At 37.6% G+C, this 72,089-nt stretch overlaps 1 long non-coding RNA gene across 2 annotated transcripts; it reads left to right on the top strand.

Moving 5' to 3' along the window:
• The first annotated feature begins 23,783 nt into the window (after window positions 1-23,783).
• LOC148183085 (uncharacterized) lies at window positions 23,784-50,761 on the top strand. Of its 2 annotated transcripts, none has more exons than XR_015773892.1 (3): window positions 23,784-23,883; window positions 36,695-36,789; window positions 49,579-50,761. It is a non-coding gene; the product is annotated as an uncharacterized LOC148183085 (long non-coding RNA). The 2 variants fall into 2 exon arrangements; XR_015773891.1 differs by lacking the exon at window positions 23,784-23,883 and adding an exon at window positions 35,276-35,404.
• Window positions 50,762-72,089: the final 21,328 nt, after the last annotated feature.

Raw genomic sequence — 72,089 nt, 5'->3', positions numbered from 1 at the left:
CAATCCTCAGAGACAGAAGACAGCCTTGCAGGTGCTGTTTGTCTGTTCCTTGTTTTCTTGCAAGAGAAGGTCGAGGGGTGGTGTAGCCCACTGACCAATGATGGTGATGTGTTAGTTTACTAACAAATAAGAATTTCTTTTCTGTACTTTCCACGTATCGGTCTATAAAAAAGACCTGAGGTAATAAACCGAGAGAAATTCTCCTGATCGACTCCCAAGAGAGTCTGTGTTGTTCTTCTCGCCGTTCCCAATAGAGTGACACTTTGCTTGTTAAAGAAACAGTTTTTTTCCACTTTTCTTCAAAGAAATATTTTCCTGAACTAGTTGGTGGAGGGGCCGCTTTAATTTATTTTCTAGAGGGACCCCATTCAGAGGTTTCCTCCCAAAATTTGCCCTAAACCAGGACAGAGCAGTACTGTTTGTAGGCTCTCTATAACTCGTTTTCAGAACATATTAACACTGTGCTGTGCCTGCTAAAGCATCTCCCTTGAAGAAGGTACCTCTTAACACAGGCACGCTGCTGTGCCAGGGCTGCTGACAGACACCAAAGCTTTTGCTCACCAGATGACCCTGGCTCTGTCTGCATTTGCCTAAAAGACAGGATAAAAAGCCCATCTTTCTCCTTTTTTTTGGCAAAGGTATCTTATGCAGCTCAAGCTATTGATTATTTCAAAGCCAATAAACACTTAACACTCCTTGCCTCAGTCTTGCATCTTTAAAATGTGCAAGTAACGTCACCCTTTATCTTTCCAATGTGTGAAATGAGAAAGGGGAAGGGAGATTTTCACCCTTGAAAAACTCAGAGGCCCACCTCAGCATTGAAATAAGTTCTCTGGTTACACCATGGGTAAAGAGGAGATCTTAAAAAAAAATTTAAAATTATTCTAAATTATTTTCATTATGTGGACCTTGTCCTATTCCTGTGATGACCACTGATAGGGCACAATGAACTGAGGTTGTGTCAGGAGAGGTTCAGATTGTGTATTAGGAAAAAGTTCTTCACCCAGAGAGTGGCTGGTCACTGGAATAGGTTCCCCAGGGAAGAGGGTTTAGTAGTTTAGATTTAAGTACTCCTACAGGGACCAGAGACTTGGAGCCCATGATCCTTATGGGTCCTTTCCAGCTTGAGATACTCTGGTCCATGACAGATTTCAATATCTACAGTGCATGGAAATTCTCCTGTGGTCCTTGGACTCATGACCCTGAGTAGTAAGGCAGAATAGCTTCCCTCTGGGAAGGAACAGACCCTTCCCTGGGCTTTCCAAGGTGATAATGTTCAAGGTGATAATGTTCAAAGTATATGCTATATAGAGGGCAGAAAAAGTATAACATGCTGGTTGTGCTTTGTTTTGTTTTTCTTCTAAGAAAGGACAATTTAATTTACAAAGGTAAAAAATTAGTATGCAAAAGGTGAAAAAAACCTTCTTACTGCAGAACAGGGAATTAGCTTCATTTTTCCTGTTCATTAAAAATTCCCCAACACTTCTTTGTGGCAGAAATTCAAAGGCAGCCTGTTTACTTGACTTAAACTGGACAAAAACTTTGCAAATTATAGTGATTCAAACATGTCCTGTTCATCAGTTCTTCTGATGGAGGCAGATCCTCCACGTTAGTCTGGTATCCTGTGACAGTGAATTGAAACTCTATTTCAAAGTAACAGGACTCTCCAGAGACAGAGTCATCCAATATCCTGCATCTAATTGCACAGTACAGGGCTTGAGGATTTCTGTCCATCTAATAAATTTCCTTGTGATCTCATTTTCTAAAGTAGCAACAGTTTACTTCTCTTTATTTCTTGCCAATAAGAACTGGGCTAAAGAAAAGTTACTTGTAGGGCTTTGAAGTATTGAGTCATTCATTTATTCATAGAAATAATTAACGGCTGTAGTTTTACATTGACTGTTTTTCTGTTGCACTAGATAGCAATTTAATCTAGGTTTTAAATCATCTGCAATCATTAACAAAAAAAAAAAAAAAAGGCCAACCAAAAATAAAATAGTCTTTCTTCTTCACATTTAAAGCTAATTTCTCTTTTGTGTTAGATGACTAAATACCTACCATCAGAAATAAAGCATAGTATGAAAGAGCTAAGCATAATAATACCGAATAAATAGTTAAATATGGAAAGGACCAAAAAAATAAACCAAACAAAAACCCCAATAACAAACAAATAAACCCCCTCACTGGTGGGGTTACCACTGAGACACTTGTCCAGGTGTTAGGAGACTTCTGCAGCCTCAGCCTGCTGCAGAGGGGTTTCAAGGAATCCATAAACCCCTGTAATGTTCCTTTTAGCTTTGCCTTGATATAAGGTAAGGTGGTATACAGGAAGTTCAATCATCCTTCCTCTACAGTAGAAGGTTATTTTCCAAGGTCTGTCTTACAGTGGGTCAGCCCTGCTGGATGATCCTTTACTTCCTCCAATGGGGGCTGGGTGAATGTGGTGAGACCCTCTGTGGGAGCTGTTGCCCTGCCCAGGGCAGCAGGAGACTGCAACCCTTTAAAACAAATATCCCAGAGTCTGCAGGCTTCCAAAGAACATTTTGAAAACAAAATTTTATTTCATTGGTTCACTTCTTAAGCTTTATGGTTTTTGAGTTCTAAAAAGCTTTGATAGGTATTATGCAAATTGTATAATGATTAAAAGATTGTTTCATTTTTTTCAGAGTGCATTGTAAAGTAAGCACACTAATGGAGGATTTTATCCTTAAATTGCGACACTATCTGTGTATGGCAGAAAGCTTGACCTTTTTAATAACTACCCTCTCATTGATGGTTTTCTTTTGATTTTGTTTTTTAAATATTTTTTCCTGGGATGGGTAGGGGGTTGACAGTGGTTTTTAGGGGGTTTGGGGTTGGTTGTTGGTTGGTTGGGGGGATTTTTTTGCTGTTGGTTAATTGGTTTAGGTTTGTTTTAAAGGTAGTGGGGTTTCATTGATTTCAGAATGCAATTTAAAAAATTGTTTTCCATAGCACATGCATAGACTTGCTCATACAGAGTTTAATGCCCAGGTCTCACTAAATTTCGACTAGACTGCACATGAATTAGCTTTTATACTGACACTAAAAAAAGTCCCAAACTGGTTTATAAAAATATTTCCTCCTCAAAAACAAGTGCAAGAGAAATTTATTGCTTGAGAGTTTTAGATCAACTCTGTATCTAATTGTCATTACTGCCAGTGATGCTTTGAAACCCAGCTCCAAGTTTATCATATAACATTTGGTATCAGCCGTAAAATTCTCCAGTGTTTGATTGAATGGTAAATGTTATTATCCTCCCAAAAGGTTTTAATTAAGATGTTTGGAGGCCAAACAGCTGTGCATGGAAATGCTTACTTCAGCTGAAAAAATCAAACTTTGGAACCCATAGTTTCAAATACTTAATTTATATGCCTTATCTTTGCTTATTATAGAAATCTAAATAAATGGGACTAGTGGAAATTGCAGACACTTCTGCTGGTACAAAGTGGGGAGCTGGGAATGAAAATGAGCACTGGATTCATCTCTTTGTATTTGCAGAATATCTGATTGCTACACCTTGGCACAAGCGTCTGTACCAGAGAGGATTGAGTCTGGGGGGGGATAAGGCTGAAAACTCAGGAAGACTTGAAGTAGTGCATGACTCTGAGTGATTATCTAAATTACAGATAGAAAATTCCTAGAAAATCATTCTTAAATACATAGTATCCAGGTGTAGGGCATCTAGTGATCTCTTATGCTAAAACTTTTGGAATGTGGGCAGTTTTTTTGTAAGGGTTGTATCTATCCCTCACTCAGTTTTTATTTATGACTGAAGTGAATGGGGGTATGGGTACCAAGCTTTTGGAACTTGTTTGTGGAGGGGCAGGGAGGGAGGTTGTTTCTGTGGTTTGCTTTGGTGCTTGTTTGTTTTGCTTTTTTAAAATCTCAGCAAATTTTACTGCCTTCCTCAAAAATGCACTGTAAAATGTGCATGTTATATGGCTCTGTTTAGACTTCAAGTTTTCTGGGGGGTTTATGGTGGGGTTTCTTTCTGAAAATTCCCTAGCATGTAATTCTTGCAGCATAAAAACATAACTGGGAGTATAAAAATTTTCAAAGCAAAACAATCTTCTGCCTGCACTATGAACCAAAGCAGACTGGGGGACTCCTAGAAAGCCCAGCAACTGTTGGGCAAAATTACTTTAATTTTTTCTATTTTGCTGATTGAATGGGTTTGAAAATTGGGAGTAACCTTGAAGACTGAACAAAGAAATTCAGTATTTTGAGCCCAGCAAAGGAGATAGAGGTGTCCAAGGGCCAGGGACTGAACTGCCTTTTAGCAGATGCCTTGTTGTACGGGCAGATCCTTGTTGTACATCCTTCTAGGATCTGACAGTGAAAGTAGATACATGAGGTCTACATGAGCACCCCTTTTCCTGTGTTTTCATCCTCTCTGTGACTGTCTCACCTCTTTCCAGAAACAAATTACCAGAACGTACCTGAACAACTGTGTATGCTACCTCTGTAAATTAAAAAAAATAATAGCTGGACCATTTTAATAGCCTCTTTCCTGGCAGGCACATTTCAGCTGTCATAGGAATCTAATTTGGAGTCACAGTAGGTTTCCAGCCATTAGCAGATGCTGTAGGTTACATTCCATTCACTACCCTTGGAAAAAATATCCAGCATGCATTCTAACAAAGGAGAACTGTGCCTCTTGGAAAGAGGCTTGCCACGCTATAGAACTCCTGCTTTAAAATGTTTTTCAAAAAAGAAAGAGATGCGAGAAATCTTCATGTTCCGGGAGGGCAAGAAAGCAAATGTTCACACCGTGTTCACTTCCCAGTATATAAGGGCCACTTCCCAAAGTAAACGAAAAATGAAATTAGGACAGAATTCCAGTGTCAATAAAATACAGTCTTTTTTTGTGCTAGTGTCATTCAACTGAATTTCAGGGTATGCTTGCTTTCTTCCCTGCTGTGCTCCCCCTCAACTCATACAGCTCTTACCTTACTGGCTCTTACATTGGAGATAGAATAGAAATCAAATTCATGGGGTGTTCTCTCTCCTGTCTCCTGTAGTGCCGTTGTGATCCCTAGAAGATGGAAGAGAGGGTTTCCTCTTCAGTTCCCTTGAATTCAGGGGGTAATAATGGCATTTACCACTATGTTCAAAAAGCAGCTAAATGGCAATACCCAGGAGTCTGAAGGCATACTGTCAGTCAAGAGAAGTGTCAGTCTTGCTCTTGGCAGGGTGTAGCTGAGGGCAGAAGTGACCAGGTGTCCCAGTCACTGGTGACAGCACAGAGGGGACTGCACTGTGGCGAGGGAACAGCTCAGTTTGACAGCCCTCCCCAAGTGTGAACAAGCCCCAGGTAAAGCCCCTCACTTGCAGCATGGGGCTGAGGGTACAGTTGTTTAGTAGCAAGAAAAGAAGGCTCAGGGGAGACCTTTTTCCTCTCTACAGCTACCTGAAAGGTTGTGCCAAGGTGGGGGTCTGTCTTTTCTCTCAGGCAGCCAGGGACAGGACAAGAGGAAATGGCTTCAAGTTGTACCAGGAGAGGTTCAGCTTAGATATTAGGAAAAATTTCTCCACTGAGAGAGTGAATAACTGGAATGAGCTGCCCAGGGAAGTGGAGTCCACATCCCTGAAAGTGTTTAAAGAAACTGGTAGAAGTAGCATTTGACAATATGGTTTAGTGGGCATGGTGGCATTGGTTGAAGGTTGATGATCCTGAGGTCTTTTCCAACCTCAATGATTCTGTTTTTCATTGGAGCTGCCAGGTCCCCCTGCACCATTGCACTGATTTCAGGCACACAGAGGTGAGGTGAGAATAAACCCTGTGTGCTGTAGGATCTGTAGCTCTGGGAAGCTGTTGGGAATTGCTGGAGGGCATGCTGTACTGTTGGGAGTCCCAGAGGAGCCTCACTAAGATATCAGAACCCATTATATGGAAGCTATATTTCCAAATGCTTGCAGCAGAAATCTCAATGTGGCAATAACTGGGAATTATGACCCTCGGGGTGGAAAGCAAAATGTTCTGTTATTCTGGGAGGAGGTAATGGATGTCGTCTCAGCTGCTGCGCTCCGTGCTGCAGCTCTTCTGCCTGGATCACCACAGTGCAGAGGAGCAGGGAGCCCCCTGTGCTGATGGTGCTCTCACTGAAAGGGACAAAGGACTCTGGCCCTTGCTCCCCCTGGTAGCTCAGGCGTGGTGTTTGTGGAACACCTGGCAGAGAGCTGGGGGCATCCAGCTGATGGTCACTGATGTTCACTCTCTGTCTCTCTGCCCTGTCATGTGCTCTTATTGTAGTTTTGCAGATTTAACACTCTGGGCTTGAATTTAAGACTTCACAGTGATGTGAAGAATGATTAGAAAATGATGTTTTTGTAAAGTTTTATGATCTGCTTTGGTATAGGTACCACACAATATTCAGCTAAGGATTATGCAAAAAGGCACTTAACAGAAGAGACTGAATGACCAGATATCCAGGTTTCTAAAAGCTTATTGATCAGCCAAGACAATGCAGCTAAAGTGCTTGAAATTAAAAATCAGCCTCATATTTTCTTATACTAGCAAAAGTTAAAGTGTAAATCAAAAATACACTTATAAAAAAGTAGGATTTTCAAATCCAGAGAAAGCCATTTCAGTAAGAATCATTCTCATTTTGATTGTCTGGCAGGCTGAATAGGAACTGCAAAGTATTCTTTTCTGAAAGAGGTGGGACAAAGGTATTGGAATAAAATTTTAATTGTCCTCAAGTATGTATGTGTGACTACACCGAACTACTGTTACAACAGAAGATAAAGGCTGCTCATTTCTCCAAGGTGGTCATTTGAATTTTTTTTTTTAAAAAAGAGAACTGGAAAATTAGCCAAAATGCCATAATTTAAAATGGATGTGACTGTGTAGTGTTCAGTCAGCAGATCATGGCAGAGCAATTTGAGCCAGAGATAGCATGTTAAATAATGTGTGGTATTCAGCTTTCTTTCCAATTCTTAAATCTGAAACCAATGTATGTGGATGAAAACCATATGAGACCAAAATGTCTTTTTCTCCTGTTTTTTAATAAAAATTGATTTATAATATCCAAAATCAGCTGCACATATTAGATATGGATGATTTCCATTTTCCTACAGAATTAATGTGGGTTTTTTAATGAATATTTATTTTCTGAGATTATTCAGAAGCAAAGACCTATTTTTAAATGAGTAGAAACTTCTGCTAAACAGAGGAAATATCTTTCCTGTTCTCTATTTTATCTACAGGAAAGCTCACATGGCAGTGGCCCAATTTAAGCAATAAGACATTTTGAGGTGATCCATATTTGAGATCATATAAAGTTTAAAATTAGAGCTCAGATAGTATCTAAGATTTTTTTTTAAGATAGATTTTTAAGGAGAAATCTCAAATATAGAATAGCTTAAGAGCCAATTTTATACAATGGTCTTTGTTATCTAGTTAGGCTTCTGTTCCCAATAAGAGGAAGTGGGCAAGTATCTTCTATATTACAGGAATGTGTCCCTTTTAGTTACACATTTCAGCCTCACCTTTAGTTATGCACTGCTTCCTGTAAGACTTATGCATTGATAGCCCTGCCCTTTGTAGTTTTGCCTGCAGTGCCCCTAAGAATGAAATAAAAAATTTTCATAATGTGAGAGAAGCTTGAACTGGTGACAGACAGGAGGTAATGAGGGCAGGTGGGCAAGTGCTGGGGTCCCTGTGCTCCCTGCAGAGCCTCGGGACAGAGAGGGGTGGTGAATACTGGGCACAGCCGGAGGTCCCTTCTGAGTAAGCCCATTGCATTTGTGCCTCTGTGAAAGGGCTAAAATATGTGCACTTGCAACATCTTTGTGCTTCAGTGCCAGCACCTGGATCTCTTTGGGTATAACAGAGGGCATAGGTGCTGATTATGTGGTACTGCTTGTGTTAAAACTCTTGCAATAAGGGGTCTAAAGGAAATTGGCATGGAAGCAGCAGGAATAGAGATTTAGCTTAGCCTGCCCAACCTATAATAATCATCATCCTGTGTCTGTTAAACAATGTTATGCACAATTCTACTTAAAAAGCAATAATGTCTGTTCCTGATAATGTCCACTTTTATTAGAAACTGTGAAGACTGACTTGCAACATGCTAGATTTGCTGAATAGCATCTTATTAATAATTTATTTCAATTTAAGGTATAGCATATTCAGAGGATATGCTTCTATTATTAGTTGCAGTAAGAGGTATATTCTTGATGCAGTTAGTAAAAAGATGACTATTTCTTACTGTTTTGAGTACTTGCCCTCAGAATGTAACTGCTGCTCTTCCTCCTTGATGGGAAGTTTCTCTTGATGGGCAGAATGTTGCTGTGGATACTAAAATAGCTCATAGTCAGACAAGACCCTACAGGTTTAATAATGAAAACACACTTTGAAAGCTGAATACTGGGACAAGTGCTGCCAGGTGCAAGTGCTTCCATGCTCATGTATTCTTAAGGTTAAACAAACTCATATTCTGTGCTTCAGACCCCTGATCATCTTGGCTGTGCTGCACTCATTCCGTTGTGTCACTGTCTGACAAGCTCAGCTCTGGACAAAATATTCCAGCTGAAGTCTCACAAGTGCCAAAGAGGAGGTAATAACCCCCAATATATCAGCTACTACTCCCATTTCTGTACCATCTGCAAACTGGGTGTTCCCTTGCTCGTCATGCAGGCTGTTATTAAAATAACTTGAGAAGTGCTGGGCCAGGTATTGAAGCATCAATCCCTAAGAGGTCCCACCAGCAACTGGCCACCAGCTGGACTTTGTCATTTTTCTTGTTTCTCTCCTTGTGATTAAAAATGGCTTTGAGGAAATCTTGCTGCATAATTATCCCACAGATTGATGTTTCCTATAACTTTATTCCTTTTTCCTAGAAATGGGTTTTATGCCTTTCTCCAGTCATAGGGAAGTCCCTGAGCACCACACCCTATGAAAGTCTGTTTCCTTGGGACCTTCAGCTGAACCCCATCTGCTTGCCTGGATTTGTATATTGTTCAGTCCTGCCAATAGCCTTCTTCATTACAGAAACACAGGATTTATAGTGTGATGGAAATGCAGTGATCCAAAACATTGTTAAAGCTTCTGATTCTGCAAATAGGATTTTCTCTTTTTTTAATCACTTTGTTGCATCAGCTTGTGCTTCGACAGATGGTTAAGCATCCCATAAGACTAAAATAGAATATTGGGAATATGTCTTTATCAATAGCAAAGTCTAGTAAACAACCTTCTCTTCCCCGCATCCTCTGGAAAATATCAGGCTTAGCTTACATATATCTTGTAATGCTGTTGCTGATAGAAATGTGTGAATGACTGGTCCTGTTAATGGATAAGATAAATAAGAATTACTATGTGGCTAACTGACAGACATGAGAAAACTAGCTCTGCTGAATCCTTGATCAATGCTTTTTCATAGGAAATATTTTCCGCTTGTTTTCAACGGAAGTTGGGCTGGCCCAGGGAGCTGGTAACATTATTCCACATCTTTTCCTTAAATCACTACTTACAGGCCAGGCTGGCAAAGCAGTAACCATGAGGTTTTGCTCTCTAAAGACTGATTGATGGCCTGTGTGAAATAAGTTTGTTCTCTCGGTATAGCTACTAGTGGAAGAAATTCATGTCATAACAACAGCATAACAGCATCACAGTGTATTGTCTCTGTGGAAATTCAACAAGAAAGTGAGGACTGATAGAGCCTGGAAATTAATTACCTTTCTGCTCTAGAGGGTCTTCTCTCAAAACATGAAAGGGTGAAAAGGCATCAGTGACACCTTAGTGATCATCCTTGTATTTAAAACATGATAACCATCAGAATATTCTCTACTATTTCTTCTGTTCTTTAAAACTATGTTAGTGATGATAAATTCATCCACATTTCAATATCAAAGGGAGAAGATTGTACCAGATGAAAAGGAATTTAATGAACAAATGCCTCTACTCATTGCATGTGCTATTTTTAGAGCTGAGTGGAATGAGTGGTTGTGGGGTATTTGTTTGCTTCAGGGGATTTTTTTCCTTTATTCCTATTGTCATCAGTAGACAGAAAATTATATAAAGACAAGAAATGCATTATCCCTGTAACACTGCCCAACATCCTCCATTCCAAACACCTGCACCAGTGCACACAAACTCCCAGCCCTTCTGTGACTCCTGCAGCTGGTTTCAGATGGAAATGTCTGTGTTGAAGTCCATCGTCGTGCACCGATGACAGGTTCATGTTGCATTGCTGTTGAAAGAGAATGTGATTCATTGCTGTGGCTCCAGATATTATAAATGTGCTGCTGTATAAAGGCGAGACAGTTGTGAATTCTCCCTCTCTGTTGCAAGCCCTAGTGCACCATATGCTGAAGGATACTGCATTTTAAGCTAATAATGAGAAACAGCATAATAAGGTCAAAGCAGTGATGATCAAACTGAACATATGCTGTGGCATATTCCTACTAAAATGAAGACCTCCAACTATTAATGTTGTTGTTACCAAGGCAGAAATATTTTTTCCAGGACATATTCCTAGTATACTGTAAGAAAATCTGACATACAGGCTCCAGGAAGTGGGTATCAAATGATCTGTAAATGCCTTCAGTATTAGTTAATATTTTCATCAATAAACTGGAAAAGAGGTAGAACAGCAGCCTAATGGAGTTCAATGACCTGTTGAAAGAGTCTTTTAAATATATCTGGGGAATGGGTAACATAAAAAGAAATCCAGGAGAAAAAAAAGAGAGAAGTATGCCAAGAACTTACTGGTGGAGAGACCAGATTTTCCCTCTCTTTTAAATAGGATAGAATGCAACATTGCCACTTTGAATGGCATCCTCTCTATTCAGGGGGTAAATGCAAGAAGGAAAGTGGAAATTTTACCTAACAGCATAATGTCAGCTGTATTTAGTTGTTTGAGGGCCCATCATATTAGAATATTTTGATTCAGCAAAGCCCTCCTATTAAAAAGCTACTGTGAATATTGCAAAGCAGTTTGTCTCCATCAGTGCTATTTGATAGAGATACAGTGTGGAGAGAACCCCTATTCAGAGGGCAGTTTCCTCAGGCAAGACCTCATTCTTGCTGCATGTGTTCAGTCAGGTATTCTTTCACCAGATGTTTCTGATTTTTTCATGCTAGTGCATTAGACACAAAGCTTTCACTGTAACCTCTTCACTGAGAGCAGACTGTCAGAGAGGACTACATAAATGCAAGATAAACACCTCATACAAATTCAGTGTTGACTTATCGCTAAATTAATTACATTTACTATATAAGTAAAACTTGCTCTTCAGCTGGGATTCTCTAAATAAAATGTTGAAGGACAGTTACAGAGATGTGACTTAAAAATAATTAGGAATTGCTTCTAAATTGCTAGACTTTTTAGGGGATCTGACCAATTTTAAAATGGTTGTGGGAAACTATACAACTATGAAAAAATATTTCTATAAATCTGTTAGATGCATAGAACACTCACTTTTAAATGTATTTTAGCTTTTCTAGAAGTAATATTTATGCATGTCATTTGGCACTATTTTTTTTTTATATACTTATTTCCTTTAAGTTAAAGTCCACATTACCAGTCAGATTCCTTTTAGTTATCCAAAGTGTCTGTCTGTAAATACATTGCTTTAAATCTGAGGTAGTTATATGGTGATAGGCAGGTGTGAAAGATGAACTTTAATACAAATTTTTGAAGTCCAGCACACGGCCTGGAACTGGTTCTGCTCACATGTGTCCAGTTACATTTGCATTCTCCCAAAACGCCAAGTGACATTTCACTGCCTGTAATCTCAGACACCTTTGGATAAGTACCTTTTGGGCAGAGCTGCTTTCTCACAATGTTCTTTGCCCAAACACAGTTGTGAGAATTGTCATGTTTGGTTATGCTACATTGCTTCCTGTCAGGAGAGCAGCGCTGTGGAGCATCAGCACTGGTGAATGATGAACAGCCCTGCTGTCCTGGGAGTGCCATTAGTACCTCCATGTGTGGTGAGTAATTAGCAAGGACCTGCAGAACAGAGGTTCCCATGGAGGGGTTTTCTCTGATTTCCTTGTTTCTATCCTGTATCTCAGAGTCTGGGATTTAAGAGATAGTTCCCATTCTGTCTGCTTTAGACATTGCCTTATTCAAGCAATTTTAGAACAGTGCATAAAGCAGTGCAAGCAAAAGCATGAATATGTGCATGGACAAATGATTGTATTGGAAAATTAATATTCATTAGCTTGAGCCACAGCTGTTTCACTGTTTTTATCTCTTGCCAGTTCCAAAATAAAACATCAAGAGGGAAAATATATGTTTTTGCCAGTTTTAAAGGCCCAGATGCTTAAAAAGTGCACTAAGACACGAGTATGCAGTGCCTTTTAGTTGTCTCTGTATCACACTGAACATATATCCACTGTTTTTCTCACATTCATTCCAGGCAGGGGCAAATTCATGCACATGCCTATTCATGCTGTTAAAAACAAGATGTTTCTAGGAAGTTTTCTCTAATGTTTGCTACACTAGATTTCTCCCATGACGGGGGGAAAAGCAACTTCTGCCTTATCTCTGTCTAATCTTGTTGCATCCTGAATATCAGCCATCTTGGATAATAACTGATAGTTTCATTTTTAAATTCTGCCACAAGTGTTTGAATGCAGCACATGGTTAAAACTGTGGCACACACCATGCAAGAAGAACCTAATTGCATGTCTTTTTTTATTTCAATGCATTGATGGATATAATTTCAGCCAGTTAATAGGGCAACACAATACCATTGTCTCTGCTTGATGTAAATAGGAATGTTACAGGCACATTTCCTAACTTTTCTGAAACCACAGGTAGAGCAAGAGATAAAGTGATGGTATCTTTCATTTTGGTTTTGTCTGCAAATATAAGTAGAATATTACTGCTTCCTCCTGTCTGGGAAAATGATCCCCAAAGCCAGCAGACGCTGATGCTCTTTGTTCATGAACTTTCCATGCAATTAGAGCAGAACAGGAAGACTTGTTGATTCAGCTTTCATAGCTCATCTCAAGGCACCTATCAGAGATCATTGCTCTTGAGACACCTCATGATCCCATTTGTATTGATCAGTTGGCTCCATGAAGGTAAGACTGTGCAATTTTTTCATATATGCTTGCTTTTCAAAAACTGCAAAGAAAAAAGCAAAAAACCCAAAGAAGTGTTAATAGGAAAATTAAAACTCTTAACAGTGGTATTACACTGTGTCCAATAATTCATGAAATATGAGGTAAGGAGGTGCTTCCAAATGACATACTTTGCCATAACTGAGACAAATGACCTGTTGTTTAAATTTAGAGAATGTTGTTAGTCATTGTCTGTGTCTGAACAGAAAATTAAAGCCATTGCCTTTTTTATACAAGTCAATCACCTTTGAGACTTGCTTCGTGGTTTCAGGTGTTGAGGGGTTTTTGTTTGTTTCCTTCTCCCTCTCCTTCCCCCTTTCATTAATGAAGAATAACTTCTGTTGCTTAACACCTTGTACATTACATTTCAAAGTAACAGCCTTGAATTATATACATACATATATATATATTATTTTTAATGGTGAAGAAATAAGACTTTGAAAGAAAAGGTCAACAATAACAGTGTAGAAGTGAATCCCTGCAACATAGAATCAGCAGCAATTTGAGACATAAGTGACCTTCAATTTAACTTCTATTGACGTCAAATTCTTCTAGAGAACAAGGACAGTACATGGCCTTGTAAATATTAGTCTCAAATAAATTCACCTTTGCTGCAAGCTTTTATATACTAACACTCAGAGTAAACAAGTGCTATTGCTTTGAGGTTTATAAGATTTTAGGAAGGTGCATTTGATAAAGTGTGCAGTGAAAAAATCATAAACTTCTTGAATTTATTTTTCTTTTTTTGATTTCTTGTTTTCTTGGTGACAAATTATGAAAGAAGGATTTCATATTAATAATTGTATTTGATCTTGATATATTTACCTTATTCCAGAAAAAAAATTGCCAAACTGGTGCCTCTCTTTGTTCTATGTACACGTTTAAAATAATTCCATGTGAGTTGATGCCTGCTTATATGTTTAAATATAATTATGTTTTCTCTTTACATCCTCAGTGGAAGTAATAAAATTCTAGCTTTGTTTTTTAATATAAGGATGCAATATTGTTGCCTTCAAATATGGGAGAGATTTTGAAGTGGGAAGCTGTGTTATTACTGAACACTGGTTTTGATAATTTGATGAGCTGGAGTTCTGACAGACTCTTGAACTTCTTAAGCCATGTGTTTTCTGAAGCTGGAGTGATAGTCAGAGGTGGGAGGGATGCTGTCCTTCACCCACTGTAGAAAAACATATGTATCTGGGGAAAAATTCCTGTCTGAATCACTGGTTGTTTCTTTACTAGGCTTATTACTTCATATAGGACTACAGCATAAATACCAAATAGAGCCCATCTTGATTTTAATGCGCCTAAGAAAGAATTTACAGCTGTTACTAGAAGACAGCCTCAAATTTGAAGACATAATCCATTTGAACTTTTATACTAAACCAACTTAAATTTATCGAGATCCAACTTCCAAATCTCCTTTCTGGATTTACCATTTTCCAAATTCCGTCTACATTACATGAATTGCTTTCCCTTTTTCCAATACACCATTCCATCTAGCCAAATTAGAATGGTCACAGGTTAACCACTGATCCAAGGCAATTTTTGCAACAGTTTTTTATTGTTCTTCACCACTCTGCTAACTTCAAAGATACTAAATGGCAGAGATGTGGGTCACTCCCAGAACCCCAATGTACCTGTCCTAAATCACTGCTAATTCCTTGTTAGGTAACTTTTTCTGCTCTCTGTTAAATGCATTTTAAATTCACTAGACACTATACACCAACACCAAAATAATCATATAAGCATTCAACCTATGGGAACAACAAGCACCTGGGATAAAATTTGCTCTTCTATTTTTTCTCACTTTTCTTGCTGAGCATCAATTGCTTGAGATTCAAGAGGTTAAAACGACCTTGAATAAGCGTCCAGGTTTGTTTTTCTGGAAGCTGTTACGCAGACACCTATACTTGAGCCACATGGATAGCTCCATACAGGATTTTGACTCTTCTGTGTACAGTACTTTCAGTTCTTTATGCAGCTGTTCAATGGGTCACTCTGCTCCTTTGTGATTTTCAGAGAACAAACTGGAACTAGAGAAGTTCTTGGCCCAGCTCAGGTGTTCTCATCCTTTGGAGACTCTACCAATCTACTTCAGCTTTGGTTAGGGAGGCAAGTGCATCCATCAGAGAGAGGAAATGGCCTCAGGTTGTGGCAGAGGAGGTTTAGGTTGTGTATTAGGGAAAACATCTTCATTGAGAGAGCTCTCAAACACTGAATATGCCATCCAGGAAAGTGTTTGAGTCACCATCTCTGGAGATATTTAAATAACGTGTGGATGTGGCATCTGGGGATGTGGATTAGTAGTGGCTTGACAGTGCTTGGTTGATGGTTGAACTCGATGTTCTTGAACAGACTTTTTCTATTTCTAAATTTATTCTGATTTCTAAAGCTGACTGCCTGGTCTGGAAAACTAGTTGATTTGAATATGCAGATGGAGACAGTCTCTTCTAAGGTATCAGCAGAGATTTCTGTGATTCTTAATTAACTTCAGCATTAAAGTGGTAAGTTTTAATTTAACTGAAGTGTTTAAATACTTCCAAAACTTATTTTTATTACTAAACTTGCTTTTGAATGTAATTCATATAAACTTAGTAAAATCTTCACGAGGGACTGAAGCTATTTCAGGGTTCACAGACAGGACAACATTTAGCAGAATTTTCTTGCCTCAGCATTTGGTATATGAATACCAATGAGAACAGGACAACATTTTGCTTTCTCCTTGAACTCTGACTGCAGTCTAACCTTGGATTATTTTGATACCAGCATCTTCCTTTTTTAATATATACATATGTATGGGGAGTGTATGAAAATAATAATAAAAAAATTACTATGTTTTCCTGATCCATGATCATGTCTCCTGGCATTTCATGATTCAGTAGCTGTGGAATAAATTATTTGCAGTGAACTGACTTACTTGTTGAAGAATGTGACTTGCTGAAGAATGTGTAGGAGGGGGGAGAAATTAGCATATATTGTTGCTTTATACAGTGCTAAGCCTGAATTTCAAGGAGATGATAGTGTATTCATTTTTTTCCTAAACTGATATTCATGCTAGACAGCAATGCCATTGTTTGTAAATTATGTCACCTAACAAATCATGTGGGTGCTTCATTCAGTACAAGAGCGCTCTAGGAGCGATGGACATATTATTAGGATGGGCTTAAATGCTTAGCATACAGTTATTGCCAGCAGAACATACAGATCTGAGCATTGTGCTGATGAGATGATTAGTCATGTTGTGCAGACCAAATATTTTTATAGCTAAATCACTCCCTGTTCAAAGGAGTTAATTTTTTTTTCTTTTAATGTAAGAAGCAGCAACAGTAAAAGATGGTGTTAAGAATCGATGTTGTCTTTCCTTCATGAATTCATTTATCTGTCCTTCCTTATTTCTTTCCTTGGCCCCTGTTTTAAAGTTTAATTTGTCTTGTTCTGTTATTTGCACCTCAATGAGGCAGAGATGCAATGAGAACGTGATTTATTGCTGGAGATAAACATGAGCTAAGAAAAGCTTTTAGGCCATCATGAAAGGGAAAACTTAGAGATAAAAAGGTTGAGGTGCCACTGCTATTATTCATGTTAGGGCAGTAGCTCAGCACAGATGGGCCTTTTGCAATTTTGTTTTTTTTTAAAGCAAAGTAAGAGATAATGCCCTTTCTGAAGAACTTTTTCTTTAATTGAAATAAGAATAGGTGAGAAAATGGGATAGCCCCATTTCACAGATAAGGAACTGAGAACAAAGAGAAATCAGTGCTTGATTCAGTGTCTACATGAGCACGTGTTTGCTTTCAGGCTGACTAGGTCCATTTCAATTCACCACTGTATTCAGAGTGACTTTTTACCAGCTGAGGATCCAGCCCAAGTTCTCTTTGTATTAGTTTGTCTAGTCCATGAAGAGTAGCATCCTCCTTCAGCTGCTTTTTTGCTATGCTAATGAAATACTGTAGATTTTAAACATAGAATTGGGTTTTTATCAGTCTGCCATATGTTTTCCATAGATAACTACATGGTCTAATTGGTTTGATTCAAACTACTGACATCAATATGCAAATCTGGTTGAATGGAATGTGTTTATACTGCAGCTTCCTTCTGAACCATTGATTGAAATATGAGTGCTTAAAATAGATTTGTGGGGAATATTTAAGTAGTTTGCAATTGTAGACATTTTGTGTTGCCCATGCTGAGTCTTGTGAAACAAATAAGGAAAACATCCTGGTCAGTTGGTCTTCTCTGGCCCAATATGTTTTAGAGCATCTTAATGCTTGCAAGATTTTTAAAACTGAGTTAGAGCAGAAAAGGCATATTTAGAAAGATATGTATATATGCATATGTGAGGCTACCACTACATTGTACTAGTTCTGCAGAGATACTGCTGGAGGATTGAGCTTTCTGACACTTTCAAAGTATTATTTACCTTTCCTTTTAATATTGCATGGTTATGGTGTTGTACTGAATGTCTGTCTTGTTTCCTCACTGTACTCTGTCCTTTCTTTCATTGTCCTTCCCCAATCTGTTAAGGCCAGATACCAGGTGGCCATGCCATCATGCCAATTATTTCCATTGGAAGGGCTACCAGTACAATATTTTACTGTTCATTTCTCATTACCACAAAACATTCCATTTCTGTGCAGGAGTTATAAAATGTTTATGCTTGCATCTTTGGATTGCTACAAAAATGTGCAGGCTCAGTATGTAATCATAAGTGACTACAAAATTTCCAGTCTTACTGGAAGATGCCTGAATTTAAACACAATCGTTTTGTAGAGAAGCAAAAATATGCACAAGCTAAGCAAAATTTGAAATACATTAACTCAATTTTTTGACATTTCTCTGGCAGGTTTGTATGATTTGGTAGCAAAAAAGCTGCCCACTGATTTCTGACTATTCTTTATTCAAGAAACAGCCGTTTCAAACAAGTAAAAAATATCTCATATACAATAAAATATAGATGTTATCACCTTTAGTATTTCATGTCATATAGCCATGTTTTCTGATCGCAATTCAGTATCATTATATTAAATAGATTGTTACTAGTATGAATCATTTATTGATTTCTTGACTTGGTTCTTTTTATTAAGTGAAGAAGCCCATGCCTTCAAGAGCCACATTATGGCAAATAAGTATCTCTCACATCCTCACTAAATTAGACTCTGACAATACACAAAGTAGTGAGTAACACTTTTAGCTATTTCAAGCCCCTTAAGAGCTGCTGGCATTTTTAAGTGCCAATTTTACAGAATAAGCTATTGGAGGAGAATCTCAGTTGCTCTTTCAAGAAATGGAAAGGGACTTGAATAGTGAAAAAGAGTTGCAAAACATAATTCCTGAAGGCCAAGTAATCAAACCATAGATAAAAACAGTCAAGTTAATGGCCAGTAAATAGGATTGTAGAACCCTGCCTAAATACTCTTTATATGGGTGTCTTCTGCTTGGAGTCCATTCAAGCACTCCTTGTCACAGCTGCCAGAGACAGTGGGATAGATCATCTTCCTAAATTGTGAAAAATCATTTGATATCAAGTTATGTCTTTTATTGCAGGTTTATAATGTTGGTTTTTTTATGCTAATCATGAAAATAGAAGGAAAAAAGGCCATAGCTTCATGGTAGTCACTGAGAATTCAACCAGTCATTTCCAAGGGGACAGGGTTTTATTCCTGCTGCTTTGATTCTTCCTTCATGTTCCTGCTCTTCAGATTGAGTCTCTGGTAAAGAGTAGGTTCCATGAAAAGGGGCACTGAGGTGCTGGGACTTAGTCTGAATAAACTCACCAGCCAGGTGTTCTGGAGGGCAGAAATCTCTCTGATGCAAACAGCAAACTCGTTCTTCCATCTGGCTTTTGCTGCCAGCTTCAGGGTGAGCTCCAGGAGTTGAGTTGCTTTCTCAGTGGGAATACTCAGCTATCTTCATTCAGCAAGACAAACATGCTCTTAAACTGCAACTAGTGGTGTTCAGCTGGATTATACTTTCACATCCTTTAAATGCACCAATGGAGAAAGAAAATTAGATTGAAAATTCCATGCAACTATGCCAATAGTTATGTTAAGAAGTGATCGAAAATAAAAATGAATGGCAAATACCTTATTAGACCTTGCTGTGCTTCAGACAAGGCAAAGCTACTTTACTTCATTTGCTACAGAGTTTGGAACCATTTGCTTATGCAGCTGCTTCTCTGTGGGTGGATCCATAAGTGCACAGAGTCACTTAACTGGGGATGTCTATGATTACTGTTCAGAGAGAGCTCTCTGAAATCTGAGGGGCAATGAAGATGATTCTACAGGAAATAGCATAGTAGAATATTGAATTTTAGAAAAGTTTTATAGGCCTACTACAAAATGCTTTGTGGCTGAAAGACTTAACAAAAAGATTAACATTTACAATTCTCCTCCAGACTTTTCCTGAATGACAATGTGCAGCTGTGGTTCAAGATGTTTACAGAAATAAGCACCATTTTCAGGGGTACAAATATGTAGTAAAATCATTCACATAAAAAAAAAATAGATTTAAAAGTACACATATACAGAAAGTTGTATCAATACCAATTTTCTAATGAATCTTTGGCCTCCTAGTATAAAAATGAGTAGAACTTAATTTAGTGAACATGTATTCACTTGCTTATATTTGTTCCTTTGAGTCATTGTATTGGATTTGAATGTGTTGCCTTAAACTGCAGCTTTTTCTGATGACAACATCCTTGCTTTAAAAGGATAAAAACTCTATTGATCACTTATAGCGTCAAGTAGAAAAGAGCAATATTATGAGACTTAGGACAAGATGGTGATTTCAGCACCAAAAGTAGCTGTCTGAAATTTTTTTCAAATTATTGGGAGAAATAAATTGACCTGTGTGATATTGGGTAAAAGGACAAAAATCTTCAAGATACCATCAGTTCTCTGGAGGAAAGTACATGCAGCTTTATGTCTGTGCTTTCAGCTTGTTAATTTCAGGACACTGTTAGTTGCTGATTACCACTCCACTTCTGCAATTAGATCTGTTTTCACTGGCAAATAGTAAATGTGCAGGCTTCTTGGAGGATCTGAATATGTGTATAAGACAAAACATCTTAAGAAAAACTGGCTTCCTCATGTTATTTTCCAAACACTTGACATCTTTTAGCAATGCAGCTTCCTATTCCAGAGACAAGGCACAGCTCTGTAGAGCACCCAGCAATCTCCTTTAAAGTTAGCTTTGTTTCTATGAAGTTTGGAATCTGACTCTCAGCAATAATTGTGCATTAATTAGTAACCTCACTGAGGAAATATGCTCCAACTCCTGCAATGAGAAACTTCTTTAAATTGAAAAGCACAGCAGATTTGCTGATGGATTATAAATCTGAGAACCGTTCTTAGATTCAGAATTAACATTGTAAGGTTACATGCAAAGTAATCCTTCAGATAACATCTAAAATTGCTTCATAGCTAGCATATCAAAGCTAATGTTTTCTTCATTGCTGTATATCCCTTGCCATAAATTTCTGTGTATTAGGTATTCAATTCTAAAGAGAAAAATTGGTTTGCTTTAATTTGCACTTGTAAAAAATGTCTCTCTGTGTGTATATGTGTATGTATATATATATAAAATTGCTTCCTGTATTGTCTCTCTGTTAAATTCTGTGTTCATGCTTCTACATAAAGACCAGTGCTCTGAGTTGGCTCACAAGGCTGTTCTCACAATCTAGATTTGCAGGCTGAATTGCTACATTTCAGTTGATTGCAACATGTCCTTATAAATGTTTGTATAAAATTCTGACAGTGTATATTTTCTGGATAAAAATAGTTGTCTGTGTTCTATAACTGATCCATGAGGGTCAGCAGTGAGACAGAAGATGGAAAAAAAATTATATGAGGGACTGAAAATGAAATTGGAATAATGTTGGCTTTGGTGAGGAGACCAAGCTGGGAGGAGTGTGCAGATTTCTGGAGTAGATTTTAAGGGCCTGCTTTGGGAAAACACTTGCAGTCAGTTTTGTTTCTGAGTGCATGTGTCTCTCATATACTGCAATCTGAATTACATGATTGGGAACAAGCATCTGGGTGAAATCTGGTTATTCATCTACCCCAGCATTTCTGAACACAGCATTTATTAAAAAAGGCAAAACAAAATATATAAATTAGGGTCTTGAGAAGCAGTGTAAATAGAGATACAAAGAGACTTTTGAACATACTCAAATTCCTGGCATGACTCTGATAAGAAGCAAGCCATTAGGGACCAGAATTGTAATTTAATGAGTTTTTGTAGTGTGGCCAAGGAGAACTCTGCATAACCATCCTTACAGATTCTTCAACAAATTCCAGTTCAATCAGTTAATGGTGTTCTAACAATTAAAAGAAAGTAAATTAACAGATGTATCTTGCCTGTCTTGTACAGATGGACCCATAACAACAGTACAATGATATTAACTGGGCCCAAAGATGGGAGATTTTGTTAAAAGTTCCTGGTATGCATTGATCAGACTGACCATGGGAAGAAGCACTGAGACAGTAAGCCAAGTCTCACATGTTAACCCAATAAAGGAAGATTTGTTTGTGTTTCAGGATATTTTTTTTATCTGAGGAACAATTTTATTTATTTTATTTCTCCAAAAGATAAATAGGTATTTATTTTATATATTAAAAAATAAGATTGTGAAGGGACTTATACCAGTGTATCATTTCACATAAAAATGTTTTCTTAGTGTGTCTAGTTTCACATGGGTCTTGGGTCTTCAAAGAGACAGGAGCAGTTGTTGGTTGTTGTAAAGTTGTTCATTGCATGAATATATCAGTCTCGAAGGCAAAGAGTTCAGAATATTAAAGTCCATGCTAAAAGCTTACTGGCACAGAGTCCTGATGTTCTGAGCAGTAGCAGCTCCCACACCTTTTTTTTTTTTCTTCTTCTTCTTCTTCTTCTTCTTCTTTCTTCTTCTTCTTCTTCTTCTACTTCTTCTTCTACTTCTTCTTCTTCTTCTTCTTCTTTCTTCTTCTTCTTCTTCTTCTTTCTTCTTCTTCTTCTTCTTTCTACCCCAATATGGGGGGATCATAAATCATCCAATCAGCTAAAAACATTATTCTAAAACATTCTTTCTGCACCAACTGGAGCATAATTCTAATGTACAAAAGTAGTGTCAGTTCTTACCCCAGATCTATGCATATAGGTTTATCTGACAATGATAAAGATTAGACAAATAATTCTTTCTGTTCTATCTAGAAATGCAAGCAGTGTTCTTACTATGGTTTTGTTATGGCTGGAGCAAAGTTAAGTTTGTAAAATGTAACACTTCTGAACTTTAAACTAGGCTTTAGGGCTTTTTACTAGCTAACACAGTCTCTTAAGGCACTTAAGATATTTCTACCTAAAACTTACACTCCTACTTCATGTCTGTTGGTTAATATATTTTAGTTTCTCTAAAGGCTTTAATTCAATCCCTGCATTCCTTTCTCTCTCTGAGAGACTCAGAGGCTTCTATTTCATGCATCTATTTCCAACATTAGTGTCATTTACCAAAGGTGCTGGCATACTATCAAAATTTTTCAAATCAAACTATCAAATGAATTGAAAACAAATTACTCTGTTTGCACCTGGGAGATTTTTAGCCTACTGTTGACTCAAAACATTGCTGGACCTGGTCTATGTACTTTTTTAAGATGTAAAATATTAGCTATGGAGTTTATGATTTTTTTTAATTTTTATTGGTAAATTACTGAGGGAAACTGTTGATTGTTGGTCAGTACAAGCTGCATGGGATGGGTTGAGGTGCCCGGTTCCAGTCAAGCTTCCAGGAGCTACGGATCCAACAGGCTGCTCCTGTCCATCCCAGCTCAGAAGAGCTGTGGGTGTCCACCCCTCTGAGACCCTTGCTCACTAATTCCCAGGAGATGGTGCTCACTTGGTGATGTTCTGCTGGGGGTTAACAAATCTGTCAACACCTGTGAACAGCAAACTGCTTCCGTGGTAAATTGGGGTATGGAAAAAATATAGGAGGAGCTCAGCAGCTCACCCAGTCCATCCCTGCTGCAAATGGTATTTAGAGAGTTTGGGCTTTTTCAGTGGGAGATTATCTAACTTTAGCACTTCAGATTACCTAAAAGTTCATATTTTTACCAAAAAGGCCTCTTTGTATTGTTCCATGCTTTTAGACTACTGCTACATATATGGGAAGAGGAATGGAAATTATACTGCAGCTCTTATTAGAGGCATTATTAGAGAAAACACTTGTTTGATGGGTAAGTGCAGTGTTTACCTTTGCTATTTGATATAATAGGATTCTAAAAACAGGAGGCAGAACTGTTCACTTGAGTAGAAAGAGGAGGAAATAGGAATTTGGAGCTTTTTGTGACTCAAAGCCTTGGCTCCATGCTTAACTGTAATGTATTCACCATACACTGTTGTGGAGATCAGATTCAGCTGCAGCTGTTACAGCTGACAAACACTTTGCTTTAACTTTCATGGTGCTGTTTTTGAGTTTTTCTGTCTGCACCAGAACACTATAAGCAAACTGTTCTTGGGTTGCCTCCTACCTATGTCTAGGAATAGAGTATCACTTTAAAACCACACTTGATCTGAACGTGAAAATGTCAAATTTAATTAAACCACTTTTAAATGTAACTGGTTTCCAAACATTTAATTAAAGAGATCATGTGTTCATTACCAGACCACTGATAAATAAAGGTGAAAACACTACCACCTGTTAGGCACACTGTCAGTAAAAATGCCTCTTCAAAGCAATGCTTTTATGTGCTGCTGTGTCCATGGCAAATACGTTTTTATGAGCCTGATCACAAAAGAAATGAACTGGTTTGCAGGTAAAGTCTCTCTATCTTCGGATTTTCAATATTTTGCCAGTAGCTGTAAGAATTAATTTCTCAAGCAACTCTATAATTATCATGATTCCTGATCTGGGAAGAATGCTGAGAAATATTAACATCAGTTTGTCAGTAAACAGTATGTGGTTTCAATTTATGATGATATTCTTAGCTCCTATGAAGCTAAGAAAGGAGAAAAAATTAGTTCTTAGCATGAGGCTTCCTTCAGAGTTATCAATGTACCTCTTTATGTAATGCTATCAGATCAAACTAATTATTTAAAGTAAATTTGTTTCATGCCTTTTGTGAAAGCAGAAAAAAAGAAAAAAAAATACTAAGAGGACTACTGAACCTTGAAACATTTTCTCCCAGATATCCACAGCATTGCAAACTTCACAGGAAATAGTCATAAAAATTTCTTTTCCCTGGTATAATTATACTGAATAACTCTTTTGATTCTGTGATCATGCACTGGTATTTCTGATTGATTTTCCCTGTCATTTCCTCTTTTCTTTTTTTTTTTTTTTTTTTTTTTTTTAATTTTGTAATAATTCAGGGCTGTTCTCCCTGCCAACAAATTATTATTTTTGTTTGGAAAGGATATTATTCATTTCCTTAGTGACAACTTCCTGTACAGAGATGTGTGGCTTTCTAGGAACTGGAAATGACTTCATAAAATTTTCTTATGCTTTCCTGGCCCTTCTTCCAAAACTGAAGCACCTAATATCCTGTCTGGTCTGACTTCAAAATTAGTGTTCTTAAACAGCATTTCCCAAGGGTCTATAAAAGTGAGATTAAATGGCAAAGAAATTAAAAACTATTTTGTTCCACTGACAGAAGCAGAATGGGTTTTTTGTTAATTTGTTCATTCTCATCACTGCTGCATAAATGTGAATCTTGAGTCAAAAAGTTTCAGGGCTGCATATTTTGTGTGTGTGTTAGAAAATGAAAGTTTCATAAAATTGTCTATGAAACTGTTCTAGGGCTCTGCTTGGGAGAAACAGGATGGGATGGATGAGAAGTGAGTCTCAGTTATATGCACAGGAAGAAACATTGACCACCAATGCACAAAACAAAAAACCCCAAACAGCTTTTATGATAATAGTAAATTTTCAATGAATTGCAAAACCTTTCATATTAATACATGATATTATGCAAATCAATTTCCTCTTCTTTGAGCAACTAACATAGTCTGCTCTGCTGGGAAAGGCTGAAAAGACTCCCAAGGCAATGGTAAACATTACTGGAATTATATTACGAATGATCTAGGACTTAAAATTGTGTCTTCTGTGCTCCTGTGAAGTGCTATCTCTGACTGTGCTTCAAGGCAGAGCTGCATTAAAGATGCAACAGGGAGATGCAGCAGACTTCAATGAATTCTGAAAGGAAAGTGAATGGGGAACAGAGTTGTCACATACAGTATTTTAATTGGCTGCCTTTAAAATTTTCAGACAGGAGATACTTCTTTACATAACTCTTAACTTTCATATGGAAAGCATTGCCATGGGAAGACTTAGAAGCCAAAATTATAATTTCAAAGCAAGAGATGAGATAGAGGAGTGAAGAAACTACAAACTAAGTTAGGCCAGGTAAAACCTGCAGTTGCAGATGTCCCTGAAATTTAAGTTTGTCAGCTGAGACATCATCTGAAATTAGGGACCACTTTACTCATGCATCTTTTGAGTTTCCCTGACCTGACATTGTTAGACACAAAACTGAAGTAAAATTTTTGTCTTCAAGCACAGTTGTGCACTTAAGTGTATATATTTCCATGCTGTTTCTATTCTATTCATAGACTCATGTTCTTGAAAAGGTTTAAGTTGAAAAAGACCTTTGAGTTCATCAAGTCCAGCCTCTAACCCAGCACTTCCAGGTCCACCATTAGGCCATGTCACCAAGTGTCGCCCTGAAAACTCAGCTTCTGAGCTTGCTAACATAGTTTTCTAAGGACTTTCCCAGGACAGTAACTGTAAACATAGATATGTGTACATTCTTTCTGTTACACGTCTTCTGATGGGCATTTCTCATGGCCAGTGCAGTGAGAAAGTGTTATCCTGACCATCCAATCCCTGGCCGTGGTCACAAGCCTATAAATCCTGGGAGGAAAAATAAACTCTGTCTTCCTTTCACCACACCTCAACCTGTGTCCGCGTGATCTATTGATCTTCAGCGGTAACAACCAAGCACCATTTTTTAACACTGAGAAAGCCAAAATATTGGGGTACTATAATAAATTGCATTCAAAAATATGGAGTTAAATTAAGGCAAGAAATTGAACATTTGTGTCGGATATCAAAGTGAATCAGCACTTTAGAAGTATAATTATACTACAAATCAAAATATAAGTCAATTTTTATTCCAGAGCCTAGAAGTTTTTCCAAATATTGCCACATGTACTTCAAATGTAAGTTTTCAGTTTCAATGTTGTGTGCATTAGTGGTGTAATGCAGTTCATTTTACTGCATCAGAGCAACTTCTGTACTGGCTAGGCTACAGTTATTAGGAATGTGTCCTGGGGTGACTTCACCTTTAAGATAGCTTTGGGAGCTAAGGAAGTTGAAGCTGCTGGAGGCTGATGGGAGTCTTTTCTCCTGACCAGTTATTGGTCATTTCTAAGAATTGGCAGCGGTTTTAACCATTGAGAAGTGAGATCAACCTGTGAACACCACCTTAAGATATAAGGCCAGGGCTCTCTTGTGCTCTTTGGTTTCCGGCTTCTGACGGGGTAACCAGGCTCTGTCTCAGCCTCCTCCCCACCTCCAGGCCGGACAAGGCCGCAGAGGGCAATGGGGGAGAAAAGCGGAGCCGGCCGGCCTGGCTTGGTTTGCAGTTTCTGCCACTGAACTGAAACCTGACACCATGAACACCTGCAGCGTTTCCAAGACTTTAACTCTTTTACTACCTGGATGAGATGTACAGATTACTCCTTTTTCCCAGAGAGAGAGAGAGACAATCAACGTGAAAAAAGACATCATAAAACCATCAAAGACTGTGAAGAAAAGAGTTAAGTTTTAGATGGGGAAGAGAGAATAAGGAGATGCTTTATAAGCTGAAACATTTTTCTGTTAAAGCTATGGAGATGGACAATAGTGTTCTGAAAAAAAACCTCCTTTAATTCATGACAGAGTATATTGGGAGTAATGGAGTGTTCAAAGTGTGGATTTTGAGCAAAAAGTGGAGTAGTTGTGATACAGTGAGGTGCTGGAACAGAGGGGGGAGAAGTAATAGTTGAAGATTTGGGGCTGTTTGAGGCAAAGAGAAAACTACTGCTTCCAGAGAGGCTCACAGAGACAAATGAAGAGAACTTTTGCCTTTGAATAACTCATCCTTAAAAATGACATCCCTAGACTCATGACCCATAACACACCTCAGAGTGATGTGAAATGGGAGGAGACAACTGATGGCAGATTTCCAGGCAGCTGGCATCAGAGAAATAGAAAGCTATTTAAGAAATCGTTTTCTTGTGAGAAACTCCATAGATTAGCAGGAGAAGACTTCTGCTTCTCTACAAAGGCTGCTGAAAAGACTGTAGTGGGAATTGGGACTGTTGTAAACACCAAAGTTCCAAAGTTTTATGTTTCTATGTTGTCATGTGAACAAGGGAATGGTGGGTAGTGGGGGATAAAAGAGTTTTCTGGAGGTTTATTCTGGTGTTCTTATTCTTGTAGTTTTGTAAATAAACTTTCTTTACTCCTTTTAAGTTTTAAGCCTGTTTTGCTCTTGTTCTAATCTATATCTCACAGCAAGAAATATGTAAGTTTTCTAGTAATTCTTTTAGTTACTGCTTTAAAACCACGACAGAATGTAATCACATTTCTCAGTTATTTCATTGCTGTGACTCAAATACTCAGAGATGCAGGGGTTTCCTGTCTCCCCAGATGTTTTGAAGACTGATTAGTGTCTGCAAAGCTATTTAAAGACAAGAACTGCTGTCTGCATAGTAGTAATTATGGCCAATTAATGTTTGTGTTGCATTTATTTGCAATTTTTTAATTAGAGGTAAGGCATCAAGATCTATCATTGGTCAGTATCACAGTGAGCTGTGGCTTTCAGTTTTGAGAACCTATCCTGAATTCTTGCACTTTCCTATTTCAGCATAAAAGCTTTTTAATTTCTTTATTATTTTAATGTCAAATAGCTTTGTATAAGTTTTAATTTTGACCAAGAAGAAAATTGCAATTCACTTGGAAAAGAAATATTAACTGAGTCAAAGCTGAAATTGGCATTTTTCTTTAGGGCTGCTATCCCTCTGAACCTTTGTCTAGTGATACAAGAAGTCAGAACACTGACTGCAATTACACATTGTAATCATCATAGGAGATACTAACAGATTTTGCCTGTCAATAGAGATTGTGATTTTCTGTTATAAAGCACAAATCCAGAGTCTGAAACTGTGGGCTGGAAAGGTGCAGGAGGAGAAGGAGGAATAAGAAAAGGAAGACTTTTTCCTGATTTGCACATATCCAAATAGTAAAGGCATAGCTTAGCTGCAGTAAAAAGAAACAAACATGCTTTAATTTAAAAACTTGGCTACAATGCTGCAGTTGTAATTCCATCAATAGTATGAAAAGTGCATTAATTGGCATACACTTTTCCAAAATAAATGTACAGAGAACCTGGTCTGTCACCTGCCTGTCTCAGTGTGAATCTAGTTTGTAATGACAGACCATATCCATCACCACTCTCTAAGTCATTTTTTTAATTGTTGTCTGTTCAGTCTCAGCATTTGGCTGTCACATTTTTAAGAAAAATGGTCCAACTGTTTTGCCACTTGCTCTAAGAAATAAGTTACCCTCTGCATATGGAAGCTTTCACGAACAATATGCTTTCTGTTTCCTGTGCTTTGGATTCCTCTGCAGAAAATTGGTAAAGCTAGTGTGAGATTAACTGAAAATGCTGCTGTCCATATCAGCAGAGCCTGCAAAAACTTCTTCTGCACAGGAGCTTGCTAAGGAGGTGGATTTAATGTGCATCCTACTTCCACTGAATTTCCTATAGTGAAACAGCACAGAAATAACAACTGTACTGAAAGGCAATACCTGCTAGCAAGGAGATGCCCCCTCCCAGACCTGTCCAGTCCCTCTGGATGCTGTCCTCCTCTCCTTGGGGGACTGCAGCTCACAGCTCGCTGTGTTGGCAGCCGTGCTGAGGGTGCCCTTGATCCCCCTGCCCATGGCACCGACAAAGGTGTTAAACAGCGCCAGCCCAAATTTCATGGTTGTTGCTGCCAAGACTGCATTCAAAACATTCTCAAGAGTTTCACAATCTAGTGAGTCTGTAAATGAATATCTTCCTGTTACTCAAAGCTCCACACTGACTTCATCCAATGCACTTGTGTTAGGAGTGCCAGTAAGTTTCTTGTCTGTAAGTCTGTACTTGAACATTTTTCAATGTTTTCCTCCCTGAGGAAAAAAATATAGAAGAAGGGAAAACAAGAACTGTTCATTTTACAATGGTTAGGTTCATGTTGCAATCTAATCACCCACCTATTTCCATCAAAGTAATTCAAATTACTAGTTAGTAGGAATTGCTTTGATTTTAACTATTTCTGGTATTTTTTGACATGTGACGTTTTTCAGTGTGATGTGCTGCTTTGCTTGAAAAACATTGGTAACATTATTGGTTCTGCAAGATGATAGGTTTTCTTCAAAAATATCAGCTCTGTTGTTTTCATGTTATGTAATTTATCATATCTTAATTTCCTTTGGTTTGGTAATTTTTTGTAATTTTTTGCTGTATATTTTATATATATTCAAATACTGTTCTCTGGAAAAAATGATAATATAAAATATGTCTGTGTAAGCTTCATACAGTACAATTTTTTGATAACTTAAATTTGCCATTTTGCAATTCTAAGCAAACATTAATTTTTATATAGCAGGGTTTAGAAGTTTGTTTTACACAGTTCCAAGAAATTTAATTTTCCTTTCTAACAAGCCAGAAAAATAATAGCCTGGGAAACAGATATAGTTCTTAGAGCATTCTTCTTGGAGAGAGTTTTATCTTAAGCAATAAGTCTGACATTTCAAGGCAGAGTGTGACATTTTTCATGTAAGTATAGGAGTAAAGGGCTATGATTTGCTACCCTTCTGTGGCTTTTTCATTCAACCTTATTAATTTCAAAGGGGATGTTTCTTGACTATGTTTCAACCAAAAAAATGGCTAATAAGGAAGGCTGAAAATGATGATAAAATGGAGATGCAGGCAAATATTTTAAGAAGGTACATTTCCTGTCAATTCAGTGTTCACTGAATATCTTCATATTCCTCTAGAAATTCATAGACAGAAGTTGAATCAGAGAGAGTGGATTTCATCTGAGAGGAACTCACTAGTGTTTAAAGTAAATTAGATAAAAATAATAACCAGGCTTCACAGTAAAGCCTCATATTTATGTGTTTAAATCAGTTCATGTGTGTCAGGGAACAGAACTTTCTGAGAATGGATGAGTTTCCCATATTTTCCTGTGCTGTGGTTCTGGTACCTTTTTGGACAAATTTTCTTTTGTATGAATTAGAAATTATCTTATCACAGATTTTATGTAAAGGTGCAAACATAAGTGTTATTTGACTAAAGAGTCCTTACGCATTAAATTCATTGGTTGTGGAACTGAATTTAACAGGAATGACTTGAGGAAAAATGATTGTGGCAAGAAGTGCAAACCAGTACGTGGTAGAAGTGAAAGGAGTTTTTCTAATAGCAGGGTGTGACAGGATGACTGACAGTGTTATGAAGTGCCTTGCCACCTTCTGGGTATCACTGGGTGGACAGCCCTTTCCATCAACAGCTGTAAAGAACATAATCAATTGGGAGGAAGGGAAGTATTTTTGTGTTTGAACTGAATCACTGTATAAAATGGCTCTAGGGAGCAAAGAATGTAATGACATGTCTGGGTTATAGAAGAGCATCTAGTAAAGCAAGAGTACAACCCTCACCCAAAAGCTTTTAAAGCACAAAACCAATCAAGTTAAAAGAATGTTGCAGCCTTAGTACCCTGGGCCTGCTCTCACTCTTGTTCCAGAAAAGATTTACAACTGATTTCAGCCTCCTTGCTTACTCATTCTCATAAAATATATTGTAAGCCTCGTCTCCCCCACCATAAGTCAGAGAAAACATTTTTAGTCAGCAGGGCTTAGGTAAGAGAAAAGTTGACTACACCAGGATTTTCTAATTGAAACTTGATGTTGCTCTTCTTCCTCCACCTTTGACTGAGCAATAGTATTTTCTCTCTGGCTCTGAAAAAGGTTTAAAAGTAGGGCAGTGGTAACAATGGTCTTGCTTTAGCTGCAGATGTGAGAATTGAGAAGAAAATGGGCAGACATCAATCAGGTTTAGGGAGGAAAAGTTCTGAAGAGTTACACACAATTGTCAGTAGACATCCTTTGCATGCTTCAGAAGAGGCAAAATCTAGTTGGAATGAAGGGCAAAAGGGTAGCGGAGTATGAAAAAAAAATCCAAACCTCTTAAGATGCATGCTCAATGTCTGTTTTAACAGGAAATTTGAGAGTCAATTGTTATTTCAACAACCAGTTCAAGTGAATGAGTTCCCTCATAGCTCTGATCAAGGGCAGAGTGGAAATCCTGCTGTGCTGTGTAAAACATTTTTTTATTTTACTCTTAGATGCATTATATTTTTAATTCCTTTGAATTTCCCACTGGAATTGGTCTCTGATGGAAAATAGGCTCAATCCCTGTGCTCTTTACATTGCATTTCTTCAGCCTATAGCCTGAGTTTGGATCTGAGGATGGATGGGGATGATGTGTGAGATGTTTTTAGAGAGGTTAATTATGGAAGGAACTCCCAGCAGAGAATTCGACAATAGAGAAGAGTTGTTCTTCAGTGTTGAGATCTATTTTGGCTGTGCTTGATCTAAATACACATTATTTTGAGTTCATAATGCCACATTTATACTTTTACATAGGAAAAGGCCAAATGTGAAGCCCTATTTCAGATCTTGCCATGAAGTCAAGATGGTCTGAATGAATTTAACCTTTATTTGTCTGAATTCAAACTTAATCACGATTCACTACTTTACCTTTGCTGATCAAAGCAGTGTATTTGATCTGTGAATTTAATGTTTCTGACTGCTGTGTTGTAAAGTGGTTTCATGTTCCTATTTAGGGACAATGACTTTATTATGGAAGCTGTTGAAAAAGCTACAGGAAAACAAGAAGCCATTTTAATTGGAATAGGTGTAATGATGTATTTTCCTTTTGAAAGAGACCTCTCATGGAAGCCATTGAGGTCATATTTAAATTGAATTAAATATTAATTACCAGTGGTATTAATAAATACCACAATTAATTAATTAAATACCTTACCAGTGGTATTTACAGTTAAATATAAAACATTAATTTATTTAAATCTGGAGATTACTAAAATGATAGTGAAAGGAAGCTCTGCTACCAGAGCTGCTCAGTGTTTCTGTTGTAAGGTTTCAAAGTTGCATGACATCCTCTATCAATCTGTCAGCATTAATAGTGATGTGTGTTTGCTTTTTCAAATATGCATGTATATATTATGACCCACAAAACAGCATAGCAAAACCAGATAATTTTATACTCTGATCTGGTCTTCAAAATCTGTGAGTAGCTCACCGCACAGATCTGGTGCTTTATCTAGCCCCAAAGTACCTTTTATGTGGGAAAAGTTTTATTGAGCATTAGCAAATGCCTTTGTTCAGATATTGGACTGTGGTATCTCACAAAATATAATGCTATTCTCTACCATTAATATGTTTTGTAACACATATTACTAATGTTCTTCCTGGACTCACAAAATTATCTCTACTTTCTAAATCTGTCAATAACAGAACTGTAAATGGTAAATCATATTTGGTAATATAATTAGTAAGTTTTTAAGGGTTTGACATTTTCCATCTTCTTCTATTTAGATTTATTTTTATATAAAGCAATTAAGGACATCCTTTTTCCATTAGGGAAATGATATTTAACTTCTGTTGTGATAATGTATGTTATATATAGAAGAGAGAAGGTACTTGAGTTTCACTTTTTTCCCTGCAAGGTCATTTTGATTCCTGGTGGTGTAATTTTTCAGAATAAATATATTAATAGGTGGTGCTCTTAGCACAAAATCAATCAAGACATCAAACATAAATATTTCTTTTGACATAATTACTCTCACGAATGAGAAATTATTTTAATTCACGAAACAACTTTAGGCTTCTGACAGATTAATAATCAGCATGGAAAGTGTCACCTGAAAGCTGTAACATGAGCACTTTACGTTCTTGCCTGAGATTATGGCTTATTGCTGGAGTTTTCCGTGGCACTTCATTAGGATGATGGCACACATAAATAAATATACACAGATATGATGAAGAGCTTTTGAATGTATGTGCATTAGACATTGAGCTGTTTGGAACAGACGAGTGTGAGAGTAGCAGAGGTACTCTGGGCAAAAAATGACGATATGAAAATAGGTATGAAAATAACCCTGCTTGAGATGATTTCGTTTCCTGAAAAGATGCTTGAGAAATAAGAATTTCTTATTTCATTGTTGCTAATCTCAGTATTTCTTTTTTCAAACTAGTGTTTAGTTTGTCTGTGCACATCACTCTAAGGCAAAGCACTGACATTGATTCCATAATGGCTGCAATTAATTGCATAAGTCACTGTTAGTGTAAGTCCCAACTAGCTTTTGTACAAAAGTCCAAGGGAGATATTTTTGTCCTACATCTTAGTCAGAAATGTGAGAACATAATTTCTTAAGCTTTCTGCTCTGTGATTTGCTTCGGGAGAACAATGGTGAAGAACAGATTAAAATTATACTTTTATGAGTTTTCTAAATTTTAGATAGCTCCATAGGCACTAATGTTGTCTAGCTGACTCTGTCTGACACATACACAGAAATGTTTTTCCCTGTCTCATTCTGGATTAAAATATTCCAGATAATTCCTTAACACACACGGGACAAAGTCCTAAACTATATCATCTGAATTAGGCATAAAGTAGGAGGGGTTGGCTAGGTGACCTCCAGAGATACATTTAAGCTTGAATTATTCCAGAATTCTGTGACACATGATTAGTTTTTAAAGAAAAATATCTGTATTTCTAAGAGATTGCCCAATTCTTTCCCCAGAAGTTCTTACAGAGTAGTAAGCAAAGATACAGAGAAGATAACTGTTGAAAAGCTGAGGTCAGTGTGAACATTTTAGCCCTTCCCTTGACCTGAAGGGAATCTCTGTGCACTGCACTAGTGAGTACCCAAGAGCATTAGAAATTCTGCTAAGGGAGTGTGAGTGTGTTTTGATTTTTTTTTTTCCCGTCTTACAGTCTTACAGGTTTTTTTAATTTTCTTTCCTCTTTAATTTTCTATTTTGTTCTTGTTTTCTCAGAATTCACAAAATAACAGTTTCTGTCACACTGGGGTAGCTTTAGAGACTTGCTCTCAATGAAATTGTCTTTTTTACAGTAAAAATGATTTGCAAGGGAGTTTCCTCTTCGTTATACTTTACGTTCTGATACAGGGGAAGGTTGCACATCCTTGGAAGTAGCTTACAAAGCTTGTGACATGTCATATGCTGCCTCTCCAACAGTTATGATGCACATTTAACAAGAATTTCCATAGGAATACCTGTTCATCAGTAGATGAAGCTGCAAGAAGAGTTATAGTTCTTTTTAAAGAAATGTTATGCTGTTAGTATGTAAAAAAATGTTTCAGTGGTGTTCAGTTCCTCAGACTTCTGTAGTAGGTATGCCAATCTTCACTCCATTAAGGTGCATTGCATAACTTTCCTGAGGAAAAAATATTATGAGCGTAACTTAAAATGCTCTGTGACTGCCACAGAATGACTTATTCAGCATTCTCTACATGGTTTTATGGTTTGATAGTGCATTTAGTTATTTTACTATATCTGTGGACAAGAGCATCCTCTTTGAAGACAATCAGGGGGTAATACTAGATTGTCTTCTTGATAATAGTGCCACTGCCTCAATAATGCAGGTAGATGTTTTTCTTTATTCCTCTTACTTGATCCATTTTTTTCATCTTTCTACTTAACCACAGAGACAGATGGAATGTTGTAGTATGTTTATTCAGTTCTGTTAAAATTGTTAGTATTTCATCTGTTTGGTATGTTCCTGGTTCTCCCCCATTTACTGGTTTGGTTGGTTCCATTTGTCTGTTATGTAAACCCCTCCCAGTTTTCCTGAATGTTCCCCGTCAATCACCTTTACCCTGTCCCATCTCCTCATCCATCACTGTAAACCCCACCTCTCCTCCCAGCTCCTTCCATGTATATCATCCCTTCCTCAAAACACTATTGGTTGTTATGTTGTATTCCCGCCTACTTTGTATCCCCATTGGTCCCTGACATTGTAACCTCCTCCCCTTACCCTTCCCTCCATGAGCTCCCATTGGACCCTGGACTGTGCCCGCCCCTGAGATAAAACCCAGTGCACAGAGGTGCTCTGGGCTCTCTTCGGTGCTGTTTTGTACCAGCCCAGACCCTTGTGCTCATCCCCTCTCCCGAATAAACCTGTTCCTGGGAAGTACAGCCGAGTGAGTCTCCTCCTTCCTTTTGCCATCACCCACAATGCCTGATTTGGCAGAGCCCGGCAGGATTCGGTGCTCTGAAGGTTCTGCAGTGGGATCGCCTTTCCCCTGCAGTTCCCCACTCCTGGCAACTGCCCGTGCCAGAGTGGCACCGTAGAGCTAGCCCAGAGCTCTGGTGCGGCCAAGAGCAGCATCAATGGAAGGCTGTTTTTATGTGGTTATTCCACACATGAGCATCAATTTTTTGGAGAGACTTAACAATCTTTAGTTACGGTATTTTTAATTTCAATTTCAGTTTTAACAATCTTAGTAAAAGTGTTTTGACATCTATGCTTGTATTATATTTTAAGTAAAAAGAATATTTTGTTTAGGTCCCAGACCTCATCTCCTGTACTAACAGCATTCTGGCCTCAACTAGAAGGCAGGCATTAACTCTTTACCATTGTGATTTTTCTAATTTTTAATAATAGGAATCAATTTAGCATATGGAATTCCTTTTTTCCTTTAAAAACAAAGTTTTTAAGAATGTTGCTTATTTATAGTTAACTTCTATTTTAGACTTTAAAGCTCAAAGCACTTCATAGAAACATGCATTTCAGTTTGGTGAATTCAGTGAAGTGAAACTGGCCTTTCCAGTACATCATGTCTGTGAATACCTGTATGGATAATTAATTATGAAAATATCTTTGTGAACTAGATGAGTCATTCTGATGCAGTGTTGTGAATATTGTTTTTTACAGGCCTGTGCTTCTTGACCCTAGGTGGTCAAGACAAGAAAAAATTAAATTTTGTATTGGGGAAAAAGGAGATAAAACTGGAAGAAAGAAAACCAGATTTCTCATTAACTTCAATGTGCAATTAGTGTTGAACTCTGGAATATGAAGCTGTTAAGAGCCAAAAAAATAGAGGCAAAAATGTAAATGAGAAATACGTGTAGACTGAGCACTAAATAAAATATAGATATATTGTTAAATGTAGATCAATCAACCTTTAGAGACTTCTGAAAGTGGATAAATGGAGGACGATCATTGTTTCAGATGCGGTTGCTTCCTTTATTTTCTCCTGTGCTGGGTGATGATGGAGAGGATGAAGCAGGAAGACCTTGTCCCAGTCAAGTGTGACAGTATTGCTGTTCCCAGACAAAATCTTAGGCAAATAAATAGGTGGCCCAGTTTCAGAGGAATGAAGTAACTACAGTAAAGTTTAAGGATAAGCACAGACAATTAGGACAGAACCTGAACTTGCAACTGCCCTGAAACATCTCAACAGGACTCTGGCTTTTTTATATCCTTCCAGGCTGTCAAACGATCAGGTGCTTTGCAGAACTGATCTGAAAATACCTCAGCAAAAATGTTGTTGGACGTGCAAAGTTAGGTAGATAAATTAGTCAGGTAAGTCTGTTTATTTTTTTACTGTTGCAGTTATATCACAGTTAAAACCTGTATTCCTTCTATTTTCCATACTAAATCAGTAGATTACATCCTTGCCTTGTGCATCCTCTGCACAATGTTTGGAAACTGCATTAATGAACAAATATAATGTAGGAGCAAAACATACATGGAAGAAGTAAAAACAAGATCTTGCATCTTAAAAAATGCAAAATATTTCAACTTAATGCTTCACCACTCTCCATGAAGTTTGTTTTTTATTTTGAATTAAGAGGTCTTGTTCTGACTCTGCAGATGAAGAATGATAGTTACAGATGGGTTTAATTTCATTGAGAGAGAAAGAGGGGCTGACTTCCTGCATTTTATTAGCCTGTGGAACACTGGGGAAAAGGTGTTTGTTAATTCACTTCAGCAGGCGAAACTCGAAAAATGTCATGCACTTTGGGCTTTCTCTCTCCTGCTATTGCTATTTTTCTCGAGAAGCTACTACAGATTTTTCCAGACTTGTCTGTAGAAAAATAATGAAAACAAGAATTTACCCTCAATCCAATGGAATTTCAAAATATGTGAACCAAACATCCTTGCAATTATGTCATTTAGCTTTAATATTTTCAGTTCTCCAGAAAGCTGTCCTATTTTGCCCCCATTATTGAAAGAGAAAGTCTTCTGAGAAATAAAATTAGTTTCATTATGAATTTTTGTCTTCAAATTAGTAGATGAAGTCTTGTTTCTCATCAGTAGATGGGTATCACTGTTTTTCCATTTAATCTTCCTTTAAAGTTTAATAATTCATCAATCTTTTAAATAAGTTTGGTTTAATGCCATCAACTTCCAATATATTAAGGTAAAATAAGCAATTTGCTACTATTGGTCTATCCAAAAAAAACCAATTTTAAAGTCTGTGCAAGATGTAGAATAAAGATTTTCAGCCTATTGCAAAACAAAGTAGTAATTAGGATTGCCTAACTGGAAGAGAAGGGTTTTAGCTCCATAAAGTTGCAGAGGTTTTTATTCATCTTAGTTCAGTGCCATGAAAATATGAAAACAATTAACATTCTATTTCTTGAACAAGACAAGTGACGGAATGTATCTACTACATGGAGATCAGCTGAGATACTTCCCTTTCAGTGGGAAAGAGTGAAACAGATTTACTAAAGGATTAAAATATCTCCTCTATTTTCCTTGTTGTTTAGTTCATAAAATTCCTCTTTTCTCTGGAACTGGACTGGACCTCTCTATGGCATTCTCAGTGACCATGAAGAGTCTCAAGTACTTTAGGTAAAGAACAAAACCCAGCAAAAAAAGGCCCACATCCCAAGATCAGATTTGTCTTTTGATTCTAAAGACAGAGATTGGCATAGGCCTTTTGTTTTCTGAGCTCTGATTCTAAATATGATATAAATAAACTCTTTAGTGACCCAGCTGGCCTGCAACTAATCATCATTTTCATTAGTCAGTATTAGTAAATTAGCAGGTTCATGAGGCCCTGCTGGTGTCAGCTGCTACAAGGACAGAAAGGTTTTGGGTTTTTTCCTTTTTAAATTGCAGGATCAAATTAACTTTTCTGTAGCCCATGAAGTTGTCCTATAACATTTATAAAAATGTCATACCTGACTAAATGAGCTCAAGGTCTAAATACTGTTGGGAATTGCATAGCCTGTGGTGTCAGTGGGTATGGGAAATTACTGACTGAAATTGAAGTCTGCATAGATGTCAGTGTTTATTGTAAATTCCTCTGGTGGGTGCAGTGCTATGAGCCATTGGGTATTTCCTCCTAGATTTTAACTGTATTGAACTAATTAAACCAGCATTTTTCTTCACTTCTATTTCTGGTGAATGTGTAGACGTAATCCCATAGGGATCCTACTTTTCACAAGATCAAAGCTAAAGCTCTACACTGGAAAACACTTCATCACTTTTTTGACATTTTCTTCCTTTACTCACCTCTCAGTGAGTTAAATAGTTAAGTAGTTTCAAAAGAAATTATTTAGTGGACACTGATAAGGTAGCCTAGTATGTCACTTATAAAAGAAAGAAGATAACAGTTTCCAAGATGATTATCAGAAATCCAGGAAGCTATTAACATATTGAACAAAGATAAGCAGATAAATAACTTGTGGCAACTTCACAGACTTCTGAAATGATCTGCAAGTATTGATTTTGATGAAAGAATCATTAATCCTTGCAAAATGCATCTTAAATTGTCTCATCTTTAAGGAAGCAAAATTTTGGTCCTTGTGGTACCCTTCCTCCTGTTGATTTCTCTTGCCCAGAACGTCACACCTAATTCTCATGAAATGCACAGTCTGAGAAATCAAAATATCCAGGCTTGCAGGAGAGATTGATAGTAAAGAAGGACTTTGCAACTGGCACCCATGGCTAGTTTATTATGGTAGTCAAAATTAAGCTGTGAAGTGTTTTCATAATGTATTAAATACCATCATAGTTTAAGTAAGAATTTAATAATTTAATGATGCAATTAACCTTCACATACTCCTACCTGTTTATTTATGTAATGATGGATGTTTGATGCTGTGATTTAATATTTATCCCACCATAAAGAAAATACTTCAATAATTGATACCTTGTCTCATTAGTCAAGACCTAACGCATTTGCGTAAGATATCTCTCATGTAATTCGAGAAATGTAATGTGAGAAATTCAAATGTACTTTTTCCTTTCTAAAGAATGAAGCTGTGGAAATTGGAGGGACAGATGGACATACTGGTGGATTTGGAGTTGGCTGGATGATCATATCCACCAGATGTTGTTCATGGCTTGATGTCTCTCTGGAGACCAGTGAGGTTCCTCAGGGTCGTTACTGGGACACCAATGCTGTTTAACACCTTGGTCTGTGACATGGACAGTGGGATCCAGGGCAGCCCTGCGGGGTTTGTTGATAATGCCAAGCTGTGTGAGGCAGTCACACACTGGAGGGAAGGGATGCCATCCAGTGAGACCTCAACAGGCTGGAGAGCTGGGTCTGTGTGAACCTCATAAAGGTCAGCAAGTCCAAGGGCTGATGAGTCGGGTCAGCCCTGAGCACAAGCACAGGCTGGGTAAACTGAGTGACTTGAGAGCAGCTCTGAGGAGAAGGCCTGGAGGGGTTGGTGGATGAGAAGCTCAGCTCGACCTGGAAATTGGCCTTGAAGCCCAGAAAGCCAAATCTGCCTTTATCTCATCTTTGAAAATTCATGTTTAGCACAGGTTTTTAAGACATAATTCTTAAATAAGAGCAACAATTCTGTTTCTTAATTCTTAAATTAGATTAATAATAGTTCTTAATAATTCTTAAATAAGAACAACATTCTTAAAATGTATAATTAATACAGTCATAAGGAAATGAATCTTTAAATTCTGTCCCAAATTATATTAAAGTATTCCAAACTGTTTTCTGGGTGTAGAAGCAGCAGTTATATAGCAACAGAAGGCCTCAAATTAATTTAAGAATTTATTTATACGCGTGCTTGTGAATACACATACCTGTGTCAAACTTTCAGTGGTTTGCTTAACCAGGGCAACCTGATTTTACTTTATTTTGCTTTGTGCTTTTGTTTTATTTTTCTGAATAGCTAGATGCAATTTCAGATTTTGTCAAAATCTATTATCGGTATTTTACCTAATTTCTATTTTCTTCCTTTCTTACTGGAAGAACAATGACAGACAGTGATGGTTGAGGTTATTCTTGCTCATGGTTTATTAATTTACTTCACATCAGAATATAGAAAAATGTAGCTGTCTGTGAGTAGTAATAGGGATCGGGTAGTCAGTTAAATTTTGGAGAGCTTCTTAGTCCCATACTCCAGATAATGCTTAGGATCAAGACAAAAGGTTGGGGCTAAAATCCTTTGTTGTTTTAAGGATTCTTTACAGATACTGTTATTCAATGTAGACATATATGTGTTAGAAAAATCTAAACTGTCCATAATGCAGTTTTAACTTCTTGACAGATCTTTCCTGAAATAAATGAATTCCCATGAATTCATTGTCTTCAATTGCAAATTATAAAACTAATATGATTCATTTTATATTTAGGTTTTTTAATCATCAAGTATTCTGTTTAGTACAGTTGTCTCTTTCCCAAGGAGACTTACCTGTTGAATATTTGAATTCTCCATTTTTTCCTAGATGGCTAATCACCTTCATCACCTACTGGTTTGGGCTAAAAAATATGCAAAGCATTTTATAGGAACAAGTTAACCTTAATTTCCTAAGCAGTCACTCACCACAGAAGTCTCACGAAATTCAGATATGATAATTTTTGCATGATTGGAGTCATGGGCAGGGAGAGTAGACTTTGTTTCAAACCTCTAAGGAACCTTTCTGTCTGGAAGCAGTACATTTCTAGAACCTTGTACAAAAAGGACCTGTGTGGTGGGACAGACATTATTATGTATTTATTATGTATTTCCAGTTTATTAAAGACACAGATTCACAACTCTGGTGACTCAGTACTAAGTTCAAATTATAGTGAATTCATGTGGTATCCTCATTCTTGGCCATCATGCAAAGAACTGAAACATGCTATGACTTTTTACTGCCAGATTTCTCAAAGCTGTCTGCTGGGGCTTCTGGAGTTGAGCAGTTGCCAACCTTAGGACTTCTGTGAGTGAATTTCTGGCTGATTTATGCTCTGATTCACAGTGTATAGTTCACTCCTGTGAGGAACAGGTGATGTTGGATGTGATTTAATGCAAAGGAATTTGTCTATTTGTTAAAGTATAACAGAGCAGCATCTTCAGTGGACATTGGGACAGGCCATGCTCATGAGAAAAAGGTGCTCATGTGTGAGACTCAGTCTCAGCAGCTTGTGTGTCCTCACCAAGGGCATTCTATGTCAAGTGAGGTGACTCCCTCTCTCCCTCTGAAGAGAACAGTCCCCAAGAAAATGAACTCCATGGATCACCTCTGCTAAGCCACAGGCAGCTTCTCAAGATCCGTGTTTCTCCGTCCCTTCTGACTGTGTGTGCAAGCTCACCCATTTGTAACAAGGCTTGGGGTGGGAGCCAGGGCTATAATTACCATTCTGTTCTGTGCTGTTCCGCTTCTTTTCCCAGCATAAAGCAGTGGATGTGGGCCTGGTGATGTAATAAACGGGTACAAAAGGTTAAATCTTGTTCAGCGTATGGGGAGAAATTTCAGATAAAAGGAGAGAGAGTGCAGCCCATTTGCCAAAAATCTGATTCATGCAAGAAAATCAGAGAGGAGGGAGAGAGTAGAGAAAGGCTGCTGTTATTTTTTAACAAAAGACGCAACCAGTAGATTCTGCCTTGACTGAAATTACATCGTTTTGAGCATATAATTGTTGGGAAAAAATCGTCTGGAAGCAGCTAAAGCTTGCTTTTGCTTTCCCAGAGCTTCTATAGTTAGCTGTATTTCATGCTAGCAGTCTTAACCATTTAAAAATCAGATAAATTCTCCCTATGATTATAAAATAGAATGATTAAAAAAGAAGTCAGAATACATGAGAATTTCCCTTTTGCCAACAATTAACTTTTGGTGTAATTTTTTTTTTATCAGACTGGGGCTTCGACAGGTTGCATTATGTGGCTTCCCCTGAGGTTTTAGCAAGTTCAGTGATATTTGAGTTTAGCTCATAATTAAGCCCCAGAACTTTTTGCTGTCTTTACTGACTGATTTCGTTCCTTCAATGCCAGGGATGGAAAGGCATGAGATCCCTGACACACATCATCTCAGGCATATTGCTTAAACTGACAGAATGAAAGACAGGGTAAGACAAGTTTCAGGAAAATTTCCATTAAGGTTCTGAAATGGGTCTTTGGAAATGGGTGTCTTACTGGGTTCTTCTTTTCACATGAGGATACAATATGGTAAAAAAAATCAATATATTTACCCCTGATTACATGATGGATTCAGATATTAAACCAGAAAGGGGAGCCAAGCTGCCCTCCTAGTAAAGAAACAAGAGCAGAACTGCACTGAGAGACAGAAAAGAAAGCTGCTGCTCCACAGCATTGCTCAGCAAGCACCATCTTACTAAAAAAGAAACTGAGGATTGAAACTTGACAGTAAAATAATAAATCTGGGAAATAGCATGAAGGTCAGAGACAAAACCATCAGGGAAAGGAGAAGAAAGGTGGGAAGAAACAAGAGAGAACTTCAGGAGAAGTGCAGCTGCAAATTGAAGTGACTAAGGAACATGAAAGAGGAGGTGGGGTAATTGGATCTCTCAGTGGTAGGTGCCTAGGCAATTGCATGAGTGGATACAGGCAGCTCTATAGGACACAGCATTTGGTTGTCATTCAGGGGGAACTGCTATTAAATTCAAAGTGAGAAGAACAACAGAAAGAGACAGTTCAGGAAAGTTCTCTGGGAAGATTAAAACAGGAATTTCAGTCCAAGTCACTGTGGTGCTGACTATGTTAGCTACCTAACAGGGCTCTTTCCATTTTAATCTGGTTTTTAGGCTTGACAGGAAAAAAAAATATTTTCATCAAAGATATAAAGGGCAATATTTTCAAAAGTACCTATGTGTTTTCTTCAGAAATTGCTTAGACTCAGTCTCATAGAATCACAGAAGGGTTTGGGCTGGTAAGGATGTTAAGAATTATCTAGATTTACTCCCCTGACATGGGCGGGGACAGCTTCCATTAGACCAGGTCTCTCAAAGCCCCATCCAGCCTCTCTTTGAACACTCCCAGATATGGGGCATCCACAAGCTCTCTGGGTAACCTGTGAGAGGGCCTCACCAACCTCACAGTACAGAATTTCTTCCATATATCTAATTTTAACCTACTTTCTTTCAGTTTAAAGCCATTTCCTTTTGCCCTATCACCCTCTCCCCTTGTAAAATATCCCTCACCAGCTCTCTTGTAGACCCTTCAGGAACTAGAAGGTTGTTCTAAGGTCTCCCCATAGCTTTTTCTTCTCTTTCCCAGGCTGAACAATCCCAGCTCTCTCACTTTGTCGTTATAGAGGAGGTACTCCAGCCCTCTGATCATCCTGGTGGTCCACCTCAGGAATCTCTTGAGGAGTTTTTATTGTTGGGGTCCCAGAGCAGGGTACAGCACTCTGGGTGAGGTCTCTCAACAGTGGAGTAAAGGGACAGCATCACCTGCCTGGACCTACTGGTCACAGTCCCACTGCTTTAGCTGCAGCTCAGGATGTGCCAAGAAATATCACTTATTTTGTGTAGTGGTCCCAGATCTCATATGGTGGGGAGAAAAGAAACAGAAATAAAAGAATCATCCAGAAGGATGATACTGCCACTCCTTCTTTCATTAACCATAGAAGGACTCTAAACAGTTCCATGGACCAGGTCTATGCTGGCAGTTTCAGGTGGAAAATGGTTAATTAAAATTATCCTCTGAGTACTTTGACAGGGCAAAAAAGGGATGCAGGATTATACATATCAGGAGGGCTAAAATAACAAAATACATTTTTATTGTTTAATTTGAACAAAGTGAGATGTTTTGAGGTAATTAGGTAGTCAAAACATCTGAGTCAAGTAGAATCCCACTTTTATTAATTTCTGACAGACACCATCTTCTCAGTTTGATTTTTTTTTCCTTCAGAAATGGAATTTTGCGTCAGAAAGTCATTATGATTTTTTTCCCAACTCAGGGAGCACCATTAGGTGCTGGTATGATCTGCCAACTGTTTCTAGAACTGCTCCATGACTCTCTTAAAATTCATGGCCTCTGTTCTCCCCTTGGAAACTGAATATCAAATGTTGAATGCTTCTCCTGTTCTGGTAAGGACAGCATGGCCAAAAGAAAAGTGTATTATCCATCCTATTACCAGAAAAAGATTTAATTAACTTCTTGTTTATTTTCACCTTTTAGTCATCTGTCAGTTGTTCCGTGATAATAATTCATTTTGGTTGGCTTAACACAAGTTAAATTTGCACAAAGTGAATTTGGCTCAACCTCAGCTGTATATGCCAGATGACAGGTAAATGTATTTGTCTTTATTGCAGGGTGGATTCCATGGAATCTCTTTGCTGGACATTCAGGCATACTTAATACTGAACAAGTATGAAGAGACATTTAATTTTTATTTATAGCTCTCATTAAATACCATAAAAATCCACTCAATGTTATTCTCTTAGTTCTGAGTTTATGCTGAAGAATTTAGAAATTTTCAGTGCTTCTTTGTCCTGTGAAGTGCCACCTGGACATTCAGGTATAAGGGAAAGAACCTAGAAATAATATTTTTCACAACAGACCATCTTTTCATTGTTTAGTAATTCTATCTTCCCTTTCTTTCTCCTTGCTAGCCCAAACAATACTCACATAAACTGAGATATATTTGCTTTGTAATTGAATTTCAGTTTAATGTATTACTGTAAAATATTTTTGAAAAAAATCATAAGGGAAGAGGCCTCTACCACTTTCCCAAACTGAAAAATAACTTCCCCTACATACACACCATCCAGATTTATTAGATCTATCTTCCTAACACAGAACACAGGCTGCTGGCTAAAAAAGAATAACTGATAGTTAACCTCTTGGGCTGGAGAAAAGATTCCACTTGCAATGTCTTTTGAGTTTGTTTTCTTTTCTGCTTGTGGCAAAACAGCAGAAAATGAGAAAATGTAAGGGATGTGCTTTCTCCACATATGAGTGCACAGCAGTCAGTGCTAGCAGGGATGGGGCAGTAGTAAATGGTGGCTGGGACATAATCGTGTTCAGTGGTCCCTGTTCCTTCTTTTCTGGGTACAGGTAGCTGCAGAGTCCTCTTGTTCCTGGGTGCTGCCACCTTCTAGCTGGCTCTGAGTCTGATTTTCATCCTGGAGCCACAGCAATATCATTTGTGAAAGGGGGTTTAAAATCTGCAGGCACAGTATTGGTAGCAGTATCTGTTAAGCACTCTCTTGTTTTTGCTTCTCATTTAATGGTACATCTATGCATTTAATGTTGGTCTGAAAAGCTGGTTCTGTGTAGGCAAATTTGCCTTTTTTCTTTACTTTTTAGTTGAAGCAAATCATATTCCTCTGATATCTTGTTTCCATGCCACGTTTTCTCCAATTAAGAAAAAGAAAAAACAAGAATCCCCAGGCAACCCTGTTACTCTTAGTCATAATTAAACCATCACACCTGAAACATCCAGCAGGCTGCTTGTGAAATTTCTAAAGTACGAGGAAAAGCCACATTAATATCTTTGGGCTGTGTGCCAGCACACAGAGATGTCTAAGCTAGGAAGGGAACCAGTACTTTATAGGAAAGAGAAAGGCATTTCCCGATTAAGCAATAAATGAATGTGCAGCTCAGGAAAAAAGTGAACAGTAGGACATAAAAATGTTGCTTTTGTCCCTCTGTAGAATGAGTCTGTCATTTAAACACAAGCTCTATTTTGTGAGAAATAAACATTTTAATTTTTTTTTAATATGACTCGTCTGTGTGATACATTACTGTGTTGCTTTGCCATGGGAATGGCTGAGGGGAGCCACTGAAGCTTTCATATTCTTTTTATTTGCATTAAGGACAGTTCTAAGACACACCTGATACAATTCAGAGCAAAGGCGAACAAACCCCAACCTATGGCACTTTGTAGCTTCATAATTGCATTTCTCCAAAAAGTTGCTTCTCTTTTCTAGAGCTGTTACAGAGAGCTGTAGAATCTGGGAGAGTCAATCAACTGCCCTGGGGAGCCACTGAAGCTGCTTCACCAACAGTAGATAGGGACAGAATGAATGAAGTGAGATGTTTTTTTCCTCACAGTATTGCTTTAAATAAAAATATATTTCCAGGTAGAATATCTCACTGGAGAAGAATATGATTTAAACTCCTTTTTCTTCTTCCATGTGTTGCTAAGAACCCAGAGGCTTTATAATTACCTTGTAGCTGAAAAACCAATGGGTCAGTGGGTGTAACTGGACTCTACTGGTTGGAAAATATATGTTTTTGGTTTTTTTTTTAAATGTTCTTAGACAGAGTTTTGAGATGGAAATAGTCAACTGGTAAAAAAAAGGAAATAGGTGAGGGGGGGAAAACCTCAACCCTCCTACCAATGCTTGAAACTGGGAAGAACATTTGAAAGGTAATTTGAATTGTTTTTCTGAAGACATAATTTTATTTCCTACTTTTCTGTCTTCAGAAGAGGACTTTTTAATAGTGAAGTCATCTTCCTCATAGCAACAAATGCCTCTTAGAGGAGCTTTCCCTGATGCCTTGTATTATCAGCAACAATTTTTGTATTTCCCCTCACTCTTTTCCTAAAGATTATTATAAAAGATAGAAATCATTCTGTGACCCTGCCTTAATCCTGTGAAATAGATTATCCTTTTAGCCTGAAGTAATTTGCTCTTGCAGGAAAACACCCTTAACTTGGCATAACATTGCCTCTTACAGCCAATAATCAGTCATTAAATTGGGTTCTCGTTAGTGAAAATTCTAACCTCTGTTGCAAGTGTCCCTGCACAACAGCTCCAAGTCCTCAAAACAAATTTTACATAAAATTAAGAAATGGGGTAAAAGCATGCTTGTTTTTTAATGTATCACAGGTAAGTGTAAATATTAGTGCTTTGAAAGATACACCTGCATACTCCCTAAGACTGGGGTATAAAACCACCTTTACACTGGAGTTTTCACACACAAATCTGGGGTGCTTGTAAGACAGTGGTAGTGCAAGAGCTTACATTTATGCTGTTATAAATGAAGCCTGAGTTTTGGAGATTAAAAGTGGGATGGTTCCAAATTACATTGGGGTACCTACGTGCCAATCAAATTTTACAAAAATCAGATTACAAATCCAAATTTTTAGATTTTTCACCTAAATTTTTAACTGTTGTTTCTAACTGCAGCACCTGAAGTGCTCGCCTCAGGCTGTGTGTGGAGGGGAGGCAGCTGCAGAGGGTGGTTGGTACCAGGCAGGATCTGGAATGCACTCTGGAGCATCATTCCCACCCAAAAACCTGCAGAGGGAGCAGAGAATGATGAGGTCTCTGATTTAGGCAGGTCAGAGAGATGCCCGAAGCTGGAGGAAGTGCAAGTAGACTGATGTTCTTTCTTGGATTTTGGCATTAATTACCTTTGTCAGAACAATTCAGAAAAATGCTTGATCTCTTCTTTGTCATTAATTTTCTTTATAATTGAATGATGCCTCTCCCAGCCCAGCACTGTGCCTATGTTACTGCCTGCAAAGCAGGGATGTATACAGGGTTTAAATTCTCACAACCACTGCAACTAAGCAAATGTTGCTGTCCTATTTTATATGTGGGGAAATTGCAGTGCAGAAAAAAATTAACCAACTTGCCTACAAGGTACCCTATGGCTCAACAGATTAAACATAAATGCAGGATTTCATTGAGTATAATTCTGCTCTGGGATTTCTGTTTGTTCATTTGCTTTGTTTGGCAGAGGTTTGAAGTTTTGATGCTCTTTTTCCTCAGTTTTGCTAAGAGCAGTTTTTATGTTACCTTTGATTCTTAATGCTTGAGGGTGGCTTTAAAATTCTGGTTGAACTGGAATAGGAAAATCTTCTGTATATTGGATCAGTTCATTTCAAAGCCAGAAAAGCTGCTTTAGTCAGTGAATGAGTGCTTATAGCAACTCTTCCATCATTCCCACCAGCCTGTCTGATTTAACTCATTCAGTGTCCTGAGTCATTGGGAAAGCTGAGAGTAAGATGCACCTTACTTGCTGTGTCACTGCTTCACTGCCTCTGGCATGCTGGCCACAAGCATTGAAACACTTCATTCTTCTTAACCTAATCTATAGTTTTAATGAAATGATCAAAATTTTGTTGTGTGGTTAACACATTTTTCATTCCATTGTATTACTATACCTACCTTAGGACAATGTAATCAAGTCAAATAATGTGCTAATTCTGCCAGTATCTGAACCTCTTCTACATTGTTTGCAAGAAATTTGATTGGCATAGTAAGATTGAAACACTGAATTTCTCAGCCAAAATTATCAATTCCTCATGAGAACAGGTGGGTTTATAATAGGATTTTTTTAGTTAGAGGATTTATTCAGTCAGATAGGCATTCGGATTCTTATTTTGGGTACACTAACTTGAGTAGTTGCATATTTTTCTCATTAAGATATTTTTATTCTTAATTTTTGTGGAATGAAGGTTTACAGCCAATTGTTATTTAATGGTTTTTAATTATTTATATTTCATAACCCTGAAAAGTTGCAATGACTTTTTCTGGATTTCCTCTATTATTCTGCATAATTTATTCTGAATTGAAAGAGAACAGCACTAAATTGTACTAGTTCTCTCCAGTAATGAATAGCTCTTGAGACATGTTTTTTTTTCCTGAAACTAATTATTGACTTATGTCTGCTTCTATCAGTATCAAGAAAGATTTTGCAGGTGTTTAAAAAACAACAAGCCCAGGTAAAAGTTTTGTGGTATTTGAATTAACAAGAATGGGACACAATTTGATAAAAATAGCCAAAATAATGAAAAATAATGAATCTGAAATGAGAAACTATAGCAATTTTGATACAAATATAGACAGGGACTCCATTTATTCTTTCTCATTTACATTACTTGTCTACATACAGAAAGAAACAGTAAAGATGGTTCTTTACTTGCCCTCTGGGCAAAACCAGTGAGCTATACAAAGCATTTTCTCCCCCTTTTTCAGACTACTTTAATTGGGTAGTTTGATTAAAATCTCTGTTTAGATGGAGAAACTGAAGATATTGCATCTGAATGAGTGCATGGGCACAAGGGGAAATACCCTAAGGATATTGCAGCTGTTTACAGGGATAAAGAATATATAGATTTTTTTCCTCACTAAATTGTGGGGTTTTTTCTTAGCATTATCTTTTTGCCTATTGTAATTTTTCTTCTTTCTTGTGTCTGTTTTCATAGGAGTCTGCTTGACTGAGGTCTTCCTTTTCACCTCAAGAAAAAAGAACAATATAGCAATGGATGAAATATGCTCAGAGAGGACAAATTAAAACTGAACAATTGGAGTGGAAGAGAAACACATGTCTGAAGAGAAAATGTAATAGAAATGCTCTCAGAGAAAATATTAAACTGAAGTTCTGAAAACATCTATATGTTGATTCATCCTTGTAGGCCAAGTCACAGTCCTTTAGCAGGAATTTCTCAGTTCACTGTCAGAGACCACGATTGGGACCCAACACGGTGATGACGGAAGAGGATCATGGGCAAGTGGGAATCTCCTGAAGTCTGGGGCGTTAGCTGCCTTATTCTAAGTTTGTTTCATTTGCGTTTTCATGCCGAGCAGATAATAAATCTGGCAAGGGAATACTTTCTAGGAAAAGATGTTTCTGTAGAAGGGAATTTTACAGTTCTGTAAATGGTGCTAGAAAATTTGATGTAGGAAATTTGATTTGTATTTTTGGGACTTTAGGAACTTAATGTTGCTGTTAGGTATCCAATGGTTCTAAAAAGCACTTCCAACTGTCTGCAGGTCTTCCTGCAAATGTGAAAACCCAGAGGAAGTCCTGTCTTATCAGGAATACTGATCAAAGGGGAGATTTAAAAAAGAAAAACTGGATTGAAAAAATAATAGAAAAGACAGTGGTTAAGGACCACTAATTTTTCAGTTCATCTTAGAATTATAGAAACAATTGAAAATAAAATACCATTCCTCTATTTTATCTGATGAAAAATTATGCCCTGAAGGATGCTTAAAATTAGTTTTCCCACTCAATTATAAAATGTCACCTCATAATGCTGCTTTCATGAGTGCATGTGCCCTTGTTGTTTAACAGAACACATAATTAAAAAATATTTTCAATACTCAGAATTAATTTTCCTTTTCATAGCTTTAATTCAGAGCTAACAATAACCTTTTGCTCTTCCAGTTGGCCATTAATTTATCCTCCTTTGTTTTAGTCTGCACAGATCAATAAATCTTACACATAGGCACAGACTGACTTGCAGAAGTTGAGAATTCCCAGCCTTTCTTCATGTGAAGATGGATACAAATATTGTCACTGAAATTTCCTTTTTCAGGCCTGAAATGTTCTATTTATTTCATTATTATGTCTAAGGAAAGAAATAGAATAACCAGACAGAAAATGCCAGCTGAAGTCTGAGATTGGTCCTCCTCTGCCTGAGAATCTCACTTGGAGGAAGCATGGAAACCTGATTTTTCTTATGTGTAGTGATTTATTTTCTTAAAGGCTTTATCTTCTTTTGTAACTGCAGTAAAACCTGATTCTAACTCCACGTCTGATTAACATTAGAATATTTTTGTCTGGTATTTGTATTCATCACCGTTTCAGTAAGACAAATGGGTTTCTTTTGTTCTGCAATGTAATGGTGTTTTAGACAGTTTATATGGATTCCTCTCCCCTCCTTTATCCTTAGTTCATGTGGCAACTAAAATTTTGCTGAAAGATATCAACAGACATACTAAACATTCATGTTATTAGATTGAAAGAACAAGTGTCCAAGAAGCAGCAGCTGAAGTTCAATAAGCTGCTGAGACATTGTCTATTAAGTGATAAACACCTGTCTTAAAAATCTTATTTTATCTATATAGGACTAATGCTCTTCAAATCCAGCTTAACTGAGGTCTGCATGCAATGTTCTCTGATCACTCAAGTAAGGTGCTATGATTCATTATCTTTCAGTATTCACCTGGTTCAGGAATACTTCATGGTATAAACAGCTTTAAGAAACACAGAGAAGCTTAAAAAAATCAAGGTGGGGTTTTTTACACTGTGAGATTTCATACCTACCATTGTAAAAAGAGCACTGTTCTATTTGTTTTCCCAGAAGGAATATTACCTAGCATTAGGAGTTTGCAGTAGTAGTTTTCTCTGGTAGATCTGTGTCTGATTTCCACCACAAGTCAAATGCATTAGGGTTTTTTTTTTTGTTTGTTTGTTAGTTGTTTGTTTTTACCTGTCACTCTAAATACAGTCTGTTTTTTTAATGAACAGAAACTCTTGATCTTTTACAGCTCAGAAAATTGTCAGAAGTTCCATGCTTTCACTTTGATTCTCCTACTCAGGGAGAGAGCAGCAGGCATAGGATGGATACAGCTGAGGGATATCCTTGAGGTGGTATCAATAAAGGACCCACAGCAGCTGGGAGCTGCTCCTTTGGGAGGGGACAAGCACTGGAGATGGTCAGAGAGCACTGGAACTGAACTGGGGGCCCAGCAGAGAGCCCAGCAGAGTGTGGGAGGCAGGTGTGAGGAGCTGAGGCAGAGCCAAAATCACCGAGAGGGAGGTGGAGGAAGGAGAAGGAAAGTGGAGGTGGGGACAAGTGGAACAGCAGGAGTTGTAGGAAAGATATCTGATCATGGAAGCAAAAGCAGAGGTCTGGAACTCAGAAATGGGGGCACAGATTTGTAGAAGAGAATGAGTTGGCTCAGGAGTGGGAGAGGGGGAGCAGCAACAAGTGTTCCGGGGCTGGGGAGCCTTGGGGGAAGCCCAGAGGGGCTGGAGAAAACAGCAAATCAAGGAGGTGGATGTCAGGAGAGGAAACCAAGCATTAGAAAATTCAGAGAACATAAACCTCAGTGACAGCATCTATGTATGTATGATATAGGTACACCTCAAAAGGATAGACTGGTCAAAGTCTAATATTTTTTAATCTTTGAAAACTAAAATGTGAATATAATAATTTCTATCAAATGCTTCAATTTCTTATTGGTTGAAAAACCTGGCAAAATTATTTCCTCACCTGTTCCTCTGACTTCACCCTATGTTGAGATGAATATTTTAGTGAACTCAATTCTCTTTTATATCATTAAATATATTCATGCTTGATAATACGCATCAGTCCTTTCTGTGGGGGAGATTATTACTAGAAATAATGTGGTGCATTAGAATTGCATTAGAATGTAGATTTAGGCCATATTTAACTTCCTCCTGAGCTCTGTGTTGTGCAAGCAGTGTACAAAATAGATGTAGTCCACGGTAAAACCTAACAGGAGTTCATGCTTGCAGGGGTCAGCAAAGAAGCTGCTCAAGTTCTGCCCCCCTAAATCTGCTATGATTTCCTTTGGTCTGTGGAGCACAGGATGTTTGGGTAGAACCAGCACACACAATCTGAATTAATCAGTCAGCTCAATATTAATAATTCAGTGCAAATTACAATGGTCTGAACTGCAAATGTACTTATGAAAGTCAACGGTAGAGCTCTCTTTCACTTTCAAGCTGCAAAAATTTAAATCTCACTGGAAAAAGATTGGAAATCTCAGAAAGCTATGGTGTTATACTGGGAGTCACACTTGAGCTGTGACCTTGTGTGTTTTAATGAGTCAGCAGCTGATGGAGAGAGGATGTGCAACAGGACATCTCCTCAAAAGGGTGTTTAGTAGTTTTGGGTTATCTGAGCTCCCTGTGGGATGTTCTGCATGCACAAGTATTTAAAGACAGACCTCTAGCTCTGGGAGATAAGTAACATTAGACATGATGGAAGAATAATATTTCTTTTCTCAAAGGTAAAAATATGAGGATCTTTGGTTACATTTCAAATCCATTCTCACTACTAAATGGGTTTTCCTTTAACTCCAGCCTTTCTGCAAAAGAAAAATCTATGTCAGTAAAATTCTCTGTCAGAAAACCATTTGCTTCTGACCAACCCATGTTCTTGTGTGTTTGAGCCAACAATAAGGAACTGAAACACGGCCAAGGAGCAACGTGGTTTGCTTGTTTCCACTGTGCAGCAAAGGGACTGAGATTGGCCAACTCAGCTGAAATTAAACTTCTCATTTGAGGTCAACAAAATAAAATATTTCAGAATTTTTACATTTTTCATGACTTTTTCATAGACTGAATACTGCAGTACCAGTTATTTTATGTGTTATTTAAAACATGTAAAATTCCTGGCTGATGTGAAAGATTTTTTTTTTTAGTCACCTCTGTATTAAATGTGAAATGATAACTCAGAAGGTAAAGTATTTCTTATATTCTTAAATACAGGTAGTAATGGTGTTTTGTATAAAAATGTGCACATTCTGGACTCTTTTTTAAGAGAATATCTCTGCTGAGAAATCAGGAAATTACACTGGGGACCATTATTCTCATCCTTCTTGAAGTGCAGTTCTCAATAAGAACCACAGCTGATGCTCTGGTTTGTGAGTGGGAGATGCCATTGTCCTGTATCCAATAGAGAATATGAATCACTTATGAATCCTCCTTTAACCTTTTCCTTTTTCTCTTCAATACCTAGGGGTAGGAGAGCTATTCCAGTTCCTAGTTTCCTTTTAGCATCACTGTTGCCTAGTGAATTGTTCCCTATCCAGTATTTTTGCAATTTATTCTTCCTGCCCAAGTGTTCAACTTTACAGCTGTCTTTATTGAATGGCATCTTTTTTTTTGTCTGGAATATTTTCTCAGTGTGCCAAAATAATTTTGCATTTTAGACCTGTCCTCCAACATTCTTGAGACCCTTCTCTGCTTTGAGTCACTTGTGATTTTAAGAGCTGTATTTTCTATGCCACCATGCACTTTGGTAATGCTTTTTATAATTAAGGTGTATGTCAAAGTAATTTATTGTAGTCATTAAAAAGAAAAAAAATCCAAAAAGATAGTCAGGGGAAATCATTATTCTTTTGGCAATAACGCATTCAGATAGTCAGCAACACCTATTCTAAACTGAGAAATAATCTTTCATTCAGGACCCTCAAATCCCCCTAAGATTTTCAGATGCCACATAGCCTGGAGCAATGGAGAATAGAGAGCTCCCAGGTTAATTGGCTGTGTTCTGCAGCATGTGCTGCATATACAAAGGCCCAGTCTTGCTTGTCCCACAGGAATATTTGATAATATACTCAATTTGTGACACTAATAGCAAATAAATTGTCCAAAAGAAAATGAAATTTGATTGCCTTCAATTCCAGGAATATAGAGGTTTGTTTACCCGAGTCACACAGTTTCTGGTCCCTAAGAATGAATCTAATAATGCTTTTGGACCTGGGCTCTGATACACTGAATTTTACCAAAGGCTCTGTGCCTGGTGTAACTTATATTCAGCATCTTAGCCAAGGGGAATTAGAGTCACTTAATGTATCCAAACCCAATATGCAATCAATGCCAGAGGGCATTTCTTCCTCTCAGCAGAGAGACTCACTGGATAAAGAGGGAGACAGGAGAGCTACTAAAAAGTGTGTGTGGTCGCAGCAGGCTGGAATTAACCTCACCCCACAAAGTCTCTTTGCACAGTCACCTGTCATAATGTATTTCTATATCCATGGATGCTTAGATGATTTTCAAGCCTCAGTTCTTTTGGTAATAATGGAGAAGTGGATTGAGAGCATAGCAAATAAATTAAATTACTTATGTAGGAGGCAGTGAAATATGACTAAATGCATTGGATCCTCTTGTTCCTGATGATGCGTCTGAATCATTCACCTCTTCTGAGCCATTCAGTTTCCTCGTGGACACACTCCTAGGAGAGAGGTTTAGCTGAAAACTACCTACAAGGAAGTATATGCTTGAGTAAATCTAATTTAGAAATCATTAGCAATCATTATAGAAGCCTTTTTTATATTTGGGTTGTTATCATTCACTGAACTTGGAATGCCTCTGAACAGGGACTTGTTTTGTGGGGATTCTGGTACTGTAAATAATGTAATCAGAGATTATAACCTCTGTTTTTGTACCACACACACGCAGTAGCAATGAAAGGAAAAGCTTTAGTGGGAAAACAGTAAGAAAAAGTTTCCCATCCTTAAAGTAGGTCTCTAAAAATAAAAAAAATAAAGCAACCCTCCCTCTCCACCCCCTAAAAAAACCCCAAAAGTGCAGGGGAAAAGGATGTATGAATTTTATGAACTGATCACTAATAGCACAGATTAGAATTTAAATGGCTCACAAAGTTTAAAACTAAAGTCTGTTCAGTAGTTGCCCCTGATTTCATCACTTTACTGTGATACCTGAAGGGTTTGTCACACTGTGTTTGGCCTGCAGGAGCAGTAAATCTCAGTTAACGAGGAGCTCTTCTTCTTCCCGCATGACTGTACTGAGAGGACAGCAAACACTGATCCCAGCGTAACTCCAGATCTCCCTGTGAAGAGGGGTTCTCCCCTGCTCCCTTCTTCAGTGACACCTGATGGAAATCGGGGCCACTCTGCTCACTTCCCTCCAGAAACATGTGAGTTTAGTGTCATCATGCTCAAATTGACTTGTGTCCTCATCTCTAGTATTGCAATGAAATGTAGAATGGAAGCTGAACACATAGGAATGTGCAGGTTTTAGGGCCCAAACTACTCAACTTATTCCATTTCAGATTTTTTCCTGTGTGAGACTATTCCATTTCTCATGGCTCCTCCTGCACACTTTTGGCATAGAATTCTGACTGGTACAGATTCCCTGGAGGACTTTCAGTCCCACAGACTCCAAACTTCTATGGGTACTAACCATTTGTCCCTTACAGGCCATCTAGAAAATGCAATAACATAGATGTGAGGAAAAAATGACACACACACAAACACAAAAAAAAAAAAAAAGGTAAAAAATGGACTGTTCTTTGTATTAATTAGCTAAAGAAAAAATAGGGGGATGGATGAAACACTATCAACAGACTTGCATACAACTTTCAGAATGAGTTTCCTCATCATTAAAATGCGCTTTGGATGGACTATTCCTGTCCTGGTTGTGACTATTCTGGATTAGGGATATCCACCTATGTCTGCAGCCATATCTCCTCTTTTCTGAAACCATTTTCCTCCTCTGGTGTCATTATGTGATACCATATCAATCTTTCACCCTGTGTCTGCTTTAAAAACTGGGTTCTACAGATTTATTTTTTTTTATACTTCACCCCCAACCCCTTTTTTTTTTTATTTGTGGTTCCAGACAATCTGATATCTTCAAATTTCATCCATCTCATCGTAATAATGTGTTTTCAGTCAGATGGGCACTTAAGCGGTTTTTTCCTTCTCTGCTGTTCCTACTCTGGTAAATAACCAACTTGACCCTGCTGACAGTTTTTTACATGTGCACATTGATGTATTCAAAACACAGCCAATAATTCTTGAATTTTGCCAGATTTCTTCTGCAGTCACTTCCTGCAAAGACCCAGGAGGCAGATGAAGGTACTGTGAACCTATGACAGACTGGCAAAAAATAATTTAGTAATCTGCTTCTGCAAAACTGCTTTCAGGGAGGTTTTTCTGGAAAGAATTTTCTCAGCTGATAAGGCTACTTTTTGGTTGTCAAAGCACTGTAGGAAAGCTCAGGTACCATAAAGCTTCCAAACATTTCTCTGGTTTCTAAAAGCTGTCATAATTATTCATAATGTGACAAATTATTATTTTCTTTAATATTTAAATGGATGCTATTTTAAGTAGTATCTGAACAACAAAGCAATTTAAATTCTCTGATGTTATTTCTCACCCATTGGTGTGCTTGCTCTAAATCCAAAGCAATTTATTGATCTCACATAATTTTTCTGTAATGCTTTCAATTAATTGTTCAAGTTTTGAACCTATAATATTTTCTGCTAGCAATGCACATTCATAGTACTTTCTTTGCTGATATCCATCTAACTCTGAAGTGCAATTATATTGTATTTCCTGTTTGCAAGTATAAAAAGTCTATATTGACCCTAGTGGGATAGAAAGCTATTGCTGGTACAGTGGCCAATAAATCTTCAAGTTGGAATATGTCTGCTTTAATCTTCACTGTAATCAATTAAGCTTTGAGTTTAGGACTTCTAAGGTTTAATTCAGTTGGCTGTTTGCAGAAGTCTATGAGCTGTCTTTTCTGAGGGATAGGTTGTGATATTAGGATGCAGTAGCAGAAGAATAAATCTATACACAAGACCTAAATTTGGGTACAAGCTATAAAATGATGGTTGAATTACATAGATGGGTAATTTATTGCCTGCTTTTTGATCAGAAGTCAGTTTATAGGGCTTAAGAATAGGGGATTTTTAGTTTGTACAGAAAACTTGTATACATATATTACTAAAACTCCACATGACTTGTTTTGTTTTGGGTTTTTTTTTTTAGCAATTATTTTAAATATGAATAATGACTCATGCATTAGTCAGACTGTTGATTTGAAGATTCACTTCCAAATTCCATGTGATAACAAAGTTCCTGCTACTACTTCCACTTGTGTTATTCTTTTTTTTTTTCGTCCAACTGAGTCTCAGAAATTCAATTGTATGATCCCTCCCTGTCTGACAGTGCTTCAGAAATGGCAGTCAGCCTGCAGTTACTGTTTAGATATCAGGATACTCAATCTCAGAGCCTCAGGAAATCATGAAGCACTTCCCCAGGATGGGAAATGTGATATCCCTGCTGGTTTAGCCATTCAGGAGAAGCATCCCAAAGGTAGTTTGCAGCACAGTTACAAGAACCCCAGGGCCCACAGAAGTTATCCTTCCCAAGGGCTTAGTGAGGCACTGCTGGAGGAGGTGTGAGCCAAAGTGGCTCCCAACATCACAGCAAAGGCCAGCAGTGGCCAGGCTCAAATTCCCCCGGCTGACTGTGGCCATAAGAGCCTCTGGCTGCAGGGAGCACCCCAAGTGTCACCCACCTGCCCCACACACTGAGCAGCTCCTCTGCAGTGTCTCTCTGCCTTTCCCAGCACTATCTCTGTGCTGCCATTTTCCACCACACAGACCACACTGTATGCTCACTGGGCTGACCTGTGTGCAGCAGTGTGGGTGGAAATCTTTCTGATGAGCTGGTCCCTCACAAGCTTCCTGCATCTGTGACAGAACCAGGATAATAAGAGTTCTTTCTTGTCTCTCTGCACCATTTGCCTTCCCCCCCTCCACCCCCCATGCCAGCCTAAATGGAGCAAAGGATGTTGCTGCTGTGAGGAATAAACTTCTCTTTCCCTGTGAAATATGGAAACAGTAAAATGCTCCAGGTGTTCATTTTTCCAGCCCCCATATAAGTCAGGCATTGTAAAGCCTGAGCAATAGACAGCATTTCCTGTTTGATTGAACAAGGTGGTGTGTGTGTATATATATATATATTTTTTTTTTCCTTTTTTTTTTCTTTTACCCTGTGTGGCTTTTCATCTAAAAGCAAAGATCCATTTAAACTGAAAAGCTCTTGTGGCAGTATATTAGTTTTATCAAAAGTTCCCCAGTGAGGAATAGTTAAAAAAGGCAGGAGAGCCCATCCTGCCTCAGGCAGCCAGGACCATGGGTTCAGGGCTCTGCCCTGACCCAGGAAGGGCAGCACAGCTTCCTGCTTTCCTTCATTTACAGGAAAGTCTGGAACTGGAGCCTTCCAGCATGCTGAATGCACGACCTTAGAGTCACACACCTCAGAGCATCCCTTGGTGCAGGGTTCTTTCAAAGTCTTTACATGGCCCTAGTTCTAGCTTCAGCACTTCCTTGCTAGAGGCAAAAAACAATTTTGCTACAAGCCCTAGTGTTGTGTCTCATCAGGAAGAGACTCAAAAGAGAAAAGGTTTGAACTTTTATGTAGAACCTGGATTGGTATTCTGATTTTAAGAGGCAATGAATCAGACCAATGGTTAACATTGCACATTAGCCATTATCTCTGATACTCAAGGGTGTATGTCTCTGTATCCCATTTTCCATCAGCCACCAGTAGTCAGCTGATCTTATTTCAATGCATGATTATAGAAACACAAAAGTAGCACATTTCTTAGCTGGATTGACATTTTGCTATTTATGGCTTTTAAAGTCATGTATATTTATGAGCTTCTAAAATGGTGTGTCCAATTTCAGAGCATCATCAATGTCCAAATCTCACTAATTATGAAGTATATGTTTTAACATACATGATTATTAACGTTCAGAAGAAAAATTACAGGTAATATTATGACTGATTTCCTGTGGAAACTGATAAATTGCCTGCATATTTATTTCTTCTGGAAAACTCTGACTTCTTGGTTTCATAATTCCCAGGCAGAATATTTATACTTTTGACAAAATATATATGACACTTTTAAAACCCATTTACTTGCCATTTTAAGAATGTGGTCTTCATTAATAGAAGAATGTCTTTTTTTTTTTTTTTTTTAAACAAACAACTGACCTCGCATTTAAAAAGGAAAAAAACCTCCTTGCTATTACTCTATCTATTTTTTGTATATTTTAAGACTGATTTATATGCCTCACTATCATGCATTTTTGCTCAAATACATTTTGAACTCAAGCCTTCAATGGTGTTATTTAATTAGGAGAAACTGGCAAATATTTTCCAATGCCTCACTGTTCTCTCTGTTTAAACTTTACTGGACTTATTTATCATGCACTTGAAAATATTTGTGATATATAAGCATTTTAAATTCTGTATAATAATTAAGGAATTGCAATGTGTGCTGGTTAGTTTTTTATTCTGAAAGAGCAAAACTATCTCCTTTCTATTTATCTGAATACCACTCAAGTGATATTTCTCTCTGTGTGGGTAGAGTTTCTAGTGTCTCATAAGGGGTACACTCACACTTCAACCATAATAAATTCAGTTTAAAATTCATTCAGCCATGCGAGACAAACCCCATGGGAATCATGTGTAGTTAGTTCCAGGACTACTCGTTTGAAAATTTTTCTGGTTATTAAAGGGTCAAAGTGGGGGAAAAGCTGGGGATGGACTGAGAGAGGACCCACAACACAGGAGAGAAGGGCACAGGAGCCCTGGGAAGTGAGGCAGGGGCAGGAGGCAGAGCCACCATGGGGAAAAGGAGCCTGGGAGGAGATGATGTGGAGCTGTGCTTAGGGAATCCAGCTGGGAATGAGAGGATGGAAAATGGATGGAAACTTTCAGTGTCTGAAGAAAATAGAATATAATCAGGGTGAGTATTGTTAGAGAGCATTAAAGTGGTAAGAGCCCCGTATGAGTGGCAGGTGAAAAAGCTTTGCTTTTTTTTCTTCTAAATATGTAGCTGGATGGTTTAAAAATAAAAGCTTAAGAAGTCACTGCTGCTTATTTTGCAGACTGGGGGTTAAAAGTGTTTTCAGCAAGAACTCTGAAGTACTTGGGGTAATTGTCAGGGTACAGAGGCTGTTCCTGTGTGCCTCCAACCCCAGATTATCAGCCAAAACACTTGAAGAAAATTAACAATCCTAATTTTTTTAAAGATATTTGGGTTAGAAGAGCGTTCTGGTAAATACAGACTTTGATAAACTGCTAAGATCAATTCTCATTCAAATTCCAATAGGAAATATATACTTCTTTTTCTTTAAATGAAGCTGTTAAAGCATTTTTACATGTTATGATATATATACATAAGTTTCAAGCAAATTGACTTAAAAATTTCCATGTAAAAGAAATCTGTAAATCATTTGCTTGTCAAAACTTTGACTTGTTTACAACTTTGATTGTGGTATGGAAAGGAATCCAGGTAAATGAAGATTAGGCATCATTGTACTGGGCAACAAAGAGTGGTTGAGTTTGTTTACTATTTGCTGCTGCACTGACACTTAAACTGTGCTCTTCTAATTAATAGCAGTATAATGGTTAGGGATCCACATAGTAATAAAGCTGCTTATAGGATGGCTACTATAAAAAAAAAATAAACCCCGGAGTGAGTTGTAAAGTTATTTAATTGTCTCTAAATTAGATGTGGGGAAAATAACTTTTAAAGCAGACAATTTTTTGTAGTATTGTGGATTTACTGTCTGAGAATGGTTTTAACAGGAAAGAAATTTAAAACTTTTAAAATTTTAAATTTTTTAATTTTACACCTGTTAATGTGAATACCTGGCATACCTTTAATGAAGAGCAATAGTTTAAAGGCATCTGCAGCTAACTGCAAACCTGAGTTGCAACAAGCAACAGCTCTTATTAAACCACTCTACAGTAAAACATACGTTGAATAAATTGTAGAAAAATAAATGTAAACATGATATAGTAGAAGTCATAGTTTTCCAGGGTGAAAAACCTAACTATACAATCAAATTAAAGGTTATTTTATTTAGGTATATAACAGATCACTTCTTGTTCAGTCTAATAGTTTCTACTATGAACTTGGCTGTTTGCATACATAGAATCAGGAAAATAACATAAAAAATTAATTAAAAACAGCCATATTTCTTTGGTTCTGGTAGCTCTTGCTGAGTACCAGCCCTGTTATATCACCTGGTTTAACAGTGTAACTCCTGTCCTCCTTAGTGATGTTTCTCTGTGTAGACTGTAAATATCTACTTTATTTCTATTTTCTTCCATAAGTACAATCACTTTTTCAGTGTCAGCTGGAAGAAAATAACTGGTTATTAATGCATTCATAATTGAGTCTGACACAGGGGCAAAAAAGCACAAATAAAAGCTTTTAATTAGGCATATCCTTAACTTTGTGTGACTGATTCTCTGTAGGTTTGTGATATAATAGGGGTGATTTTCAATCTTATTTTGGGAGTGGTTGTGATGTGGAAAAATGTTTCCTAAATCTAGTGCACAAGTCAAAATGTACAGAATCTCTTTCTCAGAGATGCCTTGTCACAGATAGATCCTAAATACTGTAACTATCAGGGAAATTTCTGATCTTGGGAAGTGTAAGGGACTTTTAAAATTTCTCTCTAAAATTCCCTGAAAGGAGGTTGTAGCCAGGTGCGGAGCAGTCTCTTCTCGTGAGTAACAAGTGACAGGATGAGAGGAAGCAGCCTCAAGTTGCACCAGGAGGAGGTTACAGTGGATATTAAGGAAAATTTCTTCACTGAAAGTGTGGTCAGGTATTCAAACAGGCTGCCCAGGGTAGTGGTGGGATCACCACTCCTGGAAGTGTTCAAATCTGTGTAGATGTGGTGTTTGAAGGTAGGTTTAGTGGTGAACAAGGTGGTGCTGAGTTGATGGCTGGACTCAATGACATTAGAGACCTTTTACCACCCTAATGATTATGTGAGAGTGAAATGGGCTTTTGGGATGGCTGAAGGCAGAGGGTGAACCCACAGCCTGCCCAGAAATGGCTTCTGCTGCTCTGTCTGAATACAAGGTTGAGAGTCTCACATTGGGATTTTGGTCACTGTCAGGTTTGAGCAGGAACAAGATTTCAACACAGCTGCTGCATTTGAATTTTGATGGAAATAATATTTCTAAGTGCTGAATCTGGCTATGAAAGAACAGTAGAATTAAGGCTGCCATGGCAGAATAGCAGTAGGTTTATGATATTGAAATTACTGGAGAGTGAAAGGCTTCTCTTGTCAACAGTGCCCATAAAAAATAACAAGGCAACATGTAATGGCATCATTAACTTTGGCTAGAGGAAAGCAGAAACATTTTATTAAAAAATACTTGAAATGAGCTGCTGGTTCACACCCTGTGATAGATAGATGTCCTGGCAGAAGACACAAAACCAGCAGTGGTAGGTACTGAAGTATTTTGGGAGGCAGCAGAGGTGATTACCTTTCCTGAAGTGCAAGGACGGGTCAGAGCTGTGTTCCTGAAGAGGAGAGACCCATTCTGGGGGCTGGTGGGGGGGAGTTATTCAGCTCTTGGGGTGACAGGGTTACTTCAGTTCTTGCTTCATCCTCTGGGTAACAGATACTTGAGGTGAGGGATGGTTTAGTCTGAAAATGGTTCAGCCTGAAAAATCAAACTCCTCTACTGGCAGAGTATGGTACCATTCCCAGAATAAATTCCCAGAATAAAATTGTTCCTTGTTCTGATTCTTCTGGCCAAGCTGAAATCTGGGATGCCTCACTCCTTTGTAAATGTTTTTATTTGACCTTTTGCTTTTCTGATTTCAGGGGCTTAAATTTGAAAAACATGTTGAAGGTTTATTGTAGGTACCAACTAAGCAGAACTTTGGAAAACTAATGGCAAAGCCACATTTGGAGGAAAACCCACTCTGCAACCAGAGGGAATTTTGGTTGTCACACCTAGACAAGCTTGGTGGTCCATGGATGTACCTGGTAATCTTTGGTATTTTATTCCAGAACTCTCCAGATCCTGCCCCAGGGAACATGAGCTATTATTGTTGCTAAATTCACTGGAAGCTGTGTGAGCATCTGGTGCAGCCTCTCTTCAAGGGACAGTAGAAACCACACTGGATTTTGCAAGTGATACATTAAATTATATTTTTATTATTTTTCCAAATACATATTTGCCCTACCTCTGGCATTTACAACAAATCTCTTTAAAGGAGGAAACACTTTTGCCTGATGTGGCATGCCTCAAAGAAACACAAACTATTTCTACTTTTTTCTTCTAGTTGGATACAAGTTATAATTTACAAAACAGTCACATGGCATACTGCCATGTCAATCAACCTTTTTAAAAGGAGATTTGATTTAAACACTACTTCCTTAAATCATGTGTCTACACATCTATGCTTTCAATGAAATTAATAGTTGTCAAAAGAACAAAACACGTATTATCTGTTCCTTACACTGACTTGAGCAATAATGAATACTGTTAAAAAGAAAGGCTCCAGAAGATATGACAGACATGAAATCTTTTGGTTTGGGTTTTTTTTTTAATCACATCAGAAGCACTGAATATGAATTAAAACTTGTTATTGTGTGTGGAGAGAATGAAAAGTCTTGCAGAATTAAAATCACTTATTTTTTCCATAATTTTGGGTGAACAGAAGAGTGTAGGGGAGAATTTTCTTGTGATGAAATTAAGTCTTTTATTGAAACAAAATATATTTGAAATTTTCTGAAAGGTCCAGCCATAAAAGATTATTTTAAATGTGTGGCTAAAGAATTTTGTAACTTCCAATACAATTTCTCAATATCTATTGCAGAAAATAATTTTTCCCAGGATACCAAGGGATAGTGTGCCACCACCTTTGCTGACCCTTTTCTCTGACCCACTTTCCTTTGTGATGTTCTCACTGAGGTTTCCAATTCCTACCTGGCTCCTGCCTGCACTCACTGCTGAAGAGTCCTGTCCTGGTTTATGGGACGCTAAGCAAGACTGTGTTGCAGATTAGATATTTTCTCTCAGCTTTGAGTTCAGCTTCAATAGTGCCGTCTTCTTTCTGCTCTAATTTTCTTAACTCCTCAGAGCTTTAATTTAGCTGTTACAGGTGTTTCTCTTTTTTCTTCTTATCAGATCAGTTTCAAATATAAATGCTGCTGCCATATTTGATGCTATCACTAATTTCTTTATGGATATTTTTTAGTAATTTATCTTTTTTTGCTGAAATCTCTGGAGAGCTTGAAGCCAGCACAAAGATAAATTATTTGGGGCAGGCTTGATTTGCATCAAACAGATAGAAAACTCTTTTTCCATTTTGGGGGAAAAAATTACATTTACAGCTAACCAGGATACTTGTTCATAATCCTGAAACCAGACAAGAGCAAAATTAAGTCGTTTATATCTCATCATCTGTCTCTCATTGCTTTGTGCCATGGTTTATTTTTAAAGTGGTAATTCACTTTAACTGAGAGCACCAATGTTTGAATGACTAAAGCTCTGTACAAAAGTAGAGCCATGACAATATTTTGACCCAAAAGCAAGTACTCCACTAACCAAGGAAACAAGTTCAGTCAGGCCCCTTCTCTTCTTTTCTTTACAATGACTTTTGAACTAAATGTTTGCAGCTTCTGGATGATGTCTTGAAAATGACCCAACAACTCCACACATTCCCAGTGGATGTTCTTGGATCCCTTAGAGCAGCTCTGGTCCCGGCCTGATTTAATTCACCCAAGCAGGAGAAGTTCATTTCTTCCCTGTAAAATTGCACCTGTAAACATGCTGACTGCACTGCCAGCTGGGGAGTGAATTCCTAATGAAGGGAATCAAGGGAAACTTCTGTCATTTTCTCACTACCGAAGAGCAAGTTTTAGAAATATGATTCTTTTTAACCTCCAACAGGCCCCAGACTAATACAATTTGTGCCTTTTGAAATTTTTGATAGATGTCATTGGGCTCAGAGGGGCTACCAGTGACATTTGTGATCATAAGATGCCATGTTCTGGCTTTACACACATCCAAGGTTTGTTAGTGCCAATGTGTTTTTCATGGACTTCTGAGAGTCAGACATAAAACCACAAAAGCACAAAAAAAATCTTAACACTTGTTCTGTAAACAATTAGAGCTGGGTCTGTTCATACAGAGTGATGTCCTCCTTTTACCTACATCTGAATATTCAGCACTAATCTTCTTAATGCTTATACCTGCCTTAAAATTATGTTGGAATATGTGAATTTTGAATTATGAACACATGAATATTATGCTAAAAATTAACTTTGGATAAGTTGTCTGTGAAGATGTGTCATGAATAAGAGCTGATGACAAGATTAATTAGCATCACTGCAAGTTGCGAAAGATACAAAAAAATAGGTCAGGAAAGAAAGTAAAATTAAAAAATATAAATAAAGATAAAAAATCCTATTGTACCATTTCACAGAAAGTTACCTTAGCTGAACCACTGGATTTTTTAATCTTGAGGAGGTGAAAATTTTTGGTACCAGCTGACAACTAAGCAGGGGTCCAGTTTGTGCTGCTTGGACACTCACAATGCAATCTCTGCATGCCTTGAGCATGTACCATAAACAGTTTTTTCCTCCTTTTCCTCCTCAGAGGCAGACATAGACATCTTTTATTGGACTGCACTTGACAATCTGGCTGGGGTTGCCTTTGGCTTAGCCTGTCAGAAGGGGGATTTCTTTGGTCAGGCCATTAATTTTTGCTCTAACTTTCCTCTCTATCGTGAATCACCAATGAAAAGAGGTCACACAGTACCTGGTGTTTCCCTTTCTAAAGGAAATCCTTTCTAATCCCGTCCATAAGGCTGAAAGTAAATATTGGAAGGAAATACAATGAAATGCAATTAAATGTCTCCTTTGGAAGAAAAACCACACTGGTTTAAGCTGGCAGGCTTAATTAATACAATTGAAAAACTTGAAAGATGTAAGCAAAAGGTCCAGAAAGAGGCTAGCAATAAAGATACACATAAAGAAAATATTTTTAAAAATTAAAAATAATTTAAAAAAATATTTTTCAGAGAATTTTACAGTACTTCCCAAGTAACCAGGAGGGAGAGCTAAAAAATCTTCAATATTTTCTTTTTAGGAAAAATTTTAATCCTTCCATATTCTGTCTATTATAATATCTTTTGGGGAAGTTTTGCTATCTATAGAGGATTGGTAGATCTTTCTTTCTGAAGGTAGACGCTAATTTCTCTGATTTTTTTGCCAAATTCTGTCCTTATGATATTCCTTGTCAGCTTAGATGGTCATTTCTTTTGCATGTTATCCTCTAAAGCAATTTTAATAACACAGCTTTGATTGATCCTCACTCCAGTCTTTGTAGTGATCTGAGATTCCATATTTATAAAGAGTCTCCAGAGAATAAATACAGAGAGGAAGCCCTATTTTCTGTGATTTTATTTATTTATTATATATTATTTATTTATTATTACAGGATTGCTAATACTGGGAACGTTTTCCATACATTTTACTCTATACAAAATGTCATCAGTGTTCCTTGCCCAATCAGTACAAGATGTAGTATAATAAAGTAAACACAATAGTTAATAAATAGTATGCCTGCAAATCTGGTTCAGCTGTAATTTGCAAAGTTAGAAAAATCTATCTTACTACAGAGCTCTGTATTCTGGAATAATATAATGAATCAAAATCTGTCAAGAAAAAATCTCACCCTACTTATTGCAGAAAGTTGCTTTGATGCTAATTCCTCTTTTACTTCTTATGAGAGGATTAGCTCAGGGTCTTGAAAATTAAAAGGAATCCAATCTATCAACTTAGGGCTTTTTCAATGTGTAAATTAAAAGAATTTTTCAATGTTTAAATAAATAAATGGACTTCCTTATAAATTTCTTTATAAATTTCCAGAGTCAATGATAGCTGTCTTTTCTGACATTTTGTTTTACAGACAAAATTCAGCTATTGAGGCTTTTTGTTTGTAGGTTTGTTTTTTTCTTTTTTCTTTTTCTTTTTGTTTTTTTAGGAAGACCGTTATAAATTCTATACTTGGGTAATAAGGACCTGTGCATGTTTTTCTTTTCTATTCTGTAATGAATTATGCAGGGTTAACTGGCATGAAACCATATATTTAAGCAGCTGAGAACAATGTAAAACATATGGCAGTACTGATGAAAATGATGCATATGAGCTTCTTTAGACTTGTTACTTCAAGGGCAGCTCTCCTTTCATCTCTGTCCATTTAAAGTGACTTCATTCCATGGAGTGGAATTAGAACATTGTATTATGTTTTGAAATTTCTTCATACATCACAATCTTTTTGTCTCTCCATCAATTACTGGTAAATAAGATGAAGATGCAACAAAAACATGAGGGAAAAGAAATAAAAAATAGAAACTTAAGACAACAATCTTGTAGTCAGAAGAGCTGGAATAGGTATAAACCAAATTATTGAAAGGCAGAAGATGATAAGGAACTGAGAACACTTAAAAATGAAGAATTGGGTTGAGAAATTCTTCAGCAAAGATTATGAGGAAGGAAATCAGAGCAGAAAGAACTGAGGAAATTATTGGAAGGTAGTGCTTTGGAGCTGGCGAAAGCCACTGCGTTTGGGAACATTTTAGATCTTTATACACTGTGCTTCCAAGTAGGAAGTGCTGGTGGTTAGAGAAGGAATTCACCAACCTGTAGGTGAGTTCTGTCTTTCTCACTGGCTCCCAGTATAAGCACAGGCAGAATGGGGTTTTTGGATCAACAGCCATGTGTCTCGTCTCTGCTCCATGTGTGTTACCTAAATAGGATTTTCTATAACGCTTGTAAGGATTCGTGATGTAAAATGTTATTATGTATTTAGGACTCTGCCTGGAAAATAACAGCAAATCTGCTTGGATTGTGTGTTGATTATCATGTCCATTAACTCCTTTGTTTCATTCACTTGCTTTCTGATTTTTCAACATTTTTTCAATACCCAGCTGAGTAATAGAATCATGGAATTGTTTAGCTGCGGAAGATCTCTGAGATCATCTAGTCCAACCATTAACCTCAGCACTATCACCTGTCTCATGTACTACAGTATCACCTGCCATAAAAAATGATTGCTCTTTATAACCTTCAGAACTGTTATTTTTCTTTTTTCCCTCCCTCCCCTCTCGCATTCATTCCTACTTCTTTTTAAATTGCAGTCATACATCGTGCAACTGTTCCATCCTTATAAAATATCTGTTTTCAGGATGGTGAAAGTTCTATTTGTCTGTCATTCATCTCTGGATATTATTCATTCCTTTAAAATTATTTTCATTCTTAGTGCTGGGTGTAGACATGATGTTAATGTCTTCTGTACCTTTTTTATGATTCGGGAACATTTACAGTCATTAAATATTTCCAGAGGGAATGTGTGAAAAGAAGTTAAGGCCATATTGCCAATTAAATAAATAAAAACTTCCAAAGCATTTGAAAACATAGATTTACATTAACTTTTATGTTATATCACTTTAAGATCTTTTTTTTCTCTAAGATAATATACCCTTGAAGCTACATAGAAGATCATTGCCTGCTACTGAAAATATCCACAGAGCAAGCAATTTGTTTCAGCCAGTATCTGGAATTGTCTCACGTTTCCATCAGGCTGGTGAGTGGACTACAAATCACTGGGATGCAGAGAGCAGCACAAAAGGGGCTCAGGAAAGGCACACCTGCCTTCCACTGAAAATTTCCTTCTGATTTATTCACAGATAGAGAAGAAATATTTTAAACATGTCGAAGTCCTAGAAAGGCCTTTTCAGCTCTGTAATCTGTCAGTGTCCTCAGTACACTGATGAAGATCATCGTGTGCACAACTCCTAGATTTACATGCAAGAAGCCACCTCAAAGATGACAGATATAATTTTACTGCAGTAAGACATTTTCCTTATGTGATGAATTGCGTTCCCTTTTTCTTCCAATTCTCATTTTTTGTCCTTTCTAAACTTCAATAGACCAGACTGTCAGTGGTTTCCCAGAGCATATTTCTCATATTTCTGCTTAATTATTTTTTTTTTTTGGAGTTGAACTGATAAAATTGGATGCTGTGAACTTGCAGTTTTACTTCTTATAATAATAGCATTGGTTAGGATTGGGTAGGCATAGTAAAACACAAGAGAGATGCATGGAGGGAGGTTCATACTCTCTGGACACCCTGGGATAAACCACTGAATATCTCTGAGTGTGGTATATTTGGCTTTATTTGTCAGCTAAATCTCAAATCACTGACTAAATGTCCTTGAGAAAGATATTTGTACAGCTGTATGTCTGCTCCTGGAAATGCAACTCTTTAAAACAAGATGGGCTCATCTGTCCTGTTCTAATTTTCTCAGCCTAATATTTTTATTTTTGATGCGAATTTTTTTTATGTTTTCTGTTATTTTCCCCTATTGATAGCTTTTTCCCAAAACTAAGGAAAAATGTACCATCATTTCTTTTTCAGTTTTTTTTGGTAACTTCTGTAATATGTAATAGTAATTTATCAAACAAAACTAATTTTATTTTTTCTCCTTATTTGCTTTGTAATTTGTCTAGGTATATTTTCAAGTCGGTTCAGTGTTCAACAGCTAATGTAAATGAATGTGACAAGTGTGATTTATGACAATTTGAGCAAAGTTTCAATGTCATTATATGCAATATTTCATATTTTGTTTTAGCACAGCAGAGCTGAAATATTCTCCAGAGTGCCTTGCAGTTGTTTATTGTTTGCTTGTTTTCAGAAAGACTTGAACAACACCAAGGAAACAACAACAAGGAAAAAAATGAATTTGCCTTAGTTCAGATGTCTTTGCATCTTGAACCGATCCTGTGTGTTTGAGACACTTTATTTTATTTTTAATATCACACTCAAGGAAAGGAGAGCACGTATTTTTAGATGCTCTCAGAGCTTCTAAATTCGCAGGAGGGTGCATTTTCCCCCTCGCTGCTCCTCCACATACGCTGTGGTTAATGCAGATGTGAGTTATGCATCAGCATCAGGGGGAGTTTTACAGCAGCTGCTGAGGCACAGCGAGTGTGAGTGGGTGGTGAGGAGAGAATAAACAGCGCCTTTCCAGGGGGAGCTGGGAAAGGCTGATGAGGAATTGTCTAGAGAAGCACCTCATCTGCTCTGCTGTATTCAGAATCACAGAACAGGCACTGAGTCTAATAACACACATCATCAGATGGCTGTTGAAGGGCCGTCGCTGCCCTTATCTGCTCTAAGGCAGATAGGCATTGATTTTTGTCTGTAGGTAGAAAAATTCTTCAGACTTTAAAATGCAGAGTGAATATGCACTGTAGAAAAGTGAGTAAAATAACTGCAGCAGACACTGAACTTGAGGAGAAACAAGAGAAACTACTTTGGTCAGAGAGGTGAGCAAATGGGAGTTGAAAATGTACTACAGAAATATTAGGAAGTGTGTTTTTACTAACTGTCAGAAAGGGTTATTTTAAATTCTTGCTTTTTTTCCCACTTGTTTTTTTTTAATCACTATTTGGAACTTTCTGAAAACATGAAATGGTAGTGCAAACTTTTCAGGAGTGACCACAATAACTTATTTCTCCAATAATCTAAACCACCCCTCTTTTTATTTAAAACTATTACCTTGTCTTATTGCAAGTCCTTCTCATCAGGGCTGTTCCCAAACTGTGATGACTACAACTTGTCACAGCCAAGGACTGGACTTCTTTATCCACCTGGCACCTGAAGGCTGAGATCACCAGTGAACACAACATTTTCTGCTGCTCACCTTCTTCCAGTGTCACAAATTCTGGCACAGTGGCCAGGAATCAGGACTGGTAAGGAAGGAGGAGTTTGAATCTAGAAGGATTTTACCGTGCTTTAGGCTATGTCTGTGGGAGCTGTGGAGGCACATAAAGGGATATAGAGGTGTCCATGTACCCAGCTCTTCCCTGGAGGGAGCTTTGGGAAACCCTGCAAGAAATAATGAAGTCATAATTCACGACATTGATTTTAATCTGAGTAGTTAGCAGTACAATCAGAAAACAAACAACTGGTCTATACCTTTTATCATTATTAGTAGGTTCTTAACATCCGATCCTGAGGTGATATTTTGATAGGAAAACGGAAAATAAAATTATTGTTCTTTTTACCATTAAACAGCATTTTACACATCTCAATCCATTTAAAGAAAAGAGGGAAAAAATAAACATTGTCATTTTCAAACGGGAAAGCCATGGCAAAAAAGGTGAAATAGCTCGTCCTAGTTTGTACAGAAATCTGAGTGTTCCCCAGTGATCATTAAGAAGGATCCAACCTAATCTTGGCTAATGAGGACAAAATATAAGCTGTTCTGCATGGGGCTGAGAAAAGATCAGACAGACTTTATAAAAAGGAAAACCTCACTAGATATCATACCATGTTCCTGAGTCGGTGGGGTGACAGAGCAAATACAGTGTAAATACAAGTAAAGAAATTCTTGATTGGAGGATATTAGTTAAATGATTGGAATATATTAGGGGGAAAAATTGCAGTCAGTTTATAATTGTCCTAATCTAACCTTTCAAACTTAAGGCTATGCACCAGTCTAGACAGATTTATAGTAAGTTTGTTTAATTAATGTGGAGCTTTTCTTTTTTTTAAGTATTTCAGTGCTCTCCAT

The sequence above is a fragment of the Pseudopodoces humilis genome, chromosome 15 (assembly GCF_049639895.1).
Source record: "Pseudopodoces humilis isolate 2021_Gansu_Grassland_sample_001 chromosome 15, ASM4963989v1, whole genome shotgun sequence".
Lineage (NCBI taxonomy): Eukaryota > Metazoa > Chordata > Aves > Passeriformes > Paridae > Pseudopodoces > Pseudopodoces humilis.
This window is presented reverse-complemented; position numbering and strand designations above follow the sequence as displayed.